Here is a 72,089-nt window from a genome sequence, read left to right as displayed (position 1 = left end):
TTTCATCAATGGTTTTATGAATATTCATTTGTACCCGAAGATACGTTCAGAAGGAGAACATACCTGTTGATTCGGTAGGGACTGATTCAACTGTAAAACCTTGCTTCTGTATATCGCTTAAATACTTCAAAACGCGATCAGAGTTGGCAAAAGTACTTTTGACAGATTTCCTCATGGTACATGAATGCTGTCGCCGGAAGGTTATACGCTGCTCCGTGTTCTCCGCGTCGTTAGATGCCTGCTTGTTCCAAAGTACCATATATTAGAATTTTTTTATCATGGTAGGTGACATATTTTTAATTATTATTTTTTTAAAAATATTTGTTATTTTTTTTTTAAGTACATACATGTATATCGACTAACGCGATCGGGTGGTCAGGCTCGCTGACTTGGTTGATGCATGTCATCGATTCCAGTTGTTTGGATCGATGATCATGATATCAATCCCTGGTTTGTACTCGATTACAGACCGCCGTCATATAGCTGGAATATTGCTGAATGCGTCGTTAAACAAGAAACAAACAAACAAAACAAAATCGCAACTTAGATCGTCAATAGTCTATTTAGAAAAAAATCGATGTTTGGTGATTAAAAGTACTTCCTGCTACGTGACCTGCCACGTGACCTCATCAGTGTTTTATCTGATCGTGATATCAAGTTTACCGGATTGGTATATCGGATTGGCCATGCTCTTGCACGTATACACTTTAGGCTGTATTTCAGCAACATCAGGGACTAAGTCACAATGTTATTCATGTGTACACTTTAGGCTATCAATATTTGGCACTATCTAATTCCATCAATTGTTGATTTACATCTAAATTTAAGGTGAAATGGGATTTAACGTCGCGTACAAGATTACTGCACTTATATAGCAATGAGCATGCACGTGTGTGTGGATGCTTGTTCTAATGCCGATTTTATTGTGCTAGCACTGAGATACCATGCCGCAGTTTAACATGAATACCCCACTCAGACACAGTATACTGACTCTGAGCCGATCAGTCCTTGTTTTAGCCTCTTAATGCCGAGCGCCAGACAAGGTAATAACAATTACCATCTCTTAACGTCTTTTGGTATGAGGCGGCCGGAGATGGAACCCCCGACCCTCCGCTCTTCAAAGTTTTTGAATGGGGTTTACGCCGCTTTTAGCAAAAATTCAGCAACATCACACGCTGGACACATGGGTTTTAACCATTGTACCCATGTGGATAATGGGACCCAGTTATTGGCGTGGCAAACCCTTACCCTAACGCTTTAACTGGAAGCTTCTGCCAACGCCGAATGTGTCAAACATACCCATTTTCATTTTGTTTGTTTGTTTTTTGTTTAACGCCACACTCAGCAATATTCCAGCTACATGACGGCGGTCGGTAAATAATCGAGTCTGGACCAGACAATGCAGTGATTGACATCATAAGCATCGATCCACGCAATTGGGATACGATGACATGCTTTAACCAAGTCAGCGAGCATAACCATCTTAATCCGTTAGTCGCCTCTTACGACAAGCATAGTCGTCTTTTACGGCAAACATTGTGGGTTGGTGAAGACCCATTCTTCTCCGGATTTTCATGGGTCGAAACAGACCTATAGATTATGTTTTCTCTGTTACTAATATCACCAAATGATTTTTATGCTTCAGTGATGGTAACTTGACTTTGAATCCACATAGTGAAATCCGCTAACCAGACAGCTTACCGAGGACATTCTTCGCTCTATACTGGATGGTGACGGGACACACGCTGAAATGTAATGTGAGTGACTTAGCGACTGAATGCTGCTTTACGATAGCAATGCTTTATTACGAATAATGATCAAGGCAAAGCAATGGTAAATAGCAAACTAGCGACCGACGCCGTCACGGGGACACAACCATAAGGTACCCGAGACTTACACTCTTAAAAAAAAGAAACGCACAGGTAGTATGTGGTTCATTGTACCTGGCTACATGAAACATTCGGTATATAAATTGGATATATATTTTTGGAAAATGTTGGTGGCCTGATATTCGACAAACGGTGGGTCAAAACGCAGCTATTGTCGATTTGCAATGTCTTAAACGGCATTGTTTTCACACTTGTTCAAAAAGGTTATGGAGGAAAATAGTATAGCAAAATGCACGTGCAGGTTATGGCATTCGTAACTCGTGGTAGTGGCAATAAAAAGGCAAGCTTAAGCCAATACTTTGTCATTCAATTGTCAACACTGCTATGCTTGTCGTAAAAGGCGACTAACGGGATCGGGATATCGGACCAGACTGCCAGGAACCATCTTGGCGAGGCTGAATTCGGACCCAAAAGACCAGTACAGTCCCTGTTTTGCAACTGATCCATCGACAGCAACACTTGCGTTGGTGCCATACGTTACAGCCTTAGAATTTGAAAAACGGGAGACGATTTCGGTTTAGCGATGATTCACGATTTCTTCTTCACCGGCTAGATGGAAGACAGAATGGTTATCGTCGTCGAAATGAGCGTTTTGCCCCACAGTGTGTACGTGAATTCGACAATTTCGGTGCCGGTAGTGTCATGGTCTGGGAGCCATATCCTTCACCAGGAGATCTGACTTGGTTGTGGTTCAGGGAAATTTGACAGCGAATCGCTACATGAATCAAATTTCTTCAACCACACCTTCTTCCAATCATTGACCGCCAGCGGGAGCTGTTTCAACAGAACAACGCTCCACCGCAGCTCGTGTCACGGTAGACTACCTACATAATGCAAACATCAACGTTTTGCCCTGGCCGTCGAGATCTCCAGATCTCAACCCAATCGAACACATCTGGGATGAACTCGATCGACGTGTACGTCAACGTCAGAACACATCGCAGACACTCCCACAACTGGATAACGTGTAAGAAGCAAAATGGCGCAGAATTCCACAGGACAGAATTCGTACACTTATCCAGTCATTGGCGAGGAGTTGCAGAGCCGTGATTGCTGCCCGGGGCGGTCACACGAGATACTGAGTTCAGCGCAACCTTGTGGCCTTATATGACACGACAATGAACAGTTTTCAATGCATTTGTACAACGACATGTGACTATCGAGCAACAAAATTTCATATTTGTATCTATGATATTAAGTTAAATATATCGACTTTATCAGGTACAATGAAGATACTAAAAATCTACCTGTGCGCCGTTATACAAAACTCACTCGATCAATCAAAAGGCAAGATTACCGGTATTTTCTGCAGCATTGGAACTTGGGGAGAGAGAGGGGCTTCGCGGCAGCCTTGCTGCGCCATCTCTTGGTCGCTCCATGCCAAGGAAACTCACCTGTACAAGGAAGACAAAACAACTGATTTATCCCACGGGCGGAGATCAAGAGGTGACATGGTTTACAACGACCAAACAACCATGATGTTAGAATTCCATTCCGCCATCTTCAGATTGTTGTGTGAATTTCATTGCAGCTTGAACATTATCGTCAGACAGTCAGTATCATTCACCAAGAGGTTGGTTTCACCAGAATGGTATGTTTACCACCTGTGTCAATGTGGACTTTCCTCCCACAGTAAGCTGACACGATGTGATATAACTAACGTTCAGTGTGAAGCAACGTTAAACCAAACGCAAACGACATACATGACGACGTATGTGTATATACCTCTGGACTGGTTATTGTTAAGCTGGTCCACTACTCTATGTCACTTTACATGTAACTGTTTGTGGATGTCGTGTCCGGGATATAAAGGATGATAAGTAAGATAACAAATACATACAGAGAAGTGATGTAATCATTATATTTCCAATGCTTATGTAAGCTTCCGAGCATTTATTCCGGGCGCTATATGTTGATAATGTATAAGGTAAATGTTAAAATTGTTTGAATATATCAAATCGCGAATATGTCCTCCATTAGGAGTCCCTTGGCGTGCACGGGTACAAGCGATAGCCCATTCACTGAGCTCTCTGTACAACAAATGTGCATGCACAGAGCTAAATAACGCGACATTAAACCCCAATTCACCTCACCTATTTCTTCAGTTATAGAGGGGCCGTCGGGTAGCCTAGTGGTTAAAGCGTTCGCTCGTCACGCCGGAGACCCGAGTTCGAATCCCGACATGGGTACAATGTGTGAAGCCCATTTCTGGTGTCCCCCGGCGTGATATTGCTGGAATATTGCTAAAAGCGGCGTAAAACCAAACTCACTCACTCAATTCAGTAATAGAGCGATAGCTGAAGCTGTATTGTCAGTTTGTTTGTGATTGTGTAAAACCACAAACTTGTATCCAGGTATACCCACATGTCATTTGTAGTTTGAGCGACTAACCAAACATCTGTAGTGTACAAATTTGCCAAACGTTCATGTCACGATGGTTCATATGTTATATATATATATATATATATATATATATATATATATATATATATCTCGTGTGACCGCCCCGGGAAGCAATCACGGCTCTGCATCTCCTCAGCACTGACTGGATACGAATTCTGTCCTGTGGAATTATGCGCCATTCTGCTTGTAACACGTTAGCAAGTTGTGGGAGTGTCTGCGATGTGTTCTGACGTTGACGTACACGTCGATCGAGTTCATCCCAGATGTTTTCGATTGGGTTGAGATCTGGAGATCTCGACGGCCAGGGCAAAACGTTGATGTTTGCATTATGTAGGTAGTCTACCGTGACACGAGCTGCGGTGGAGCGTTGTTCTGTTGAAACAGCTCCATATGGCGGTCAATGATTGGAAGAAGGTGTGGTTGAAGAATTTGATTCATGTAGCGATTCGCTGTCAAATTTCTCTGAACCACAACCAAGTCAGATCTCCTGGTGAAGGATATGGCTCCCACACCATGACACTACCGGCACCGAAATTGTCGAATTCACGTACACACTGTTAGGCAAAACGCTCATTTCGACGACGATAAACATGCTGTAGAAGGTGTGGTTGAAGAATTTGATTCATGTAGCGATTTGCTGTTGTATTTGAGGCTAAGCAGTAGATGCCATGGTTACGATTCCCAATTTGAATCAATATGTTAACCCAGAACTCGTGCGAAAAAGAACTTAGTGTGAACGCAACAAGGGGTATACAATCATCAGATGTTTAACACGTTTACAAATCAGTACAAATTACTGGACAGCAATTACAATGGCAGTACACAATATCAAAACAAAATATAATATGATGGCGGTGGTCAGTATCAAATACAAAATTTGATGATAGGAAGAGCAAACCTCAAACTTGGTTTCGATGCGATGAAATGCGTGAGAGATACGTAGACACGCTATTGTCCCCTTATATAGTCTGGAAGGCTCCACATAGTGCCCCCGCAACATAGAATATTACTATACTATAGGACATACTATCACCGTCCGCGGTGAGTATGTAAATAGACAGCCATCCCCCAAAGTAATTAATGTTTCACCTTCTGCATGAACTATTCCATAGGTTTGATGACCTCAACCAATGATGCAGGATCGGATTCCAGATTCGTCCTGAGTATGTTTCTAGACATGTCAGCGTCCTACCCGTGCTCGTGAGTTTCACCCAGGTGGTCAACGTCTAGAAGCTGACACAGGCTGCTTGGCAATCCCACACACCGGGACTTTAATAGTGTTCACAGCCGCGTTAAAGGACAAACAAAGTCAAAAAAGCAACTTTGCAGATTTTAATACTTTAGGGCATACTGAATCACTAATGCTTAACCAAAAAATAGACAATAAAAACGACAGGCGAAATCGTCACCAAAACGAAAAATTCCGCCACTGAGGGTACTCATCTTACTGGGATTAAAACGGGTTCCGGGTGTTTGATGCGCTGTGGAAATTCAACGATCATGACTATCGGGCCGACGACCCGTCTGCCTGCTTTTATCTTAGATTTTTTTTTATACATTATGTCTTTTTCTGTCTGCTCATCCATTTGATTACTGTGTCCGCTATTTTTGTCACCTTAGTAACAACATTTAGAGTTGCCTCCAGTTGTTTACTCGGGGGATTAATTGTGTGGAATATGGCTGAGTGCAGCTGGTGTTTTATTTACAAAGAGGATGTTAGTAATAAAACGCTAGTTAACGATTGTTAATTGTTATTTTAATTATTCACCATGTCACGATCAAAGTACATTTCACACATTCAACAAAATATGCCAAATTTCTTTTTGTAGGATTAACAGAAATAGCAGAAAGCCATCACTTGTCCTTTAAACAAAACTCATTCATTCACACACCAATGACGCCAGAGGTATTCTCGTCACTGGTAAGAACACGCATAATTTGTCACACATTTGATTCTTCCCTTGATTGTCCACTGCACATAAATGAGAAAATAATTTCTCAATCTTCGTATTCTTACAATAAATGTATCAATGACAACTGATTGTGTAGTAATTTAAGGAAGTTATTCGTGTGCCTTTTGCAATTTTGCATGCCATGCGTTTTTATAGTGTCTTTACCTGTAGGTATCCCAATTGTAACTAGTTATTGTATTACAGACATACGGCATCCTTGATACAATGTATACTGGACATAAAAAGTTAGGGACCAGGAACCTTTTCGGTGGTTTTTTTTAATGAAGTCTGAGCACACACTTTCATAAAAAATATCCCCCAAATACGTTTTTGTTCAGTATATAAAGATTGATTGATACATTTACAGTGGGCCGCCATACTGATGTCTACATGTGACATCGCGATAACGATTGTGTATTAGGAATGTTGAGCATAACTACCGCCACATACTATCTGCTGTTGGAAATCACAAGCTCGTGAAAACGAAGGCACTATTAATAAAGCTGGAAAGATTCGTGTCACAACAACAGAGGTATTAAATATATTTTCCTTGATGCTGTTGCTGAAGAGTCTGTGCCTATAGGGGGCACGGGTGGCCCAGTCGTCTAAGGCGCCGCGATTCGCTGTTCTGTGCAGAAACCTATGATTGTGGGTTCGAATCCCGGTTCGCCCCGATTATGTTTCTAGGTTTGTCAGCACCATACCCGTGCTCGTGGGTTTCACCGAAGTGGTAAACGTCCTAGACCTGTATCACTTCGGGCTTTCCTCCCACATTAAGCTGACACGCCGTGATATAACTGAAATACTGTTAAATGCATTCACTGATGGCTTGTATGTGGGCCGTTGTCCTTAGAACAAAGACACATTGTACTGAAACAGATACCGATATTTTATTCTGAAGATCAGGCCATAGGGACCATAGTACAGGTTGCCTTGGTAACCCGATCCCGTTTGTCGCCTCTTACGACAAGCATAGTCGCCTTTTACAGCAAACATGGATTACTGAAGACCTAGTCTACTCCGATCTTCACGGGTACCCATGTTCACTAGCTACTTATTAACATGTGTCAAACAGTGAATGGCGTTTCAGAACAAGATAGATGAACTGTTGTATTCTGAAGGGCCAGTCAACCATATCATATTTAGACAATAACGGCATCATGCATACGTACAAGTGTCGTACAAACAAACGCTATTTTAACGTCCCTGTATCAGTCAAAGACGAGGAGAACACGGCTTGACATAAGGCATGGACAGTGGTTACGGTACCGACATGTAACGATTGAACATGGTAAATGAACTGTAGGTAAATGTAGCTCTAGGATGTTGCTAGGATGTTGCTACATAGAAAGGATCTACGATGGCATTCAGATCTGAACGTTTGAGTTTCGTACGAGGCCATAGGCGAGTTAGTGAGTTTGATTTTACTCCGCTTTTAGCAATATTCCAGCAATATCACGGCGGGGGACACCAGAAATGGACTTCACACATTGTACCCATGTCTGGAATCGAACCTGGGTCTTCGGCGTGACGAGCGATCGCTTTAACCACCAGGTTACCCCACCGCCCCACGAGGCTATGGAATGGATTGCCTGACGCTGTATGGCATTCCGGTGACGTTAATGGACGTTGTTAATGCTACCAATCACTTGACTCCATGATTATATGCCAATAGAATATAGTCATATTGGTGAAATTTTGTTGAGTGTGAGAAAAAACCCACAAAATTATATAAATAGAAAACTGAACATTTCAAACATGGTCTTAATATGTCTATCGTCAATAATGTTGTGTTTCCATATCAACGACCGTTTCAAGTGTGTGCGCAAATGTCCGTATACATCTGTACTCTCAATCCATATACACCTTCATTGATCGAAATAGATCGATACGTCACGCTATACAGCAAAGAGTGTCTCCTTAAGATAAATCTTCGTTGTACTGTTCCTATGACTACCCGGCGTAGAATGTGCCCCCAGCACCACATTGCTAGTCAGACCCTTGAGTACCCGGTGTAGAATGTGCCCCCATCACCCCATTGCTAGTCAGACCCCTGGGTACCCAGCATAGACTGTGCCCCCAGTACCACATTGCTAGACAGATCCATGAGTACCCAGCGTAGAATGTGCCCCCATCACCACATTGCTAGTCAGACCCTTGAGTACCCGACATAGAATGTGCCCCCAGCACCACATTGCAAGACAGACCCTTGAGTACCCGGCGTAAAATGTGCCCCAGCACCACATTGCAAGACAGACCCTTGAGTACCCGGCGTAGAATGTGCCCTAGCACCACATTGCAAGACAGACCCTTGAGTACCCGGCGTAAAATGTGCCCCAGCACCACATTGCAAGACGGACCCTTGAGTACCCGGCGTAGAATGTGCCCTAGCACCACATTGCTAGTCAGACCCTTGAGTACCCGGCGTAGAATGTGCCCCCAGCACCACATTGCAAGACAGACCCTTGAGTACCCGGCGTAGAATGTGCCCCCATCACCACATTGCTAGTCAGACCCTTGAGTACCCTACATAAAATGTGCCCCCAGCACCACATTGCAAGACAGACCCTTGAGTACCCTACATAGAATGTGCCCCCAGCACCACATTGCTAGACAGACCTATGAGTACCAGGCATAGAATGTGTCCCCAGCACCACATTGCTAGTCAGACCCATGAGTACCAGGCATAGAATGTGCCCCAACACCACATTGCTAGAGAGACCCATGAGTACCCGACATAGAATGTGCCACCAGCACCACATTGCTAATCAGACCAATGAGTACCCGGCGTAGAATGTGCCCCCAACACCACATTGCAAGACAGACCCTTGAGTACCCGGCGTAGAATGTGCCCCAGCACCACATTGCAAGACAGACCCTTGAGTACCCGGCGTAGAATGTGCCCTAGCACCACATTGCAAGACAGACCCTTGAGTACCCGGCGTAAAATGTGCCCCAGCACCACATTGCAAGACAGACCCTTGAGTACCCGGCATAGAATGTGCACCCAGCACCACATTGCTAGTCAGACCCATGAGTACCCTACATAGAATGTGCCCAAGCACCCCATTGTTAGTCAGACCCATGAGTACCAGACATAGAATGTGCACCCAGCACCACATTGCTAGTCAGACCCTTGAGTACCAGGCATAGAATGTTCCCCCAACACCACATTGCAAGACAGACCCATGAGTACCCTACATAGAATGTGCCCAAGCACCCCATTGCTAGACAGACCCATGAGTACCAGGCATAGAATGTTCCCCCAACACCACATTGCAAGACAGACCCATGAGTACCCTACATAGAATGTGCCCCCAGCACCACATTGCTAGACAGACCCATGAGTACCCGGCGCAGAATGTGGCCCAAGCACCACATTGCTAGACAGACCCATGAGTACCCGGCATAAAATGTGCCCCCAGCACCACATTGCTAGACAGACCCATGAGTATCTGGTCAACGTAGATAAATGTAATCCTCTAATGATCGCAATCCTCGAAAAATCGCATCCAAAAGAGATATGACAATCGGTTGTGGGAGAAAAGGAACAAATAATCGACGTGAAAATTATGAGAATATCTGCGAAATACCAAAGCTAACAAACCTGTTTATAAAATGGACTTGTCCGACATTGTTGAGGTCGGATTGGATTCATCATTATTTGAATACGGGTAAATATTTTTAAAGTTTGTACATTTTATTAACATCCTTAAAGAGGCTGTTGATAATGTTGAAATGTCATATAAGAAATAAACGACTCGTTGTTTAACGTACAAAACAAGCTCTGTCAGGGAGAATACATGTCGCAATATGGCTGAAATAATGCCGATGCGACGTTAAATTTAAAGTCACTCACTCGTCGTTTGGTTCTTAACTAGCACGCAGACAGCTCGGCTTTATTTCCTGCTGTTATCGTATTGTAAGTCTTTGCCTATGTAGGAGTGGTAGATCCCTCTGCCTGGACCAACATTTAGTGTCTGAAATGAAATATTGTAAGATTTCGTAGTTAAATTTTTAAAATATAATAGAAAAGAGTCGAGTGAATCTCTTCATTTGAAGAAATCAAGATATTGTCAAATATTGTAGACATGCTTTAGATTTTTCGGTTATTTTAGTTTCAGGGTCTATATGAGAGACTACTCTCTGTGGAACAGAGCTTTGAAAGAATAATGCAAGTATACACAATACATAATTTAATATGCACAAATGCAACTATATAGAGGTTATCACGCGAGTGTGTTTGGGGATGGTAAATATCCTGCATTAGGAATAAACAATGTAAACTGACGTCCAAAAGAAACTTTACCAACTGAAAATATGAATTTCACACAAAGTATAAATATTTTTTCGATGAAGTCTATCTAAAACACATAACCTAAATACAACAATAGTGTATGCAGAAAATGTTAATCGTCTGTGACATGTTTGCGAGATAACACGCGAAAAAGTGAAAAACATGTGCACCACGGACAACTGCAAATGCACGTGCGGGTAAGGGTATAAAACGATTGCAACGGCAAGTCATACATCCATAGTGATAAAAAAAAAACACAAAAGAAATGCCACGACTCACAGTCGAACAACGTGAACGAGCCTTGGGTATGGTACAGATGGGAGCAACCCACGCCCATATTTCACGAACCTTCGGTTGCTCCCGTGTTGCCGTTACCAACTTGATGCAACGTTACAGACAGACAGGGCGGACCGCCGACAGGCCAAGAACACGCAGACACAGGGTGACCACGCCCCACCGAAATCGCTTCCTGACAGTGACGTCATCGGCGACAAATGCCTTAAGTCACAGGGTTAGTCGACAGACAGTGACCAGGAGACTCAGGGCTCATAGAATCAGGGCTTTTAGACCATACAGAGGACAGCTATTGACAGCGCAACATCGTCGTCTGCGATTGAGATGGGTCCGGACTGTACGACGTTGGCAACGACGTGACAGGCTGAGGGTTGTCTTCACTGACGAAAGTCGATTCTGTATGTTTAGGGCTGATGGAAGACAACGTGTTTACCGCCGAAGGGGTGAACAAACGGCGGCGTGTTGCGTGCAGGAGCTCGTACCATATGGTGGAGGGAGTGTCATGGTGTGGGTGTGTGTGTGTGGGGGGGGGGGATCTGTGGGCAGGAGAGGACCTCGCTGGTCATCGTTGACGTAAACTTGACAGCTCAGCGGTACATGGATAACATTCTTCGTCCAGCTGTCCTACCATTTCTCCAACAGCCGCCACGTGGTGTCCTTTATCAGCATGACAACGCTAGAGCCCATACAGCCAGAATTGTCACTAACTTCCTCGCAGCCAACAACGTCAACGTCCTGCCGTGGCCTGCACGCTCACTCGACATGTCCCCCATAGACCACCTCTGGGACGACCACACTCTCCAGCCAACCGGCAAGAACTGATCTTGGCCCTCCAAGAAGAATGGCGTCAAATCCCACGTGACCTCATCAGACGACTGTGGTAACCCCATACTACATACAATCATATAATGAACAAGACAACCCGGTATTAGAGGGATAGTCAAGATGTATATGTATTTAGTCTTCTTGAGTGTTTACATTCATGGCGAAAGCAGCCGTCGCGAGGTTCCCAGAATTCCCTGCTAAGGGAGCAGTTATTACGCTTAAGTGGAAATCACGGGGAGTGGCTTATTGTTTAAACTGTTACTCTATGACAACGACTGACTTTTTCTGTGCGTCGAAGAGCTTTTGCGTGTATTGAGGCATTTGGTGGTCACACACGCTGCTAATGACTTGTTATTGAACGTGAGCGATTGTTCATGTTCTCTGCCTATTGTCCATGATTCTGAAAGCTCGAGTTTTGTACCACACCCAAATTTGGGGGGCTCTGACGTCATTTTCAGTGTTGATTATGTTGATATATTGATCTTCTCAATACACTTTACTTCATGCATGTATGTTTTGTTGTTTTTGAGCAAGAGTGATTTCAAACTCTGGTAAAATTTCTTTTGGACGTCAGTTTATTTAGCGAGCCTTGGCGACTTACGTCACAGGGTAAGTGATGTGTCAGTCGGACAGTGACAGAAGCCAATATAGTTCCAACTGAAATCTGTTTCTTATACAGTGGCGAAGCAACATATACGCAAAACAACAGTTGTTTTTAATTGCCTTTCGTGGCAATCCATCGGTCTGTCCGCTAGAGTAACTGCCCTTTGTCAAAGGGAAGCTACTCTAACCCTAGTCTATAAGACGTCACGGTCACGGTCAGACGTTGTTGACAGTCGGTCAGTCCTTTCATAACGTTAAGAAGTGTAGTCAGATGTACACACAGCGACAAAACGAAACAAGGTAACAATTCAAACATATTTCGGCCAAATCCAACTATTTTAATTTGTGGAGAAGGTTTCAAGCCGCAGAGGTCTACAAGCACAGATATGGCCACTGATCCCGCTTGGCTAGACCTCGTGCCCTTGCAAAATTGTTTCGAAATCTCCAAAGTTGCCAAAACTTATAAAATGCCTTAGCTACGTCACAGTTAGACACTGATTTTCAGTATATTAGACTGTTCTTTTGATAATGATAGCAATTACCACTGTAGTTTATACAGATTCCCGATGGTTAATTCTGACTCGATCGCCTAATGACGAGGGCGAAGCCATGTTTGTTTATAGTGTAAGTAGTCCTACTTGACCTTTGATATTTGCATCTCTATCCGCATATGACCCCAACGGATATCGTTTTTATCCGTTGTAGACTATTGACTTTATCCTGCCGAGAAACCTACCCATTATATGATAAAATTAGATATGTAAGGATCGATAAGCCTTTATAATTTCCCCTTTTCGTGTTGCTATTTTGAAGAAAACCTACACGCGATGAAAGAGACGAGACTATGACTGTATTCATCAATGGATGAGTGACTCTGGTGTTATGCCGCTTTTAGCAATATGCCAGTATGCCGCTGGGGACATCCGAAACGAGCTTTACACTTGCGTCATGTGGAGAATCGAACCCGCCGCTTCGGGGTGATGAGCGAACGCTTTAACCACGAGGCCCACCGCCCTATGATTAAAGATCGTCATCGAGTCATGCCATAGGGCTGGAAGACCTAAAGTGACACGAGGTCACAACGAAATTACTTTTCTCCAATCAAAGCCTACTCACTGCAAGCCGTTCGTGTATTGAGAGCTTCCTTTAATATTTGTGATAGGGAGGACAGCATATTTACTTAATCATTTTGCTGTATAGGAGCGGTCAACAGTTACTCAATCGATATGAGTCCATCGTAAGACTCAGCACAGCCTGTAAGGTTCATGTATAAACTGGGGGCACGGGTGGCCGAGTCGTCTAAGGCGCCGCGATTCGCTGTGCAGAGTTGCGTCCCTTGGGCACGCCAGAAACCTCTGATTGTGGGTTCGAATCCCGGTTATCCCCGATTATGTTTCTAGGTTTGTCAGCACCATACTCGTGCTCGTGGGTTTCACCGAAGTGGTAAACGTCTGAGACATGCATCACTTCGGGCTTTCCTCCAACATTAAGCTGACACGCCGCGATATAACTGGAATACTGTTAAAAGCAGCGCTAAACCCAACTCACTCACTCACCAACTCACTCACTCATGGAGTAGTATCTGTTGTAAATCAGACTCCGAGATGTTTTTAAATCATCCTGACAAAAACACATGTTCATTCGAATTACATTTGTCACACCTGCTGAAAACACTCACTCACTCATCTATACTCTTCAAAAAAGGAAACTTGACACTGACTTTCAAAATGTAATATCATGCGATTGTTTCAAAATAGGACACAGAAACCATAATTGTTTAAAGATCAATGTACACAATGTTCAAAACATTAATCGTGTCACCTAGACAGACACACGTACACGATACAGTTAATGTCACAGGGGTACAGAAAATGTCAGTATCGGTTGTGCCCACCACGTGCATCAATCACCGCTTGACACCGACGACCCATAGATGCAATCAAGTTGTCAATAACACGCTGTTGGATGTGCTGCCATTCATGCTGAAGTGCATCGAAAAGCGCCGGAAGTGTTTGGGGCGGTGGATTCCTTCTGCGAACGCGTTGATCCAACTCGTCCAACATATGCTCAATCGGGGACAAATCTGGTGACCGAGCTGGCCAAGGTAATGTCTGGATGTTGTTGTGCTGTAAGAAGTCCTGACAAACACGTGCAATATGCGGTCGAGCGTTGTCCTACTGGAACTGTCCGCCATGAACGTTGACGTGAGGAAGAACGTAAGGCTGTAGGATCAGGTCTCTGTAACGCACACCTGTCAATGTACCTGCCACATGCACGAGAGGCGTACTACCACCGTGATGAATTCCGGCTCATACCATGACACTCCCGCCGCCAAATGGGACAACCTGCTGGGGGCGTAACGTTCACCCCGACGTCTGTAGACACGTGCGCGCCCATCAGCACGTGTGAGTAGGAAACGGGACTCGTCAGTAAACAGTACATTTCTCCACCTTGCACGTGTCCATCTAACCCTCTGTTGGCACCGAAGCAGACGGTCCGCCAGATGACGTGGGGTCAATACATGACGTCGAAAAGGTCTTCGTGCAAAAAGTCCAGCATCCCTCAGTCTGTTGCGTACCGTTTGATCTAATATTCTGCGTACCCCATGGATCTTTGTGGTTGTAGACGTGGCTGTGGTAGTGCGGTCTCGGAGGTGTCGCAGCCGGATGTATCGATCTTGTGCTTGGGTTGTCACCCTTGGTCTTCCTGACCTTGGTCTGTCGTCAACTCTGTTGGTGTTGTTGTATCGGGTCCACAGTGCGGAGATTGTCTGTATGGATACGCCAAAGTGCCTGGCCACTTCTTGCTTAGTTGCTTCAGCTTGTAATCTTCCAATGGCGTTGTTCCGTTGAGCTGCATTCAGTCTTGGCATTCTATCACCGCCTCTTCTGCCGTAATAAGGACTGTATGAACAGCCGTTGATGTGGATTTTTATACCCATTCAGCAGGGGGGTCTGCATGCCTAAATGCAGGATCCTGTTCTTCACGTTTTTTACAGGCGGTTGCGTTTGGATGAAGCTGTAAAATTGATCCCCAAACGCTACGTTTATGTGCTTTGCATGTGTTTTCGCGAATTATAGACACATCATCTTTCTGTTTGACTTATTTGGTTCTCATTTAATGTAATTATTTTAGATATTTGGCAAAAAGTGGTTTTACATCTATGTCAAGTTTCTTTTTTTGAAGAGTATATATATGTTTGAATCTATGTCAATATACACACTGATATCAGCACGTGACGTTTTACGTCACGCGATAACACTTCCCAACTTCCTGGTGATATGATATAAAGGTAACACTGTGGACAGATCAGCATTACGAGGTGATGAGAGCTGTACTGCAAGGGATGTCTTCAGGGCTGTCGTGAGCGATAGCGCCTCTTTACACGATTCTTGTAAGTATGCATGTTATATTTACTGTTCAAATAATTAACGTTTAATCAAGTGGCATTTAAGGTTTCGGGACCTTATTTACATTTAATATGAACTGTTTTGGCCATTTGGTTGTCATTTCAACAGATGAAATTTCAATCTTGGTTTCAGCTTCTGTTGGTTTAAAACCTCTCCTTTATTTCAATGTATTTTTGGTTAACAGGACGTCAAGACTTTCCTGAGGTCCATGTTATATTTTTCAGAATCAGATTCTAGGTTTCTGTCTGTCAAATAATTACCGGTTCCAGGACGATGGTGCAGATCCACTGGATCCCATGACTGGCATGATGCTTAGAATGCTCTGATTGCGGGTGTCTCGTTTGTCGGTTGATCTGTGGTGTTCTGTGAATCCTCAAGTTCATCCTCTCTTGATGCTACAGCTTCTAAAATGTTACATAAAGATACTTTACCCTTCGTGTGTGTTATCATCTTGAATCAGTATGACCTAGACTACCCTAGAGTGAAAACTGTCAGGAACATTTAAAAAAAATTATTACCGAACATAGCCACGATTTACATGAAGACCCTACATCCCCACGTGTTGCTGCGTGACCTGAGATGGTGTAATACTGCTCTCGCTTTGTTCTCTTGTTGGACTTTGCACAATGATATTGCCTGTGTTTATCAATTGATTGGAGAAGATCCAATCTGAGGGTTGGTTGGTTGGCTTGTTTGTTGTTTAACGCCGCACTCAGCAATATTCCAGCTATATGACGGCGGTCTGTAAATTATCTAGTCTGGACCAGACAATCCAGTGACTGACATCATGAACATCGATCCACGCAATTGGGACCGATGGCATGCATCAACTACGTCAGCGAGCCTGACCACCCGATCCTGTTAGTCGCCTTTTACGACAAGCATAGTCGCCTTTTACGGCTTGCATGGTCTGCTGAAGACCTATTCTACCCCGGATCTTCACAGATCCAATCTGAGGGAGATATATGGATTTCAACGTCTATGTTATTAGGAACACAACGTTTCGGAGTACAGTAAAGTACGGTTATAACGAAGGCACCACTAATATTAGCTGGTTATAACAGTAGTTCGTTATAAGCATATGTACAGCAAGTCTACAGCAAATGGCCGGGACCCAAACATAAGTTCGCTCTATCCGTCGGTTCGTTATAAGCGTGTTAGTTATAAACGTGGTTTACTGTGTATCCTTACTCCTTCATCAGGTGAATGAATGCTACGAGTCATTTAACATATATGTAAGAACAACACAAACAATACCATAAAAGAAGTGGAATAGTCAACAAAGAGTGAGTGAGTGAGTTGGGTTTAACGCCGCTTTTAACAGTATTCCAGTCATATCGCGGCGTGTCAGCTTAATGTGGGAGGAAAGTCCGTAGTGATGCAGGTCTAAGACGTTTACCGCTTCAGTAAAACCCACTAGCACATGTATGGTGCTGACAAACCTAGAAACATAATCGGGGCGAACCGGGAATCGAACCCACAATCATAGGTTTCTGGCGTGTCCAAGAGACGATACTCTGCACAGCGGATTAACAGTGCATTTCTTCATCCCCGATTGGCTATAAATCATAAAATAATATTAAAATATATATATTCAGATCGAAAATAAAAAGATGATGTTTTGAAGGGGTCGCCAGCTTGTTTTCCAAAACCTGTACCGTTTTTTTTTACCTGACTTGTCTGGTTTCGAGTATGTACAGACAACCGTCATATATCTGCAATATTGCGGATATAAACCTTTACCTGCACACAAGCAAACATCCCTTGCAGTCATGCAGTGTTTTCTCTTGTTGCACAGACATTCACCATCAAATATGGACAACGAGGCGGTTGAGACGTTTCCTTTCTCGGATCGCACTGAAATCAGCTTTCTGAAAAGAGTCAGCATTGAAGGCCAACTGAAAGACATCCATCCCGACATTACAATTAACATCGACGAGACTCAGGTCCGAGTCGAGGGGTCAAGGAATTCCGTGTACGATGCCAAAGCATTCATTGCTACCATCTTGGGGGAAACTGAGTTACATGACGTTACAGTGACTGATCCATCGCGCATCAAACTTTTCAAGAAGGATGTAACTCGTAGATATATTGGAAGCAGACTGTTACAAAATGGCCTCAAGGCAGTGTACGATGTCTGCGAAGACAGGATCAGGATCCGGTGCAAGTATGACGAGTTTTGCCGAGTTCGGGATGTCATAGACGCTGCCATCGTCAGTGAAGAGGTAGATGCCTTACATATTGGTGTAACACTCCGTGACAGACTTCAAGAGTTGAGAGATTATACGGAAGTGGACGACAATCCAAGGCGTACTCGCCTCTCAGTACATTTAGAGAAATACGACTCGGTGAAGGAAATCGTGGATGTTGTGATAAATGAGCTGAACGAGGAACCAGGTGTTCTTCGCCGACGCAAATCTGATAGTGAGTTTGTTTGGAAATCTCCGTGTGTTTATGTGTGTAAAGTGTATATGCGCGTGTAATATGTAGTGTGTTTCTAGTGTGTGTGTAGTCTGTGTGTGTGTGTGTGTGTGTGTGTATGTGTAAAGTGTATATGTGCGTGTAATACGTAGTGTGTTTCTAGTGTGTGTGTAGTCTGTGTGTGTGTGTGTGTAAAGTGTATATGTGCATGTAATATGTAGTGTGTTTCTAGTGTGTGTGTAGTCTCTGTGTGTGTGTGTGTGTGTGTGTAAAGTGTATATGTGCATGTAATATGTAGTGTGTTTCTAGTGTGTGTGTAGTCTGTGTGTGTGTGTGTGTGTGTATGTGTAAAGTGTATATGTGCATGTAATATGTAGTGTGTTTCTAGTGTGTGTGTAGTCTGTGTGTGTGTGTGTGTGTGTGTATGTGTGTGTAAAGTGTATATGTGCATGTAATATGTAGTGTGTTTCTAGTGTGTGTGTAGTCTGTGTGTGTGTGTGTGTGTTTGTGTGTGTGTGTGTGTGTGTAAAGTGTATATGTGCATGTAATATGTAGTGTGTTTCTAGTGTGTGTGTGTGTGTGTGTGTGTATGTGTAAAATGTATATGTGCATGTAATATGTAGTGTGTTTCTAGTGTGTGTGTAGTCTGTGTGTGTGTGTGTGTGTGTGTATGTGTAAAGTGTATATGTGCATGTAATATGTAGTGTGTTTCTAGTGTGTGTGTAGTCTGTGTGTGTATGTGTAAAGTGTATATGTGCATGTAATATGTAGTGTGTTTCTAGTGTGTGTGTAGTCTGTGTGTGTGTGTGTGTGTATGTGTAAAGTGTATATGTGCATGTAATATGTAGTGTGTTTCTAGTGTGTGTGTAGTCTGTGTGTGTGTGTGTATGTGTAAAGTGTATATGTGCATGTAATATGTAGTGTGTTTCTAGTGTGTGTGTGTGTGTGTGTGTGTGTGTGTAAAGTGTATATGTGCATGTAATATGTAGTGTGTTTCTAGTGTGTGTGTAGTCTGTGTGTGTGTGTGTGTGTATGTGTAAAGTGTATATGTGCATGTAATATGTAGTGTGTTTCTAGTGTTTGTGTGTGTGTGTATGTGTAAAGTGTATATGTGCATGTAATATGTAGTGTGTTTCTAGTGTGTGTGTAGTCTGTGTGTGTGTGTGTGTGTGTGTGTGTATGTGTAAAGTGTATATGTGCGTGTAATATGTAGTGTGTTTCTAGTGTGTGTGTAGTCTCTCTGTGTGTGTGTGTGTGTGTGTGTATGTGTAAAGTGTATATGTGCATGTAATATGTAGTGTGTTTCTAGTGTGTGTGTAGTCTGTGTGTGTGTGTATGTGTGTGTGTAAAGTGTATATGTGCATGTAATATGTAGTGTGTTTCTAGTGTGTGTGTGTGTGTGTGTATGTGTAAAGTGTATATGTGCGTGTAATATTTAGTGTGTTTCTAGTGTGTGTGTAGTCTGTGTGTGTGTGTGTGTGTGTGTAAAGTGTATATGTGCATGTAATATGTAGTGTGTTTCTAGTGTGAGTGTAGTCTCTGTGTGTGTGTGTGTGTGTGTGTGTATGTGTAAAGTGTATATGTGCATGTAATATGTAGTGTGTTTCTATTGTGTGTGTAGTCTGTGTGTGTGTGTGTGTGTGTGTGTATGTGTAAAGTGTATATGTGCATGTAATATGTAGTGTGTTTCTAGTGTGTGTGTAGTCTGTGTGTGTGTGTGTGTGTGTGTATGTCTAAAGTGTATATGTGCATGTAATATGTAGTGTGTTTCTAGTGTGTGTGTAGTCTCTGTGTGTGTGTGTGTATGTGTAAAGTGTATATGTGCATGTAATATGTAGTGTGTTTCTAGTGTGTGTGTAGTCTGTGTGTGTGTGTGTGTGTGTGTATGTGTAAAGTGTATATGTGCATGTAATATGTAGTGTGTTTCTAGTGTGTGTGTGTGTGTGTGTGTAAAGTGTATATGTGCATGTAATATGTAGTGTGTTTCTAGTGTGTGTGTGTAGTCTGTGTGTGTGTGTGTGTGTGTGTGTGTGTGTGTGTGTGTATATGTGCGTGTATAACACTATCTAATAGTTGGTACCTTATTTGTTAATTCGTTTGTTTATTGTCATTATTTGATAGTGATTCATTAATTACTGATTAGTGATTACTGCCCAGTCAAAATCGTAACAAGTTTGTTTTTTCTTTAAGCAAGGATTTGTATGATTATGGAAAGAGTTCCGTCGTTTGATGTAGGTGAACAATAAACCTGGGTTTTGTTCCAAATAGTTGTAAATGTGGCACTCTCCTTAATGGCGTCCTGGCTGGTGTCACGTGGTTCTGTATACAGAGCACAGGACACGAACCAGGGCACAGGAAACTATGGGCGCGAGGAGTGGAAATTTGACCCATGAGTGAGTGAGTTAAAATTTAACATCGCATCGGCACTATTTCAGTCATATAGCGATTGACCCATGAGAGTTTCTTTGGCTTCGGTAATGCCCCAAACTAAAACGCTTGTATACCTCGTGTCTCCATGGACATATGCCCCTGTTCATCCAGCAGCGGAAGATTACCCGGCGCAATAGGCAGCTCGTCTTGTATTCTCCCCAGGGAGCTGAGAATGAAGTTCGAGAAGAGGACCCATTGATCCATTGTCGCGGATGATAACGTAGCAGCGTTATGACAGTGTTGTGTGTGGAATTGAGCGCATTATAAATAAATACATTTCTATTAATATCATAAATAAGATAATAGAGTGTGAAGATAATCGTTTGGATCGTGTCAACACTTAATATGTGTATGTATTACACTGTAGTCAGTCGTATTCTAGCTACTCTGGTCCAAGGAAACCGGCAGTTGATAGCTTGATACAACCAGCCAGGTGTTTCATCTTGGTTGTTTCCCCGGCTCTAAAGAGTAGGACAGAGGACTGGGATATCATCTACCACTGAATATCCACCCGAGGTACCCACCCATTGTCTGATTATACAAGTGTTTGGAATCTGCAACTGGACAAAATAGGGCTGTTGGGTAGCCTAGTGGTTGAAGCGTTCGCTCGTCACTTTGAAGTCTGGCATCTACTCCCCCCTGAGTACAATACGGGAAGCTTCATCTTGGTGCCCCTCTCCCTTATGTTGTTACTGGAATATAGATAAAAGCGCCCTAAAATCATATTCACTCAGATGATGTGTTAGATGTTGTGGCAAATGTGTTTTAATACGTGCTGCGTTATGTATGAACATTTGGAAGATGCAAATATGAATTAACATTTATCATCCAAAACTGGCTCCCACAGGAGATATCGCTTGGATGAGATCAAGCGATATCTACACTGTAGATATCGCTGCAATGAAATTACATAGAGATTACTACACGAGTGCCTGTCAGATACCATTTATCTTACAACGAGTTGTAAGATAAATGGTATCTGGCAGACACGAGTGCAGTAATCTGTTTCTTACACACCCTAAAATCGCACCTTTTGGCATCGAAACGATGTATTTTGTCTTTTCTCATGATCGCAGTGGCGCATTAATACATAATACACTGGTAATGAGTGACGTCATCCGACGTACTGCTTACTATTCATATATAATGTGACCCTACACCTAAACCTAAAAACGTTTCCGCCATCTGTGGATTACAAAGGCGACGATGATAGTGCAAACTAGATAAGATCAAAGAACCCGCATGATGCTGACTTTAAAAAAAATCACCTAAAAGAAATTACCAAATATGTACAACAATGTTTACTACCGTATGACATCACTGCCGGTACAAAATGACGTGTTCCCTGACGTCAGAACGCGAGATTTTCAGAGGAGGATTTTCGTTGATTGAGGGATGGTATATACATAAATGTGCCATGTAAGTAATCAGAAACAATCAGACAATTTGCGTACTGTTATTTGTCTTTATGTTTTCCAATATACCAATTGTATTGGTGACAAAGACCATTTGTCACAAGATTCTCAAATGTAGGAGGAATTCAGGGATGCAGGTATCGCAGCTCAGTTTGAAATGTACGTGATCTAATGTGCGTTTCATAACCCGCGTGAAACGTGATTTTTGTCAACTCTATCCAATATGGCGGAAAGTGCACTTCGGCGTTCTTGTTTGGGTATTTTCCAAAACATTCTAAACGAATCCGGGCAACGTTTCAGAATTAACATTGGTGTTTTGGTGAAAAACAGATTCCCGTGATCACTGATATGCTATTTTTGAAATTCAATCCTTCGACTAAATATCTGATATTTAGATTTTTAAACACACAGTAATTTTGCTTTGCCTAAAATGACAGTGGATGATATCTCAGAAGAGGGAATTTCCAACAGAATTCAAAACTTTCAGTGTACGTGAAGTATTTCGGGTTTTAGTCGACTTCGAAGTGAGGGTTGAAGAGGATAGACATATATATCGACGGATCATTTGTTTTCGGACATCAAACGTTTTCAGGCGGCAATGTTTATCGCGAATTACCCCAGCTATAACGAGAGGTGTGGTGTCAGCAGACATTGTAAATACTCAGATGATGGCTTGATTTTTAGATAAATCTGTCTTTGATACGTTAATGAGAATGTTTTACGGTTCTTGTGATTAGCGAATGTAACATAGCACGGGAATATATATATATATTAACCCCTCTAAAACCATTACGTTCAACACAGACGTAGGTGGACATTCGACTGAAGCACGAGCAACTTATCAATGACTTATGATCTGGCAAGTAGTCCGTCATAATCTGACCTCAGGTCATCACCATGGGGTAGCCAATCACTAGCCTGGAATTTGTTCTCACACATATGTTTGATACCAGTTATCTCAAATGGGTTTCTCACCCACAGGTGTGTAAGAAATCACATTTCTTTGCAGACCATTGTGACGTCACTGGTTACCATGACGTCATAATCAAATGACATCACTAATGGCTCTGCTACTGAAGCAGTTTGCAGTACTTTTTACACTGAAGACACTGCTAATTACTGTCTACAAATTGAAAAAGTTGAAAGAATGATGTTGGATGATAAATAAAATCTCACCCTTGTGACTTTTGATATCAAATATATCGGCAAGCCTCGGAATTTTTCCACTTTTATCAACTCGTGTTGATATATTTGATATCAAAAGACACTCGGGAATGAAGTTGTTTTTCTTTTTTAAATGAAAAATAACTCAATATTTGTTTTGTGCAGGTGGATTTAGCGACTCAGACGAGGATCAGGTAACAAAAACAACTATTCATAATTTCTTTTTACATATTTATTTGTTGTTTTATCCTCACGCGGTAATATTTCAGTTATATCACGATGGTCTGTAAGTTGTAAAGACTGATTCAAACAAATCAGTGATTGATATTATGACCAACTATGACAAGATATTAACGAATCAATCGACTCCAGCTATTGAGTAGTCTTTAATGACCACCATAAGCTACTGGGGACGGCCCCCAAGTTGTAATATTATTAAAAAAATGAACGAGTAACTATATTTATTTTCTAACTGTGGAAACCATCCACTCATCCAATCCCTAATACCCAGGGGCGGTCGGGTAGCCTAGTGCTTAAAAAGTTCGCTTGTCACGCCGAAGACCCGGGTTCGATTCCAGACATGGGTACAATGTGTGAAGCCCATTTCTGGTGTCCCCCGCCGTGATATTGCTGGAATATTGCTAAAAGCGACGTAAAATCCAACTCACTCACTCACTCACCTAATACCCAAATTTCAGCAACCACCCTGCCAACCCACGAACCTCACCTAATCCATTACGAAAATGTATCATGTTCTGTATGGCGTCTTCTCTAGTTCAATGGTGGTGGCGGTGCTGCAAGTCAGGATGATTCCCTCACCCATCAAGAGAAGTCTGTGTACACCGAAAGGCTTGAAATCCGAAAACCTGGCATCGAAAATATTTCAAGGTCCGATCAATTTCAAGCATTTTTGGAGGAAACTGCACACGGAGAAAACATCAAAGTGGCGCCATGTCATGTCAACGAAGGTAAAATGGTCTCGTTTGTTTATTGTTTGACGCCCCCCATGAACTAGTATATCACGTCAGCCTGTAAATAATTGAGTTTGAACCAGATAATGCAGTGATTGATATTAGTAGCAACGATCCACGCCATAGGGGTACAAGCCTGACCACCTGGTCCATTAGGTCGCTATCTACGACTAGTGATGGCTTTAAGGGAATTGGAACATTGGTCATGAGATGTGTTTATCAGCTTGTCTACTCCATACACATCATCAGTTATATTTTTTATGAAAGTGACAATGTCTCTCACGTCTGTGGACATATATACATTGTATTTTGTTCTTTCTCTAAAAACTTACATAACACGTTGGCGTTTCAAGGCACTATGCTGAAATTCAAGGTAATTTGTCGAAAATTCAAGATACATGTTTAAAATATTTATATGTATTCAAGATACTAACTTCAAAATGTTATCTTGAATTATCAAAAAAAAGAGTTAACCTTTTATGTCTCTTCAGTAGAAGATGCTTCAGAAATTGTTGTATTTTCTTCACATGGCGTTTCTGTCTTTCAGAACAGGGGAGGATCATCATTAAGCAGGGCACGCTGGAGGCTTTAGAGGTAACTTCTGTGTCTACAACTGAAAGTCATGTGATGAAAGAAAGTGGCTGATATAGTTTGGGTTGGATGTGTCAGCTATAAGACTCAATCCAGTGATTGGTATTAGCCTGACCACCATATCCATTCGAATGTCTTGTATGATAAACGTAAACTGTCGGGGAAGAGAGTATAAACCAACTTTTGTTGATGGTTACGAATGAAACAAACAAGAAATTGTTATTCGATAGTGATGTATTTGACACAGTGACATGGTTTTGTACCACCGGTTTGCAGTGTGTCCGCCATCGGTTTCAGCCAAGTAACGTTTTGATAACGGTTAAAGTGTTTGGTCAAATCCTAATTCAATTGTACACTTTCTTATTTTCTGCTAAAAGTAATTTAATTGCATTAATCAGAAATGTCCAGAAACGTTTTGTCAACAAGGGTGATGTGAGATGAAATGTGGTTTAACGTCGCGTCCAAGATTATTGCACTTATATAGCGACGTGCATGCACGTGTATGTGTGTGTGTGTGTGTGTGTGTGTGTGTGTGGTTTTGTGGCTGCTTGTACTAGTCCGGACTGATGCCGATTTTTAGTGCTAGCACACTGAGACACCATGCCGCATTTTAACATGAATACCCCACTCAGACACAGTATACTGACTCCGAGCCGGCCAGTCCTTTGTTTTAGCCGCTTAATGCCGAGCGCTAGACAGGGTAACAACAAGTACCACCTTTTAACGTCTTTTGGTATGACGCGCCTGGGGATCGAACCCCGGACCTTCCGCTCTCATGGCGGACGCTCTACCATTAGACCACGAAGGCGGCCTTGTCAACAAGGGGCCTCCTGAACACAGCATTCCTCACAGGCATGTTGCTTTCTGTCAGTGCATATATGGTTGAGTGGTAAGAGTGTATGTCCTGAGAGGGGAATGTCAGTGGTTCCATCCCCAGACGGTGTCTATGAAAATACTTGTTGTTACCCTGCTGCGCTTGGCATTATGGGGATAAAGGGAGGACTAGACGACTGGATGTCATGGTCACTGGTCACCCGAGGCATGGTATCTAAGTGTCCATGGCGGCACGAGTCCAGACAAGTAGCCTGCAACCTCGGGGTATCGCGGTACTTGTCATGTACGCTAAACGGAACAAAATGCACTCACTAACCTTTATGTTCGCGTTCTCTGTATCAGATATCATTCATGTTATCAAACAATGCATATTTTACTGATAAAAGTTCATTATTTACATTAGTAGCTCCGAGTAAAAGCCGGGCCTCACGCTCTGTTTGACAAGGGAGAGAACTCCATCGTATCGCGGTACAGAGAAAAGTTGTGTATGGTGGTCCGAATTGGACAAAAAGAGGACATAATTCTACCAACCACTTGGTATGATCATGCCAGACATCAGTGATTTGTCAAGACAAGTGCAAATACAGCACAAGTAAAATTCCAAATGTGTTATCAGCAATAGGTATTCAATGCATATTTACCGAAAAGTAAGAGAAAAATATTTTTATAAGTCAACATCAAAATATCAGAAATGATATATTAAGATTGTTAAAAAAAAATTGGATGACAATAATTTGTCACAAAATGGAAAAAATGTTAAAAGTCGACAATAAATATATAAAAAGCACTACTAGTACGCCCAAAGTATGTATTTATCTTTTGGTTACTAGTGAAGAACGAATTTCTAATTTGGCATTATGGCCCTTATGATCTCCCAATAGATTCTGGGCACAGAGCGGGGAAAATGTGCGGACTACGTAACTTCCGTTACCTCATTAGTCGCCATGAATATTCAGATGATCTAGTTCAGGTCGATAGAGAAAGTTTACTTGGGGAACCGCGGGTTATATCGTTGGCCATTGATAGATGGGGGCAAGGCAATATTACAACAGATGCTAGAAATATGTATTAACGCATTAATAACTCCTTACTTACAGCAGACGGAACATTCCGAGGAAATTGAAATTGTTTACGAAGTGAGCACTTCCTGGTTACTGATTTGAATTAATAGACAGCCGCTAAGAGGCGTGTCCCTCGTGAACTATCGGAAATCACAAATGCCGCGATACGATGAATGCCGCCGTACCATGGGGTCCGACTATACATGCAACACACAAAAACGTTTGTACACGTCGCTATGTAAAATAATCTTAAACGCGACTTTAAAACCCATTTCACCTCACCTCTTTCAGTTTAAGGTGGATGTGCTAGTTTGTCCAGTCTCCAAAACGTTGGACCTGAGTAAAGGCGTGGTGCCAAAGGCTCTGTCTGAAGCTGCTGGACTGGAACTTCAGGAGGATTGTAAGAAGGAATTCCGAGTTAACGAAATAAAGGAGTGTCATATGACGGTGACGCCACCCTATCGTCTCAAATGCAACAATGTCCTCTTTGTGGCCTTGCAACACTGGAACCAAAGACAAGAAACAATAGCTAAAGAGGTTGGTGTGAATTAGTTTTGTTAGTATTTGCTGTGATGTTATTTACTGTAAATAATCGAGTCTATAAATAAGTAATTGGTATTATAACCAACGATCCTCGGTGCGATGACACGCTATAATCCAAGTCACCGATCCTGACAACTGAATATATAATGCCGCCTCTTACGAGTTGCAAAGGATGCTTGGGAGATCTTCTTACCTGCCCTACCTCCTCCCCCATCCCCCCCCCCCCCCCCCCCCCCCCCCCTCCCAACACACACACACGTAGGAGTGGACTTTGCATCATTGGATGCAAACGAAACCTGAGCAACATGGAAAACACGGGAACATATGGTACAAATCAAATTAGAAAATTGCATCAGGCATCATATTGTCACTGATGTGTCAAATTTGGAGGTGTCCTTTGAAAGCTTTACTGAGGCTTTGAATGTTGTTAGCTTGTCATATGATCAAACAACTTCGGAGCAAATGTCGTATGACGCTTTTTGAAATAAAGCTCAATAACAGATCTAAGAAACATCAGCTATGGGTCACCAAGCAGTGGAAGTGTTGTCACAGTTATAGCCATTATACATTTAGAACCGTAAGTGTAAATCTGGAAATACGCAGTTCGCGAGAAACCTTTAAATAAATATGTCCTGAAAGATTCCGACTGTTTCTCTATCACTTTCAAATAGTCATGATATCATGTGTTCACGAACAGGTGAGTGTATCCTGCACAGGCAAGTGAATTGTTCACCTGATAAAATCTAATGCGAGTAAGATACTTACCTTTTTTCGCATTGTTTGTTCACATTTCAGATGTACCAATGGATACTCAGTGAATGCCTGGAAAAAATATCAAGGATTAAACCACTTCCAACGTCTGTTGCACTCCCTGCTTTGGGCTGCGGCAATCTCGGGTATCCACGTGACCTTGTGGCCGACTTGATGATGGACACGGTGAAGCAGTTTATACAAAGACAGAAGGTTGATGTATATGTGATACTACACCCCCAGAACCCGGAAGTACAGAAGGTACACCACAGTCCTAATACAGATTGACCATTTGATGTTCTGGGAGAGGTCTGGGATTTTGTATCGAGATTAGATAGTTTTCAGCTACTGAGACAAAATCAGATATTTATTTGCTTAAAACTATAAACCTGGGTTTTATGTTTTAGAAAAACACTTTGCAACAATGTCATTTTTTGTGGCAGACAGTCTGAAGCATAATAATTTTTTTCAAGAACTTTCGCAGACAATTTATTGTTTTAGATAAAATCCCAGACCTGCCCTAGGACAAAAATTTGGTTGGACCCTTGGTTAAACTTTGCACATTAGCGCTTATTTAGAGTACAAACTCGTTCACATACTGTACATGCTGGCTCTTGTATAACTTAATTCACATGAACGATTGTTTTTGTATATTTTGTACTTATTCGTGGTTGTGTATATGAATGACATGCAAAGTCTTGTGTGTATATAGTCCATGCTCACTATAGTACATACCATCCACAAATTATGAAACGTCATGGCCTGGGATTCTCCTTAAGACACCGGCTATTGTTTCGGGACTTTGTCTTGACATTAGACATACTACCCAAAAGATGTTAAGGATCACCCGATTCTTTCATATTGGTAATGTTAAGCTGCCATGGCATGATATATTAACTATTGTAATATGGAAGAATCAGGTGATCCTTAACTTCTTTTGAGTAGTATATTTGTTCAGCTACAGCTGCAAACCCAGATATGTTGTTCATTTAAACATGAGTCGGAATAATATTTTGTGTATGGGTTTGTGACGTCATTCCTTTATATCCCTTCCAGGCATTCCAAGCAAGACGGGAAGGTATGTATTACATCATAACGTGTCATATCAAACAGAATAGAGAAAGTAATCATCTCTGATCGAATCTACGAAACAAGTAAAACATTTCGAAATGAACTGTGTTTACTAAGTTCACACGTTCAATATTCGTGTTTAAAGGGGAAGTGTACACGCAAAAATCACTTTCTTTCTTTTTCTAAACAAAAGGCAATTTTAGAATTAGTTAGTATCTGTGTTTGAAAATATACACTCATTTTTTTTCACAGTGAAAGTAGGAAGCTCACAATAGTGTGAAAGTGATATGCCGTTCTGAGGCCTTCGTTTTACGAGCGAAATAGGCCTGAGTTATCCCCCTTAGATTATGACGTAATTGGTGCCAATTCAACTGGGTCCCTGTCTATTCTCAACGCAAAAGATATCAAGGACCAGTTTGCGGTAAAACAACATGGTCTACGACACACTCCGGCGCAGTGGTGTCTCAGCATAACACAATTCTGGCTGGCATCTGAGATGCTAGAATCACAAAACTGTACCTACACCACGTGAAGCGGCTCTAACAAAGCATGATGACGTCATAATGTTTATCAATTGGCACCAATGACGTCATATTGCAAGGGGCATAAGCCATGGTGTTTTTGTTATGGAAATAGAACACTTGGTAAATGTGAAAAATATGAATCGTTTTAGTGCAAAAAATATGTTTATTAAATATGATGTTTTTATATTTTTGTCTATGACACTTCTATGTTAACACTTTTAATGTGGAAAAAGTACAAGAAAAAATGGTTCATTTCCGTGTGAACTTGCCCTTTAAGAAGTTTTGTTTGAGCATCTCCCAAGTCGTGATGGGCCTTTGTTGCAGCGTTTCACATCGAGGACATCAGACTGACAGTCAGAAAAGGGGATATTTTGGAAGAACAGACCGACGTGATAGTCAACAGTATATCAGAAGGCTTCTCACTGACTGGTAAGGTACATGTACTCTACATGCTATATACTGTTCTGTATACACGGCCCAGCACGCATGGACAGGCTTCATCACCCTTATCCTCAGATCTACAGCCTTTGTCTTATTCAACGGAATAAACACATAAATCTGTTGTTATGTGGGAAAATACAGCTTTTGCAGAAGTATTCTATTCAGCGCTAATGGGCAATGCCATTTGATTGAGGGAGTCGCACTCATATTGAGACGCATTTTGGGATAGGGGTCAGCAGTCGCATTCATTTGGAGACGCATTCATTTGGCGACGCATTCATTTGAAGATTAACAGTATCCTCTCCAAAACTTGAAACTTGTAGATGATAATTCCCCGGATGGAAAGTAGTATACTGAAGTCGTCTACATATTCTCTTTACTGATACAGTGTCACAAAACAGTTTATTGTCTTTGGGAGTATATAGAATTTGGTCTTTTGGCAATTAGATTTAGACCTATACTGATTGAAAGAGGATCGAAAGGTGCGTGATTGTGTGTCTTAGTTCTGTTTCGTTGAGTTACCTCCGCGGTCTGCATATATTGATGACATCACTGCAGCATAGAACCGAATAGAATAGAACCTGGATCAGCCAAAGCACTGACCGAAGTGAGTGAGTGAGTTTAACGTCACATCGGCAATATTTCAGCCATATCGTGACGAGAAGTTGGTCATTAATAATGCATATATTTAAACTTTATAAAAACCTGTCATCGAAGGACAGTACGATGACTAGCATATCACAGATTAGATTTAAAACTAGTCGAGGCACATTTAAAAGCAGAAAGAATGAGTTGACACAATATAAAAAAGGGCTTGAGATCGTCAGTAACCAAAGGGAGATCACCATACCAGGGACCACGGGGACTTACAGTGCCTTTGCTTCCTGCATGGACCCAGACAGGATTTATATCATCCCTTCAGTCACTGGTGATTGTATACCAGTTAAGCCTGAAGTTAAAATGACGAAAATACTACTCTTTAAAATTATGGCATGCATAAAAATACTTCGAATGATGTGGGACTTACATACCCTCTTAGGGGGACAATAATTTTACGCTACTTAAACCCCCCTCAAGGGTACAGCCACTCACAATCTTAGTTATAAATAAGCACTACCAATTTATAAAATAATATCCTAAATACATCAAAATTCATGAAAAAGTTCTATTTCTTTTAAAAAGCATAATATTAAACGATAATTAACGTCATTAAAAAGGTCCTTGACCGTTTAACACTGAAATATTTATCCCTTGTAATGGAAAAATCAATACAGTCAAGCAGGACCGTGATTCTTTCATCACAAGGGATACAAAACGGAGGATCCTCACCTTTCAATAAATATTCCTGCGTATATCTGGAATGGCCAATACGACATCGTCGCATAATGACCTCTTCAAATCTTGACTGACAGCCCAAGTAGGTGTAACCGATATGTGGTTTAATTTCATGTAATTTATTAGTACCTACCTGGCTGTCCCACTTCTGTTGCATAATATCACGGATGTAACATCTGATTATAGGTTTATAATCAGTATATGGGATGAGAACTGGTGTCACAGATTTGTTGAGTGCTTCTTTTGCAGCAGCATCGGCCATTGTGTTACCAAAGATACCAACATGGCTGGGTAACCAACAAAAGACGATGTCATATTGGCCAGTAGCAAGATCATTAAATAATTCTATAATTTCGTGTAAAAGTGGATGTTCATTTGAAATATTCTTTATGGCTTGAAGACAAGAAAGGGAATCAGAAAATATGATGAAGTTATTATGTTTGGACTGAGTTTTTATATATTTGAGAGCTGTTAATATTGCCTGCGATTCTGCTGTAAAAATGGAACTTTCATTTGGTAATCTGGATGATATGGTTCTGGATCCAATGACGGTGGCGCAAGCAACTGCGTCACAATCCTTGGATCCATCTGCAAATATAGACTTGTAAGTATTGTATGTGCTTCTTAAGTGATTATATTCTTGCTGATACATGAGTTGATTGGTGTCTGATTTCTTTAGTGCCGTTAATGAAAGATCTACCTGTGGCTTTACTAGTTGCCACGGAGGAGACGAGAGTATTTGAGTCGGAGATATGATTGTGAGATCAATATTTGCAGCAGAAATGTCAGGTTTTATTCTTATTCCAAGGGGTGGAACAAGCGACGATTTCTTATGATAGAGGTCTACATGATGAGGATGAAAATGGCAGTCATATGCAGGATTTGATTGATTTGAATATAGTTTCGTGATGTATTGTAAAGATACTTTTAGGCGGCGGTCTTTATGGGATGGCTCATCAGCTTCAACTTACAGACTAGATACAGGAGATGTAGGGAAGGCACCCAGGCAAAGCCTGAGTCCTTGATGATGGATAGAATCAAGCAGTTTTAAGTTACTTTTGCAAGCTCCACCATAAATGATGGAGCGATAATGCAGCTTGGAGCGTATGAGAGCTCTGTACAGTTGAAGGAGAGTTTTCTGATCCCCTCCCCACTTTGCGTTGGAGACAACTTTCAACAGGTCAAGTGCCTTCAGGCATTTATTCTTTAAATATTTGATATGTGGCAAAAAGGTTTAAATGATGGTAACTTAAATAGGAGTGCCATCTAAAACTAGATCTGGGTCTTTGTGAGGCTTGTACTGTCTACAAAAATGTAAACAATTACTTTTAGATTTTGGAAACCTAAAACCATTTTCTAATGACCACTTATGGATTTTGTTTAGGCATAATTGTAGTTGCCTTTCAATAGTATTCATATTTTTACCACGACAGGAAATATTAAAATCATCCACGAAGAAAGATCCATCAATGGAATCGTTTAAAACCTTAGACAGGGTATTTATTTTTATACTAAATAGTGAGACAGACAAAATACTGCCTTGTTGGACACCCTGATCCTGAGTATAATGATCAGACAGGGTAGAACCCACGCGGACCTGAAATTGTCTGTCAGTTAAAAACTTGGATATAATTTGAGGCAAACGGCCTCGCAATCCAAAGTCATGTAAATCTTTTAAAATGCCATGCTTCCAAGTAGTGTCATATGCTTTTTCCATATCGAAAAAGATAGACACTGCATGCTGTTTGTTAACAATGGCATTCTTAACGTATGACTCCAATCTAGCTAAATGGTCAATGGTACTGCGTTTTTACGGAATCCACATTGAATATTTGTAATTAAATTATTGGATTCTAAGTACCATGTTAATCTATTATTGACTATGCGTTCCATGGTTTTGCAAACGCAACTAGTCAATGAAATTGGTCTATAATTTGATGGATCGGTATGATCCCGTCCAGGTTTCTGTATAGGAACAACAATGGCATCACGCCACGAAGAGGGAATTTTTCCAGATGTCCATATATCATCAAATATGAAAAATAAGGTTTCCAAACATGATTCTGGTAAATGTTTCAGGAGTTGATAATGTATGTTATCAGCCCCTGAAGCAGTATCATGAGCTTGCCCAAGGGCAGTATGGAGCTCATGAATGAAAAAGACTTCATTATAATCTTCCCTGTTATCTGAATTAAAATTAATAGGTTTCTTTTCCTGCTGCTTTTGATATTTTTGAAATTTAGGTACATAGTTAGACGAGGAGGAATGCTCAGCTAGAGTTTCACCCAGTTTGTTTGCAATATCTGATTTATCAGTTAACAACTGATCGCCATTTTTAAGATGATGTATGCTTGATTTATTACCCTTACCTATAATTTTGTTTTGTTTATAAGTACGCCTGGTTTTACCATTTACAATTTTGAATTTATTTAGATTATGGACCATAGGATGGTGTCGGAAGTACTTTTCAGCCTTTTTCCTTTCCTTCCTAGCTTGTTTGCAGTCGTTGGTAAACCATGGTTTACGAATGTGAGGATTTGCGGAGGACTTCGGGATACATTCTTCAGCTATTTTATTCAGTTCGTCAGAGAAAAGTTGCATAGGGTCAGGAACATTGAGAAACTTTTCAGGATTTAGTGTGTTAGTACTAAGTATTTCATATGAAGCCCAGTTAGCCTTAGTAAAATTCCATCTCGATGACGGAGGTACATCAGATGGTGTCACAGATTTTAAGACGGTAGGAAAATGGTCACTTCCACAAAGGTCATCGTGTACTGACCATTCAAATTAACTTAGTAAATCAGAATCGACAACTGACAAGTCCAGACAAGAATACTTTCCAGTTGCAAGATGGAGATTCGTTTCAGAACCATCATTGAAAATACATAAGTCGTTATTAATGAAAAAATCCTCCAATAATTTACCTTTTGAATTGCTGTCATTACTACCCCAAAGTGGGTTATGGCCATTCAAATCTCCCATGATAACACAGGGCTTAGGGAGTTGGTCATACAGTGCCTGAAGATCAGACTGTCGAAGAGAGTACGTTGGTGGGACATACAAAGAACACAAAGTTAAAACAATATTCAATGTTATACGTACTGCTACAGCCTGAAGAGGGGTATTGAGAGGAACAGGACTGTGAATGATGCCCTGCCTCACCATAACAGAAGATCCTCGAGTTGCTTTATCCCCTGGAGGGGAAAAGCAATGGTAAGAACTGTACTGTCTTAAATCAAAATTATCTGTGGTCTTGAGGAAGGTTTCTTAAAGGCAAAATGCTGATGGTGTGAAATCTTGAATTAAAAGCTGAAGATCATTAAAATTATGCCGCAGTCCTCTACAATTCCATTGTATTAAATTGGTTGAGCAACTCATGGAGGCTCAATTGGAGATCGTGAGCGGGGGGAAGGTCCTCTACGCTGTAATGGTAGCGATGGAGTGACCTCCATATCTAGAGGTTCAAAGGTGTTATGAACCTCTACAGGAGCAGTCAATGACAAAGTTTCCTCAACATGTTTAAGGTCCTTTGCTTCTTTTCGTCGTTTTTTTTCTTTGTTCGTGAGATTTCTATTTGTTTTGAGTTCAGGTACAGAGTCTGGTTGAATGGCAGGTTCTGGCACAGGTGCAGGTTCTGGTAGTGGGTCAGTTTGCGAAGCTGAAGAAGGTGAAGTACAGATGTCAGCATCTATTTGAAACAAAATTTTCTGGTCAGTGGATACCAAGCTAATAGCTGTTTGATAGCTATTGTCAGCCTTGATAGGCGAAGAGGAGAGTACTGCAGAATAGGTCTGTGAAGAAGTGGAAGTGGTTGATTCACTTGTAACCAACTTCTTCGCGTCTGTAAATGAGATATCATTTGTGTATTTCAGTTTCAGAATTTTAGTTTGTGTCATAAAAGAGGGACACGATTTAGAAGTAGACATGTGATCACCGCTGCAGTTTGCACATTTGACAGTATCTGTGCAGTCAGTGTTATCATGGGTCTTACTTCAGCGGGAGCAAACTTGAGTATGGCGACAGGATTTGGCTCCATGTCCAAACTGTTGACATTTGAAACAACGGAGTGGATTCGGAATATAGACATCCACTCCGATGTTGAAATAACCAGCTTTAATGGAGGAAGGAAGCATTGTTTCTTGTGCTTCTTGCTGATTGGCGAGTTTGTCCAATTGTTCCATTGTTTTAGTGTCTGAAAAGGGGCCAATGGAAATACGTCGTTATCAGGCGCATTGTTGCCTATAATTGAAGATGACATCACCCATTGTCCCGGATGTCAGTTATATGTCATATGTTTCAGAAACCCTTTCAACAGAACTGGTAGAACGCTTTGGAGAGCCATTCAAGAAGGATTTCAGAAAAAATCGTGAGTTCCATATGTTTTTGGAGATATCTGTTCACAACGTTTCATGTTGAAGTTTAAAGTAAAGTGGATTCAAGATTAACTTTATAAAAGAGCAGCTGTGTTGAATTATCTGAAACCTTTACCATGCCCAATAACAGATACAGCATACACAGAACTAAAGACGCTGAAGTAAATGAATATAGCACAATTATAACTAACACCAACAACAGAAATAACATACACAGACGTAAACGGGATCATCTCACAATCACACAACTACCGCAAACAGTATATATCTGACCGACGCGTGAAGATCCAGGGTAGAATAGGTCTTCAGCAACCCATGCTTTCCGTAAAAGGAGACTATGCTTGTCATAAGAGGCGATCGGGTGGTCAGGCTCGCTGACTTCGTTGAGGCATGTCATCGATCCCATTTGCGGGGATCGATGCTTATGATATCAATCAATGGATAGTCTGGTCCAGACTCGGTTATGTACAGACCGCCGTCATTTAGCTGGAATATTGCTGAGTGCGGCGTTAAACAACAAACCAACCAACCAACCAATATATCTGTCAAGGAATAATGTTCTCCCAAATGTTCTCATATACATAAACTATTCTTGCACTTTAGCATACTTTCCTGTTTCATAGTTCCAGCTCTGCAAAAGTCTGGATTATCGTTTTGCAAGTCGTGCAGACCTTGGACTTGTGTAGTACATCTTTGCGCCAGCGTGTTTAAAGGGAAAAACAAAACAGATTGGCTGGCAGCAATACTTTCATGCCTCAAAGAATCTGGGGAGAAGTTCAAACCAGCGTCTGTGGCCCTTCCTTGTCTTGGCGTTGGTATGTGAAATATTTTGTATATTTGTAACGATAATTCCTAGTTCACACTTCCCCGCAAAAAGATTTGCTTTGAAGGTGTTCCGATTGTGATTTAACAATGCTGAAGAGATGACGGACCAATTTCATTGTCGCATGAAAAGTTTGCAAGTATGTTCAGTGCAAAGGATTCAGGGTACGAAAATAGGTCCTAGCAAACATTTGCTTTTCGCAAGAGACGAATAACGGGATCGGCTGCTCAGGCTTCGTATCCCAGTTACGTGGATCGATGCTCATAATATCAATCACTGGATTGCCTGGCCCAGACTCGAGCATTTACAGACCGATTATCGTTAATCTGATTAATCTTGTTTCTATCCCATCGATAGTGTTTGTTTGTTTGTTGTTTAACGCCGCACTCAGCAATATTCCAGCGGTCTGTACATAATCGAGTCTGGACCAGACTGTGTAGTGATTGATATCATGAGCATCGATTTACGCAATTGGCATACGATTACATGCATTAAACAAGTCAGCGAGTCTGACCACCCGATCCCGTTAGTTGCCTCTTACGACAAGCATAGTCGCCTTTTAGGGCAAGCATGGGTTGCTGAAGACCTATTCTACCTCGGATCGTCATGGGTATCGGCAAGCATTTTTTGCTGAAGACCTAGTCTATCCCGCATCTTCACGGGTTACGGCAAGCATGGGTTGCTGAAGACCTACTTCATGAGTCAGGTGACTAAAGGGATCAGGTTGTCAGACTTGATGACTTGGTTGATGCATGTCATCGAATCTTAATTGCGACGATCAATGCTCATGTTGTCAATAACTGGATCACGACAAGCATAGTCGCGTTTTACGGCAAGCATGGGTTGCTCAAGACCAATTCTACCCCGAATCGTCCCGGGTTTCACTAAAAGTGGTACCAACTGGAATACCGGTATCTCTAGAACAGGACATGCTCACCCATTCTGGTTTTCACTGGTTAAATCACATAATTTTCATCACTATTTGCCTTTAACACCCAGTGATCGCATAAAGAAGATGCTTCCTTTGCTAACAGTTACTCTATATATTTACGTTCGTTTTGATCAGGTTCTCAGCCTCTTTCCCCCGAACAACTGGCGGAACTCTTGTATGATGCCATAGAACAATACCGAGCGGCAGTTCACTTCAAGAAAGATCGCCTCACCGATATCAGGCTGATAGTGATTCGTGACGAAGATTTTGATCGAATCGTCACCACGTTGCAGGACATTCAAGAGAGAAACAATAAACGTCTCGAGGGTAAGACCTTTTTCATCATTCAATTAATATAAATTCTTTAATTCCTTAAAATAAACAAAAGAAAAAATAGTGGTTATTTTATTTCAGTTATATATGTTTTTCTGTATTTTTTTTTTTTTATAGACGCCAGGGTCCGATTCCCCACATGGGTACAATGTGTGAAGGCGATTTCTGGTGTTCCCGCCGTGATAATGCTGGAATACTGTTAAACACGGCGTAAAACCACACCCACTCACTCACTCTTTTGATTGACTATAGTCAAGAATACTCTTGCTGTAACATATTCGAGCCTGGGCCATACAAACCAGTGATTACTATTATAAAGAACGTGCCATGTCGAATGATATTGGCACACAATCATGTCACAAGAACCTCGGCACACGATGTCGCAAAAAATTCCAAGAGCACTACTCTGTACCGAGTCGTTGATTTGTGTATTCCCGCCTTAAGATGAAAGGTGATATGATATGATGTAAATATTTAGATTGTGTAATGTGTCAGTCCAATGAAATTGCAGGTCTCGGTACATTGTACACTTCACAACTAAACAGACCCAAAGAACAAATGGCACATCAGCCGGGACTATCGTTCAGTCTTAAGAGTATGAATCGAGTGGTCGGGTTCTGTGACAGCTGAATGTGAACATTGACACCCTTGAGAAACAACCCTCATATTTGTTTATTACAGCCACGGGGCAAAAGCAAGTATATGATCTTTACGTATCATCTACTGAAACGTCAAAGGTGCAGTATCTTGCTGGACAAATCCGAAGCTTTGTCGATTCTAAGGTACGCAGTGAGGTGGTGGAAAACAACAGGCTGGTTTTTGCAATGTCCAAAGAGAAGGTGAGTTCATTTCCTCAACTGTCGTCCACATATTTTAATGATTAACTTGGTTATAATGCTTGCTAATTGGAGGTAGATATGTCCACGAGTTGCTAAATTGGTATTCAATGTTTGAGATGGACGATCTTCAACATCTTGCAAGGAATCACACTGTAGGCTTGAAGGTGATCGGAAGCAAGCTGATACTGTTTGGCATGGATGTAGACATAGCCAAGGCGAAGGTTGACATCAAGAGGTTTCTGAGAACATGTCACAGCGCTAGATGGAGTCCGGCGAAGGATGACCACAATCTCGATCTGGACTCAATCAGTGGCTATGTTGAGGATGCTTATCAACACAACAAAAGATACACATTGTTTACGGATCAGTCCAATAGGCTCTACAGGCTGAAGATCAAAGAAGGGAAGGTTTCGATATGCCAGCATCCAGATAAACGAGAGATACAATTACAGAGAAGAGGTGAGTTTGGTGATTATTATTTTTGGCCGTTATGTACACAGCTGTATAAGAAAGGGTTCAAAAGTAGCCTCCTGTTATAAATGCCTCCTTGTATGAAACTCAAGCTATCTGTTCTTTCGTTGCATTTCCAGTATAAAATATAATCCCTGGTAACCCCAGCTTGTCGTAAAAGAAGACTAAGTGGGTTAACTACACATGTACATGTCATCGTTTCCCAATTGCGTGGGTCGATGTTCATGATGTTAATGACTGATTGTACGGTCCAGATTCATTTCTTTACACTGTGTATGTGTTGCTGTTGTTGTTTTAACGCCGCACTCAGCGATGTTGCGAGGCTATTCCATGCTACGACCTTTATATGGAGTTCTCACACCTCCTTATTTACTGGCACATATTTTGGGGGCACGGGTGGCCCAGTCGTCTAAGGCGCCGCGATTCGCTGTGCAGAGTTCCGTCCCTTGGGCACACCAGAAACCTATGATTGTGAGTTCGATTCCCGGTTCGCCCCGATTATGTTTCTAGGTTTGTCAGTGCCATCCCCGTGCTCGTGGGTTTCACCGAAGTGGTAAACGTCTGAGACCTACATCACTTCGGGCTTTTCTCCCACACCGTGATATAACTGTAATACTGTTAAAAGCGGCGTTAAACCCAACTCACTCACTCACTGGCACATATTTCACAACTACATTTGTGCGAGAGACGGGTGGTACCAGAAGAGCAAGAAATGACCTTCCTTTTTGCGAACACCTGGTGTCATAACTGATATCGAGTGATCCATTCGTTTCATTTTCATCACTACTTTGCCATCACGCCTAATGGATCAGGTTCGGAAGATATTCGAGTCTGAAATTGACTGAAAGAACTCCTCACGTTGTCGTGGTACGATGACTCCCACTCTCAGACCCTGTCCATCTGGTCTCAACTAGTCGGGGGGCACGGGTGGCCCAGTCCTCTAAGGCGCCGCGATTTGCTATGCAGAGTTGTGTCCCTTGGGCACGCCAAAAACCTATGATTGTGGGTTACCCCCGATTATGTTTCTAGGTTTTTCAGCACCATACCCGTGCTCCTTCGTTTCGCGAAAGTGGTAAACGTCTGAAACCTGCATCATTTCGGTCTTTCCTCCAACATTAAGCCGACACGACGTGATATAACTGGAATACTGTTAAAAGCGGCGTGAAACCCAACTCACCTCTTTAAGTTCTGCTCCTGAGGTGGTTTTCCTTGTGGCACATTAGGCCCTGTCGTCTGACCCGCAGTCCATTGTGCAGCTGTGCAAGAAACCTAACATACTGAATACTGTTAAAAGCGGCGTTTAACCCAACTCACTCACTAACTCACTCCCCTCTTACGACAAGGAACAGAGCTCTGGAACACCTACATGTATGCTAACCTGGAGCCCCACGTGTATGATTGAATGCATTAGAACATTTTATCTCTTCAGTCTCCGTGACGTATGATGACATTCCACTCAACTGGTCGCTTCAGCAGCAAGGAGTCGCGGACCGCGTCCCTGTGGACAGAGATGGGGAAGAATTCAAAAACGTCATTACTCGCTTTGAAACTCAGAGTCGGTTCAAAAGTGAGAAATTTCACATAAAAAATGTGAGTCTGCAACAGCAATATGGTCCATTTCAACCATGTAAACCACTTCATATGTCGAAATTTAAGTTCAAATTGAGTAGTGATCGCAGTTCATGAAACCAATGTAATTCAGTCAGATAAGGCACAGATATCGATGCGCAGAGTCCTGCTCGTTTTGGGTGTCGGTATCGTGTTAGCGAGTGTTCAAATCTTGGTCTTGTCTTGGTTTCTCAGTATCCCACCGTGGTCAGCGTGTACGCGTCTAAACCCTGTACCACTTCGCTCCTATGTTAAGACATGACTTCCATACTGTTCAAAGAGGCGCTATGCCCAGTACACTTGCCCACATGCTCTTCAGCTGTACATTTTCATCATCAGCCAGATTGTATGTAATGTTTTCGGAAATACATTATTATACCCCGCCACGAAGTGGAAGGGGTATAGGAATGGGTGTTGTCCGTCCGTCCGTCCGTCCGTCCGTCAACTTTCTTTTCCGGAGCAGAACTAAACAGTCATGGGAGATATCTTAACTAAACTTGGTACAAAGGTAGGTCCAGTTTTGTACTGGTGCCTTTTGATTGATTGGGATTTTTTAAAAATATATTCTTTTTAGTTTCCATGGCAACGACTTTGACTGAAAATAACGGTAGAGCTCATTTCCGGAGCAGATCTTGAAAACCGTACAATATGTCTAGTGGTAAACTGGTGCCTTTTGATAGTATGGGATTTTAATTGAATATATGTTTCAAGTTTCCATGGCAACGACTTTGACTTAGACTAAAATTGGCGGAAAAACCGTACACTATTTCGTGCCTTGCACACAACCAGACATGTCATATTGTACGAGTCCTTCAATGTAATAATAAGTATATGTCATGAGACTCATAGGGGCGGTCGGGTAGCCTAGTGGTTAAAGCGTTCGCTCGTCACGCTGAAGACCGGTGTTTGATTCCCGACATGGGTACAATGTGTGAAGCCCATTTCTAGTGTCCCCCGCCGTGATATTGCTGGAATATTGCTAAAAGCGGCGTAAAACCATACTCACTCACTGACACTGATACTTTGGATAATCTTCAGGTATATCGGATTGAGAACAGGCTACTACACAGGAAGTATAAGGCAGAAGAGGAACGACTTTCCCTACAAAATGGCTGGGACAAAGTCAATGAGCGTATACTCTGGCATGGAACCAGTCAGGGCTCAGTTGAAAACATAAACACAAATGGATTTGACAGGAGTTACTGTGGTGCAAATGGTGAGTTCCGTAGGCATGTTATCATGATCTTTTACACACAGAATGGTGAGATACTACGTTACACGTGTGTCATACAAAGTTGACCTAGGTGTATTTGTTTTGATTTCTCTCAGGTCACGCATGAAACTCGAATTTTTGTTGATATTCATAAATAATAAGGAGACTTTTTCGAGATTAACACTTTACGAAGGCAAACATGATCATTACACGCATCAAATTCGGTTCGAATCCTTCAGTCATGCATAGGTCTACCACAGAAATTACCTACTCGAGCACATCCATTCCATGTGGCGTGAACGACTACAGATAGATTGGGGTCCTTCAGAGCGTTATCATGATCTTTTACACACACGATGGTGAGATACTAAATCCGTACGCTGCACGTGTCATACAAAATTGACCTAGGTCTATTGTTTTGATTTCTCTCAGGTCACGCATGAAACTCGAATTTTTGTTGATATTCATAAATAATAAGGAAAGCAAACATGATCATTACACGCATCAAATTCGGTTCGAATCCTTCAGTCATGCATAGGTCTACCACAGAAATTACCTACTCGAGCACATCCATTCCATGTGGCGTGAACGACTACAGATAGATTGGGGTCCTTCAGAGCGTGATGATGTAAATGCGATTAAGTTCAGCGTGGCAAAATTAAGACAGCCTAAAATATTTCGACCAATTTATAAACTTATGTTGATTCGTCTGTGTATTATGTGGCACTTTCGATCAGTCACACTGAACATCTGGGTACAAATCATACGAAAACTCCTTGGAAATGTTCCTGATTTCGTGGGTCAAAATATCCCATATCCCAATATTTATATTTAAAACATATATTTATATTCAAAACTATCAGTCCATTTCTATTCAGAAAAACACCTTGCAACAATGTAATAAGAGGTCGGTCCTTCAGAATGGTAGAATATGAATTTGCGCTCATTATGTTTCTAAGTTTGTCAGAACCACAAACGTGATTGGGTTTCACCAAAGTTAAACGTCTAAGGCCTGCATTCATGAAGCTAACAGGTCGTTAAAAAGTTATATATGTTTCACGGCGGCATTAAATCAAAATCATTCACTCACTCACTCATACTCACTACTTCTCGTCGATGTTGATATATTTTATTAAAAACAATTCATTGTTTAGCCATCAGATTTGGTGAAGGGACCTACTTTTCTGTCGACCCATCCTTTTCGTCCAGAGACACATACTCGCCTCCAGATTCCAAAGGATTGAAATACGTGTATCAGGCGAAGGTACTGACTGGCATTCCAGTGGAAGGGAAGGAAACGATGAAGTACCTGCCTGTGAGAGCAGGCACAAGCACTCCCTATGATTCTGCTGTCAACGACTTAAAGAACATCACAGCCTATGTCATCTTCAAGGATGATCAAGCTTACCCTGAGTATCTAATCGAATTCACCCATGCGGTCGGCAAGCAGGTGGACATGGTAGGAAGCAAGACAACAGCCGATCCTTGTGATGCGCAAGACAACAATGCTCCAGCAATGACTCGGTTGTAGTTTACCACTGAAGAGTGGTCAGTCACAATAACCTCAATCGGACTCAAGTGATCACATGCGGAAACAGCTGTTAGAACCCTTGTCCTTTCTAGCCCCGGTTGGTGGGCAAGTAGGTAGCAAGTTTGAAGTGTCGGAATATGTTGTGGACACATAAATTGTTGGAGTGTCGGACACCTATTTCTGAAAACATCCTTGTGTTGAATTGTATTGGAATACTGGTTTCGAACCAAATTGAATCTGTCATATATCTGTAATTCTTTATCAATTAGCCAGTATTTACACACTTACAGAAAAATAGCCCCTGAAGCTCCTCTTAAGTTTCTCATTGATATTTGCTCATAAAGACGTTAAAAGATGGTACTTGTTGTAACCCTGTCTGGCGCTCGGCATTAAGGGGATAAAACAATGACTAGTCGGCTAGGAGTCAGTATACTGTGTCTGAGTGGGGTATTCATGTTAAACTGCGGCATGGTATCTCATTTGAGTAGCACTTTAAATCGGCATCAGTCCGGACTAGTACAAGCACCCCCCTCCCCCCACCCTCAGCCCCTCCCATCACTTCACCTTGATATGTATCCGTTGAATAAGCATTGTGTTAACGTTGTGTAAATGTATGTATTAAACGCAATTCATTCTGATGTTTCAGTCTGGTACTGGTACTTATATTGCCACTGCTGAGCTAGAATTAACGCTTATCGTTATGACAGTGCTGTCAGAACTAGTATTACTGTTCATTGTTTTTTGGTGCGCAGTTTTCTTGTATTTGATGTAAGTTCTTTCTGGCAAATTGATAAAAGTATTGCCAATAGTTGTATCTTGCAGCAAGTAATTACCTTGTAATTTAGTCCCTTCAAAATAACAGTATTGTTTCGACAAATTTCCAATTCACCGTTACATTTTTGAAAAAAAGTGAAAGGTCATTTATACATTTGTAATGGCACATAAGTTCAACTAAACAGTGGAAAGTGATAAACCTATTTTTTTCGAATTGTTAACATTCTGTGTATGAATCCAGCTTACTGATTCAGAATTCAACGTTTTCAGGTGTCAGATGTAGCTGTTTGACTTAACGCTCATACATAAATAGAAATAGGTTCTTGAATTAAACCCTAATTACGGGCTGTCCGAATCCATTGCTCAAAGCAGCTTGACTCAGGGAACTAAAGTACAACATCGGAGCAGATTTACATATAGTGTATTGAAATAACATTCTCATACAAAAACAAGCTATGATATAACAAACACTGCTCTTACTCAATAACATAGGAATGGTGGGTTGAAAAAGATCTATCTTACCTAGCACGTGTTAAATAGAATGATAGGTCAAGTATTTTCCCGACAGCTACTCGAGATGACAGCGAGTGTTACAAAATAATAATGCGACAATTTACATCCTACAACATTTCAATAACATGTCTACAAGTGAGCAATGACCAAATATGTTACCTTAAGCAACCAACAAACCCTAAGGTCGACCTAATGTCCCCTCTCCAGTAACCTTCCAGCCACGCTAACCTGTCTTCTCAATGGCCGCCTACCAAGTCATGAAGCGTGATTTTTATGCAGAAACGACAGCTTGTATATCCAATCAGGGACTGGCTTTCTTCGCTCTTCAGCCTAGCCAATCAGTGTCTACGACTTTTGGCCGATGACACCCGATCCTGTCCGAATGCTAGTCGTAGATCGTTCGGTTTCCGATCACTTGCGAAGACAAGTGAATGAGTATGGTTTAACGCCGCTTTTAGCAATATTCGAGCAATATCACGGCGGGGGACACCAGAAATGGGCTTCACACATTGTACCAGTGTCGGGACTCGAACCCGGGTCTTCGGCGTGACGAACGAACGCTTTAACCACTAAGCTACCCGACCGACCACTTGCGAAGACAAAGCAACTGCTAAAATTGTTACAATAGCATCTTGCCTTTGAACTGAGTGAATGCATAGAGGTTATCACGCGAGTGTGTTTCGGAATAGTCAATACATTGTGTCTGGTCCTAATACAGAATATTTACCTTCCCAAAACGCACAAGCGGGACCACTTCATCATGTAACGTGGTTCTTAATGTCCGTCACCGAAAAAACAGAAACTTCCCAGGAATGCACGCATTAATATATTTTACGTCAGAAGGTCAGTGATGTGTCAGTCGGGCAGCGACAGCAGTCAAAATAGTTCCAATTCAAACCTGTTTCTTAGATAGTGGCGAAAATACATACAGGCAAAATAACAATTGCCAATGCATATTGTTTCTACAGACCTTTCTCGGCAATATATCGGTCCGCTTGATAAGAGTACCCGCCCGTTATCAAAGTTACTCTAACCCTAGTCCGTGAGACTTTTCGAGTCTTCCTGTCCTGTCATTGTGTTATTAAGTGAAGTGTCAGAGGTACACACTGCGACAAATTAAACAAGGTGCCATAATTCGGCCAAATCCAACTGTCCTAAATTGGGGCAAAGACCCCAAGCTGCAGATGTGTACTTTTGTTTTAATAATAATAACAATTATCCCAGTAGTTTCTCCAGGTTCCCGATGGTCATTTCAGACTCGATCTCCGATGAACAAGGCAACGCCATGTTTGTTTGTAAACACTGAAAGAAGTACCTACCTGACCTTTCATATTTGCAATTGTATCTGTATATGACCCCGCCTGGCTTAATCCTGCCGGGAAACGTACTCGTTGTATGATAAAGTATAATATTTACAGCTTTGTAACTGAGAAGCAGTATTTCAATTTGGTCATGTGACAGCGTGATGCAGGGGGAAATATCCGAACTGTTGCAGTTGTCAGATAATTACCTCTTCATTGAAACCAACGAGAATGAATTTAGTGCCCCAAAACCTAGAAACATAAACAAGACAAATCTATTATTCGAACACCCGATCCTATGTTTTTGACACGCCAAAGGGACACACTCTGCACAGGGAATTACAACGCCTTATACGAGATGGACATCCATACCCCGGTAATAATAAGGTATATACCAAAATTGTTCAAAAAGATTATTAAAGTTACCACTGTATTTCCCTTATCAAACACCCTACTAGCTTCTCATCTGAACAGTGTACACATGCACTATATAAATGTTAAGATAATTTTTAATTTTAAAAATCTTAAATTCTTGTTACATATTGTTACAAATATTTAACGACTTTTTACACACATGTACCAGGGAGATAAGGAACTACCGAAAGTGGTACATTTAAATAAAGATAACTTATTTAGATTTGTTACCTACTAAACACATAAAATAGACACACAAGATCTTCCCCTGTATCCAGTTATGAGAAGCGAGAATAGGTTTTTAACTGGCCTGGTGGTTCAAGGAATAAAAGTGACAAAGCTCTTTTCATATGTCAGAAGAAATCTGCTGGTTTCAGGTGAATTCTGTTCCGCCGAAGCAGGTTTCCTTTTGATGCTAGTAGTTGGTAAGATCTCGGCTCTGACAGGGATTTAACCACTTTGGCGTTGACCCAGCTTTTGGAGTTATTTTCAAACATGATTACATCTTGTCCAGGATTCAGTTTTGATATATTTCCTGCATGAGCGTCTTAGTGACTTTTCTGGTTATTCTGACGCTTTTGAAGTCCCTCGACGTTATCTTCATCAGACTGTGCTCTCTGCAGTCTGCCAGTTGTTGGAAGCTGAGTACGGTTATCTCTGTGGTTCAAGAGTTTTGCTGGTGATTGTAGGTCCCTATCGACAGGTGTTGTCCTGTATGACAGGAGTCCAAGATATGGGTCTTGACCTGCAGCTTCAGTGAGTGAGTGAGTGAGTATGGTTTTACGACGCTTTTAGCAATATTCCAGCAATATCACAGCGGGGGACACCAGGAATGGGCTTCACACATTGTACCCATGTTGGGAATCTTCGGCGTGACGAGCGAACGCTTTAACCACTAGGCTCCCTGACCGCCCCTGCAGCTTCAGACTTTTTCAGTAAGTTCTTCACGGTTTGACCAATTTGATATCCTAACAATATTATGTAATAGCGCAACTCATTACACTGATGATGTCAATCACTAGATTGTCTGGTCCAGACTCGAATATTTACTGACCGCCGTCATATAGTTGGAATATTGCTGAGTGCGGCTTTAAACCTCAACCAAGTCACCGAGTCTGACCACCCGATCCCGTCAGTCAATAGTCGACAAGCATGGGTTGCTGAAGACCTAATCCGGATCTTCAGGGTTCTCCTCTGCTATGAGTGGATTACATTGGAGCATGTCCTGCCTACTGATTTTTCCCACAAGGTATAAATATTGAACGCAAAATCAGTTAAGGATCCCTTCAAGAATGCTCATTTTCATTTCATCAAAACTTTAAAAAAGAAATGGGATCATTTAAAAAGGTTTTGTATAAAGATTCGTATTAAATAAACTGGTGGTGATGATTAATTAATCACTGAGATTGTTGTTGGCTACACTAGCGAAGGGGGATAGAAAAGGAAGAAATAACTGTGCCCCCAAAAGGTCATGTCACGTGTGTTAAATCTCTCTCTCTCTCTCTCTCTCTCTCTCTCTCTCTCTCTCTCTCTCTCTCTCTCTCTCTCTCTCTCTCTCTCATATATATATAATACTCAGTTATTCAAGGAGAGGCTATCTGAACGACCACTGCATCGACATCCCACTCGAAACCGTCAGTGTGTGATTTTGCATCAAAATGTAAATTTGAAATGTAGACTGTAATGGATTTAATGAGACTGTCCATCACATTGTCAGTGGATGCCCAGCTTTGGTACAAATACAGTATCTTAAGCGACATGATTGAGTGGCTCGATCATTTTATTACCGTCTTCGCAATGCTTGTGATTTTGACGCAGAGGTAGAGGGCGTCGTGGAAAATGATAAATACAAAATTCTTTGGAATCGGCCCGTATACAGCCTCTGACGTATCCAGGCCAACAAACCTGATCTTGTCCCTTTATTTAATATATTTTATTGTCCAAAAAGACAAAGGGATTGGGCACAAGTGCAGCACTTATTACCGCCTTGCCCCTTTTGACACTAATGTGATTGACACGATTCAGGAAAAGCATAGCACATATGCAGACCTCGTTTTCGAAATGTCACGCTTGCATCCCAAGTACCAAGTTGTTGACTCCCGATTGTTCTCGATGCCGAGGTTTGGTACCTCCAAATCTGTTGACCGACACTGTGAGAGTCCCCGGGTTTGCCACCAGGAATACAGCCCTTTTGACAATCTGGGTAATGCAGAAAGCCGCAGTGTTGCTGAGTCTTCACATTCTCCGAAAAGTTCTGGGTGGGTTTGACTAGGCAGCGCTTCTGGGGAAAACTCCCAATTGCTGTCTTGGCTCCATGTAGAAGGGGCAAGGGAGCTGATGATGAGCCTAACCAGCCTGACTGTGCCAGGATCACCAAAATCATGTTTACTGCATTTGTTATTTTAATCTGTACATAATAAATAAAATCACCATTGTTGTGTTTCATTACACCTGATTGTCTGAAAAATGTAATTAAAAAGTCCAAATCTAAAACAGCGTCAGGCCTTGATGGTATTCAAAACCGGTTTGGGAAAATGTTCCCTTGTGTCCAAACACCAGCAACCAATGACATGATTTACATGGAGCAGAACGGAGCCAGAAAGGGATGTTGGGGTTGGAAGGATCAACTACTAGTTCAGAAAATGATCCTTGAAGAGGCTAAAACTTACCACCGTAACCTCTCAATGTGTTGGATAGACGACAGAAAAGCTTATGATTCCGTACCTCACGAATGGAGTTTGAGGCCACTGGAATGTATAGACCTCCCCGAGCGACTACTTGTTTTTAGTCAAGTCTTTAATGAATAAATTATTGATGGTCAACTCAACTTGAGATGTATTCGCATTAGCAGGGGGTGACTTCGGAACCCATGTCTATTAGAAGAGGAATATTTCAGAGCGTTTCTTTTAGACCCTTGCTTTTCTGTTTGTCACTAATTCCTTTAAGCTTTTGGCTCAGCAAAGAGAAAAGTTATCCTCCGGGAACTCCTCAGCACAGATCCCCAACACCCCTTAATCACCTCCTTTACATTGATGACATTGAACTTATTGCCAATGGAGGATCCACACTCAAAAAAAGAGATTCTGCATGTCGAGTTCATTTATAATGATATCAGCATGTCCTTTGGACTCAACAAATGCAACATTTTTAATTTCAAACTTGGCAAGGTAGAAGAGGGAGGATCAGTCAGTTCACTTGGGGGATTAGTTATTGACCATCTCGTGGAAGGACAGGCCTACACGTACTTAGGGATGCAGATTAGGGACAAACTCCAGAATGCCTATATCAAGGACAAACTAAGGGCAGAGTACAAATGTGGTATTAAGAAAATCTCGAGTTCAGAGCTGAACACTCGCAATAAAGTTAAAGCCACAAATACTTATGCTGTATCCATCCTTTCATATTCTTTTGGTGATGTTGATTGGGTGAAACAATAATTTCACGGTATTTACACCCTCACACGAAGAATCTTGTAAGACAATAGATCCCACCACCCTTGCTCTTCCTTCAATAGCTTTTACTTACCAATCATAATGGGAGGGCATGTTTTGATTAACGATGGGGCTCTTCATTATGGAATTGTTGAAGCATGTCAAGACTCATGATGAAAACAAGGCATTCCGCAGTGTTCATATATACGAGCCAATGATGTGGGACTTAATCTCAATGTCAGTGTTGATTTTGTTGATGGTTCTGTACTGCTGGACGGTACAGAAGTGAGTGTGAACCAAGTGAAGTGCCATAACAAATCGGCTCAGACACAGTTTTTCAAAGAGAGACCATGTGAAAGACCACTGTATCGAGTTTCGTTATAAGAATTAGCAAAGACCCCTCGAATATTTTTACCCTCGACTTTGACTTCATCCAAAAGAAATAGCCTGGTGTAAAAATGATTATATCTAAAGGAAATAGACCCGTGCATATCCGGGTTAAAGTTGGTCTTCAGCTTCTTGTAAGGGACTGGCCATTTGATGTTCTGGGAGGTTGGGATTTTATCGAAAAAATAACTTGTCCCCAAAAGATCGTGAAAAAGAATTTTCATTCATTTTCCATGAGGCCCTCTACATACTCTGGGTCGTACCATGGATGGACCTCTGCGTTAAATCACAAGCATTGTGCCAAAGATGGGCATCCACTGGCAATGTGATGGAAAGTCTCATTAATCTCATTACAGTCTACATTTCAAATTTACATTTTGATGCAAACATCACACACTGACCATTTCGAGTGGGAAGTCACTGGCAGCAAACAGAAACTGTTTCACCTTTCAGGCCAGCCGACATCATACAAGCGGAGGACTCTGAAGGGTTGCTGATCCTCTCAACACACTGCACATAAACTTGATGCAGTGGTCGTTCAGATAGCCTCTCCTTGAATAACTGAGTATTATATATATATATATATATATATATGAGAGAGAGAGAGAGAGAGAGAGAGAGAGAGAGAGAGAGAGAGAGAGAGAGATTTAACACAGTTAAATGACCTTTTGGGGGCACAGTTATTTCTTCCTTTTCTATCCCCCTTCGCCAGAGTAGCCAACAACAATCTCAGTGATTAATTAATCATCACCACCAGTTTATTTAATACAAATCTTTATACAAAACCTTTTTAAATGATCCCATTTCTTTTTTAAAAGTTTTGATGAAATGAAAATGAGCATTCTTGAAGGGATCCTTAACTGATTTTGCGTTCAATATTTATACCTTGTGGAAAAATCAGTAGGCAGGACGTGCACTAATGTAATCCACTCATAGCAGAGGAGAACCCTGAAGATCCGGATTAGGTCTTCAGCAACCCATGCTTGTCGACTATCGACTGACAGGATCGGGTGGTCAGACTCGGTGACTTGGTTGATGTTTAAAGCCGCAATATTCCAACTATATGACGGCGGTCAGTAAATATTCGAGTCTGGACCAGACAATCTAGTGATTGACATCATGAGTGTAATGAGTTGCACTATTACATAATATTGTCAGGATATCAAATTGGTCAAACCGTGAAGAACTTACTGAAAAAGTCTGAAGCTGCAGGTCAAGACCCATATCTTGGACTCCTGTCAAGATTACCGGACTCAGCTTCCAACAACTGGCAGACTGCAGAGAGCACAGTCTGATGAAGATAACGTTGTTCTAAATGGCACTGTGTATTCATAGCTTTCGGCCATGGGAGCCGTGCCAATTTACACTTGTCAGGGGGGTACTCAAAGTACGTGATCTAGACTACCAGTTGTCGGACTTTCATTTTTGTGGAAGCCTCGGTGGCTGAGTGAGTTAGATCGCTGACTTTGTGTGCTGGCAATTAGGTGCCTCACCCTGGCAGGTGTAGGTTCGAATCCCGGACGGGACTCAACCCCAAAAAACGTACTAGAATCTGTACTTTACTGAGAAAGTGTTATCCCAAATCTAACATTAACATTTGACCACTTTCTAAATGGCATTGTGTATTCATATGTATGAATTGCTAATATTACTTTTCGCAGACGATGTTAGACTAATTTCTGATACTGTTAATCGGCTTCAAACACAAATAGACATATTGTTTCAGTATACCATCTCCTGGAAACTGACTGTTAATACAGATAAAACGAAAATTGTTGTTTTTTAGAAAGGGGGTCCTCTTGCATCCAGGGAAAAATGGTATATAAATGGGCAACAAATTAATTAAACTTATAAATACCTTGGTGTCATTTTTCCTTTTAATCTGAAACTAAATCACCTCGTCAACGATCTTTCGCTACGAGCTAAGAGAGCCCTCATTACTTTATTTGATGTTCTTGATAAACTCGGTGTGTCTTCCCCGTCTGTTTTCTTCAAACTTTTTGATTCTCAAGTTAAACCAATTCTGTTATATGGTTCAGAGATTTTGGGTCTCGAAAAATATCACATCTTGGAAAAAATTCACTTAACTGCACGTAAATGATTCTTAAATGTTGGCAAATCTACCCCAAATTGTATGGTGTATGGTGAATGTGGAAGACATCCCTTATATATCTGTTCTTATGTACGCGGTCTAAAATATTGGTTAAAGATTACAGAAATGTCACCTGATCGTATTCCACGTAAATGTTATGAAATGCTGAAACATCGCGACAATGTTGGTTATATAACATGGGTCACTAAAATCTGACAACTTTTATTTCTTCATGGATTTGGATATGTTTGGATTTACCAAGGTGTTGGAGATAAGACAGCATTTCTTAGTGTATTTAAACAAGTTGCATCTGATATGTTTATCCAAGAATGGAGAGCTACAAGGGAAAATAGTTCAAGATACGACCTTTATAAAACATTTAAATCATGCTTATCTCCAGAACAGTACTTAACAGAAATAACAGACAGAAAATTAAGAGTGTGTTTTACACGTTTTAGATTAGGTTTGAACAATTTAGTATGTAATACAGGTCGTTTTTCCTCAGTTTAAAAAAATATGCGTTTTTGTCCTTTTTGTCCCACATTTATTGAAAACGAATACCATGTTATGAATCGCTCAGAACAAAATATTTCCAAGGTTTACCCCAAAACATAAATACACTAATCAAGCTCCTCCGTTTTGATGTAATATCTAACGAGCATCAAAAGAATACTATCCTATACATTAATTATGGTTCACGACTTCGCAACCGTCTTTGTACAAATGATGTTTAATTATTCTTGAGGTTATTTGCCTTTATTAATCAAATGCTTTAATCTCCTCTTGTTGTGTTGTGGTGCGATTTATTTTTCACAAAATTGTACACGTGCACATCTCTGTGGATATAAGTCTGCATGTTTATACTTGTACATGTACAAAATCGTATATATATATATATATATATATATATATATAATATTATTGTATGTATATGGGCCTATGGCCTGAATACAATAAATGATGATGATAAGGGAAATACAGTGGTAACTTTAATAATCTTTTTGAACCATTTTGGTATATACGTTATTATCACCGGGGCATGGATGACCATCTCGTATAAGGCGTTGTAATTCCCTGTGCAGAGTGTGGCCCTTTGGCGTGTCAAAAACATAGGATCGGGTGTTCAAATAACAGATTTGCCCTGGTTATGATTCTAGGCTTGGGGCACTAAATTCATTCTCGTCAGTTTCACTGAAGAGGTAAACATCTGACAACTGCAACAGTTCAGATATTTCCCCCTGCATCACGCTGTCACATGACCAAATTGAAATACTGCTTCTCAGTTACAAAGCTGTATACTTTATCATACAACGAGTACGTATCCCGGCAGGATTAAGCCAACTGATAAAACCAGTATCGGGCGGGGTCATATACGGATAAAATTGCAAATATGAAAGGTCAGGTAGGTACTTCTTTCAGTGTTTACAAACAAACATGGCGTTGCCTTTGTTTATCGGAGATCGAGTCTGAAATGACCATCGGGAACCTGGAGAAACTACTGGGATAATTGGTATTATTTTTAAAATAAAAGTACACATCTGCAAATTGGGGTCTTTGTCCCAATTTAGGACAGTTAGATTTGGCCGAATTATGGTACCTTGTTTAATTTGTCGCAGTGTGTATATCTGACACTGCACTTAATAACACTATGACAGGACAGGAAGACTCGAAAAGTCTCACGGACTAGGGTTAGAGTAACTTTGATAACGGGCGGGTACTCTTATCAAGCGGACCGATATATTGCCGATAAAGATCTGTGGAAACAATATGCGTTGGCAATTGTCATTTTGCCTGTATGTTTTTTCGCCACTGTCTAAGAAACAGGTTTGAATTGGAACTATTTTGACTGCTGTTGCTGCCCCACTGACACATCACTGACCTTCTGACGTAATATATATTAATGCGTGCATTCCTGGGAAGTTTCTGTTTTTTCGGTGACAGCAATTAAGAACGACGTTACATGATGAAGTGGTCCCGCTTGTGCGTTTTGGGAAGGTAAATATTCTGTATTAGGACCAGACACAGTGTATTTACTATTCCAAAACACAATCGCGTGATAACCTCTATGCATTCACTCAGTTCAAAGGCAAGATGCTATTGTAACGATTTTAGCAGTTGCTTTGTCTTCGCAAGTGATCGGAAACCGAACGATCTACGACTAGCATTCAGACAGGATCGGGTGTCATCGGCCAAAAGTCGTAGACACTGATTGGCTAGGCTGAAGAGCGAAGAAAGCCAGTCCCTGATTGGATATACAAGCTGTCGTTTCTGCATAAAAATCACGCTTCATGACTTGTAGACATGTTATTGAAATGTTGTAGGATGTAAATTGTCGCATTATTATTTTGTAACACTCGCTGTCATCTCGAGTAGCTGTCGGGGAAATACTTGACCTATCATTCTATTTAACACGTGCTAGGTAAGATAGATCTTTTTCAACCCGCCATTCCTATATTATTGAGTCGGAGCAGTGTTTGTTATATCATAGCTTGTTTTTGTATGAGAATGTTATTTCAATAAACTATATGTAAATGTGCTCCGATGTTGTACTTTAGTTCCCTGAGTCAAGCTGCTTTGAGCAATGGATTCGGACAGCCCGTAATTAGGGTTTAATTCAAGAACCTATTTCTATATATATACGAGCGTTGAGGTCGTTCAGGACTCGCGCTACGTTACACCATATTATGTCAAACAGCTACATGGACATCTGATACCTGAAAACGTTGAATTCTGAATCAGTAAGGTAGATTCATACACAGAATGTTTACAATTCGAAAAAAATAGGTTGATCACTTTCCACTGTTTAGTTGAACTTATGAGTCATTACAAATGTATAAATGACCTTTCACTTTTTTTTCAAAAATGTAACGGTGAATTGGAAATTTGTGGAAACAATACTGTTTATTTGAAATGATTAAATTACAAGGTAACTACTTGCTGAAAGATACAACTATTGGCAATAACTTTATCAATTTGCCAGAAAGAACTTATATTCTTTAATTCAGCAAAGGTATTCATCTCAAATCATGATATTAAAACACAGGACACACTCTCTTAAAACACATTCGTGGAACGTTGTGACGCAGTGAAATGTGTCCTGTATTTTGACACTTTGCTGTCAGAGAATTAGTTCTTAGGGGAAAGGACGACAATATCAAAACATCAAATACAAGAAAACTGTGCACCAAAAAACAATGAACAGTAATACTAGTTCTGACAGCACTGTAACAACGATAAGCGTTAATTCTAGCTCAGCAGTGGCAATATAAGTACCAGTACCAGACTGACACATCATAATGAATTGCGTTTAATACATACATTTACACAACGTTAACACAATGCTTATTCAACGGATACATATCAAGGTGAAGTGATAGGAGGGGGGGGGGGGGGGGGGGGGGGGGTGCTTGTACTAGTCCGGACTCATGCCGATTTATAGTGCTACTCAACTGAGATTCCATGCCGCAGTTTAACATGAATACCCCACTCAGACACAGTATACTGACTCCTAGCCGACTAATCATTGTTTTATCCCCTTAATGCCGAGCGCCAGACAGGGTTACAACAAGTACCATCTTTTAACGTCTTTATGAGCAAATATCAATGAGAAACTTAAGAGGAGCTTCAGGGGCTATTTTTCAGTAAGTTTGTAAATATTGGCTAATTGATAAAGAATAAAAGATATATGACAGATTCAATTTGGTTCGAAACCAGTATTCCAATACAATTCAACACAATGATGTTTTCAGAAATAGGTGTCCGACACTGCAACAATTTTTGTGTCCACAACATATTCCGACTTGCTACCTACTTGCCCACAAACCAGGGCTAGAAAGGACAAGGGTTCTAACAGCTGTTTCCGCATGTGATCACTTGAGTCCGATTGAGGTTATTGTGACTGACCACTCTTCAGTGGTAAACTACAACCGAGTCATTGCTGGAGCATTGTTGTCTTGCGCATCACAAGGATCGGCTGTTGTCTTGCTTCCTGCCATGTCCACCTGCTTGCCGACCGCATAGGTGAATTCGATTAGATACTCAGGGTAAGCTTGATCATCCTTGAAGATGACATAGGTTTTGATGTCCTTTAAGTCGTTGACAGCAGAATCATAGGGAGTGCTTGTGCCTGCTCTCACTGGCAGGTACTTCATCGTTTCCTTCCCTTCCACTGGAATGCCAGTCAGTACCTTCGCCTGATACACGTATTTCAATCCTTTGGAATCTGGAGGCGAGTATGTGTCCCTGGACGAATAGGATGGGTCGACAGAAAAGTAGGTCCCTTCACCAAATCTGTTGGCTAAACAATGAATTGTTTTTAATAAAATATATCAACATCGACAAAGGTAGTGAGCATGAGTGAATGAGTGAATGATTTTGATTTAATGCCGCCGTGATACACATTTAATTTTTTAACGACCTGTTAGCTTCATGAATGCAGGCCTTAGACGTTTAACACTTTGGTGAAACCCAATCACGTTTGTGGTTCTGACAAACTCTGAAACACAATAAGCGTAAATTCATATTCTACTATTCTGAAGGACCGACCTCTTTATTACATTGATGCAAGGTGTTTTTTTTCTGAATAGAAATGGACTAATAGTTTTGAATATAAATATATGTTTTAAATATAAATATATCTGGTTTTGTACCTGTATCTGGAACAATATTTAATCCTAGAATTTAATTCCCCCAAATATGAAATCGCATTACTGGACTTTTCTGTCCGCTCATCCGTTTGATTACCGTGCACACAACTTGTGTCAAATTATGCCTTAACAGTAACAAAAATGAAGATGCCATCACTTGTCTAGTCAGGGTATTAATCACTGGCAGATATTTGTTACATGGAAAGGGAAATCAATGTTTGCCAAAGAAGTTCATATTAACTAATCGACAATATACCCAAACGGGAGTTTGCTTGCATATTGTGTCAGTGGCAGCTTCAAACGAAGGGCAAGGTCACCTTCAGAATAAGAAAAGATAACCGTGATCAACTTACAACGTCTCAGCTAGAAATTAATATAAAAAGTTAATGTTCCCATCTGGGATATTTTGACCCACGAAATCAGGAACATTTCCAAGGAGTTTTCGTATGATTTGTACCCAGATGTTCAGTGTGACTGATCGAAAGTGCCACAAAATACACAGACGAATCAACATTAGTTTATAAATTGGTCGAAATATTTAAGGCTGTCTTAATTTTGCCACGCTGAACTTAATTGCATTTACATCATCACGCTCTGAAGGACCCCAATCTATCTGTAGTCGTACACGCCACATGGAATGGATGTGCTCGAGTAGGTAATTTCTGTAGTAGACCTATGCATAACTGAAGTATTCGAACCGAATTTGATGCGTGTAATGATCATGTTTGCCTTCGTAAAGTGTTAATCTCGAAAAAGTCTCCTTATTATTTATGAATATCAACAAAAATTCGGCTTTCATGCGTGACCTGAGAGAAATCAAAACAAATACACCTAGGTCAACTTTGTATGACACACGTGTAACGTAGTATCTCACCATTCTGTGTGTAAAAGATCATGATAACATGCCGACGGAACTCACCATTTGCACCACAGTAACCCCTGTCAAATCCATTTGTGTTTATGTTTTCAACTGAGCCCTGACTGGTTCCATGCCAGAGTAAGCGCTCATTGACCTTGTCCCAGCCATTTTGTAGGGAAAGTCGTTCCTCTTCTGCCTTATACTTCCTGTGTAGTAGCCTGTTCTCAATCCGATATACCTGAAGAAGATTATCCAAAGTATCAGTCTCAGTGAGTGAGTATGGTTTTACGCCGCTTTTAGCAATATTCCAGCAATATCACGGCGGGGGACACCAGAAATGGGCTTCACACATTGTACCCATGTCGGGAATCAAACACCGGTCTCCAGCGTGACGAGCGAACGCTTTAACCACTAGGCTACACGACCGCCCCTATGAGTCTCATGACATATACTTATTATTACATTGAAGGACTCATATCCCGGCCAATATGAAATGTCTGGTTGTGTGCAAGGCACGAAATAGTGTACGGTTTTTCAGCCATTTTTAGTCTAAGTCAAAGTCGTTGCCATGGAAACTCGAAACATATTTTTAGTGAAAATCCCAAACTATCAAAAGGCACCAGTTTACCACTAGACCCATCTATGTGCCAAGATTTGGAAGACATATTTTCAAGATCTGCTCCGGAAATGAGCACTACCGTTATTTTCAGTCAAAGTCGTTGCCATGGAAACTAAAAAAGAACATATTTTTTAAAAATCCCAAACAATCAACAGGGACGAGTACACCACTGGTCCTACCTATGTGCCAAGTTTAGTTAAGATATCTCCCATGACTGTTTAGTTCTGCTCCGGAAAAAAAGTTGACGGACGGAGGGACAGCACCCATTCCTATACCCCTTCCACTTCGTGAGAAACCAATACAAGACCAAGATTTGAACACTCGCTCACACGATACCGACACCCAAAACGAGCAGGACTCTGCACATCGATATCTGTGCCTTATCTGACTGAATTACATTGGTTTCATGAACTGCGATCACTACTCAATTTGAACTTAAATTTCGACATATGAAGTTGTGTACATGGTTGAAATGGACCATATTGCTGTTGCAGACTCACATTTTTTATGTGAAATTTCTCACTTTTGGACTGCCTCTGAGTTTCAAAGCGAGTAATGACGTTTTTGAATTCTTCCCCATCTCTTTCCACAGGGACGCGGTCCGCGACTCCTTGCTGCTGAAGCGACCAGTTGAGTGGAATGTCATCATACGTCACGGAGACTGAAGAGATAAAATGTTCTAATGCATTCAATCATACACGTGGGGCTCCAGGTTAGCATACATGTAGGTGTTCCAGAGCTCTGTTCCTTGTCGTAAGAGGGGAGTGAGTTAGTGAGTGAGTTGGGTTAAACGCCGCTTTTAACAGTTTTCAGTATGTTAGGTTTCTTGCACAGCTGCACAATGGACTGCGGGTCAGACGACAGGGCCAACTGTGCCACAAGGAAAACCAGTAAGTGAGTTGGGTTTAACGCCGCTTTTAACAGTATTCTAGTTATATCACGGCGTGTCAGCTTAATGTTGGTGAAAGACCGAAGTGATGTAGGTCTCAGACGTTTACCACTTCGGTAAAACCCACGAGCACGGGTATGGTGCTGACAAACCTAGAAACATAAGTGGGGGAACCCACAATCATAGGTTTTTGGCGTGCCCAAGGGACACAACTCTGCATAGCGAATCGCGGTGCCATAGCCGACTGGGCCACCAATGTCCCCGACTAGATGAGACCAGATGGACAGGGTCTGAGAGTGGGAGTCATCGTACCACGACAACGTGAGGAGTTCTTTCAGTCAATTTCAGACTCGAATATCTTCCGAACCTGATTCATTAGGCGTGAAGGCAAAGTAGTGATGAAAATGACACGAATGGATCACTCGATATCAGTTATGACACCAGGTGTTCGCAAAAAGAAAAGTCATTTCTTGCTCTTCTGGTACCACCCGTCTCTCGCACAAATGTAGTTGTGAAATATGTGCCAGTGAGTGAGTGAGTTGGGTTTAACGCCGCTTTTAACAGTATTCCAGTTATATCACGGCGTGTCAGCTTAATGTGGGAGAAAAGCCCGAAGTGATGCAGGTCTCAGAAGTTTACCACTTCGGTGAAACCCACGAACACGGGAATGGTGCTGACAAACCTAGAAACATAATTGGGGCGAACCGGGATTCGAACTCACAATCATAGGTTTCTGGTGTGCCCAAGGGACGCAACTCTGCACAGCGAATTGCGGCACCTTAGACGACTGGGCCACCCGTGCCCCCAAAATATGTGCCATTCAATAAGGAGGTGTGAGAGTGTGTTTGGTTTTACGCCGCTGTTAGCAATATTCCAGCAATATCACGGCGGGGGACACCAGAAATGGGCTTCACACATTGTACCCATGTCGGGAATTGAACCCGGGTCGTCGGCGTGACGAACGAACGCTTTAACCACTAGGCTACCCGACCGCCCCTCGTAGCATGGAATAGCCTCGCAACATCGCTGAGTGCGGCGTTAAAACAACAACAACAACAAGTGTAAAGAACGAGTCTGGACCGTACAATCAGTCATTAACATCATGAACATCGATCCATGCAATTGGGAAACGATGACATGTAGTTAACCAAGTTATCCGACCCACTTAGTCGTCTTTTACGACAAGCTGGGGTTACCAGTGATTATATTTGATACTGGAAATGCAATGAAAGAACAGATAGCTTGACACAGATTTTCATACAAGGAGGCATTTATAACAGGAGACTACTTTTGTACCGCTTCTTATACAGCTGTGTACATAACGGCCAAAAATAATTATCACCAAACTCACCTGTTCTCAGTAATTGTATCTCTCGTTTATCTGGATGCTGGCTTATCGAAACCTTCCCTTCTTTGATCTTCAGCCTGTAGAGCCTATTGGACTGATCCGTAAACAGTGTGTATCTTTTGTTGTGTTGATAAGCATCCTCAACATTGCCACTGATTGAGTCCAGATCGAGATTGTGGTCCTTCGCCGGACTCCATCTAGCGCTGTGACATGTTCTCAGAAACCTCTTGATGTCAACCTTCGCCTTGGCTATGTCCACATCCATGCCAAACAGTATCAGCTTGCTTCCGATCATCTTCAAACCCACAGTGTGATTCCTTGCAAGATGTTGAAGATCGTCCATCTCAAACAGTGAATACCGAATTAGCAACTCGTGAATATATCCACCACCAATAAGCAAGCATTATAACCACGTTAATCATTAACATATTTTGTGTTTAGAAACATGTGGACGACAGATGAGGAAATGAACTCACCTTCTCTCTGGACATTGCAGAAACCAGCCTGTCGTCTTCAACCACCTCACTGCGGACGTTTGCATCGACGAAGCTTCGGATTTGTCCAGCAAGATCCTGCACCTTTGATGTTTCAGTAGATGATACGTAAAGATCATATACTTGCTTTTGCCCCGTGGCTGTAATAAAGAAATATGAGGATTGTTTGTCAAGGGTGTCAATGTTCACATTCAGCTGTCACAGAACCTGACCACTCGATTCATACTCTTACGACTGAACGATAGTCCCGGCTGATGTGCCATTTGTTCTTTGGGTCTGTTTAGTTGTGAAGTGTACAATGTACCGAGACCTGCCATTTCATTGAACTGACACATTACAAAATCTATATATTTACATCATATCACCTTTCATCTTTACACCGCCTCCGTGGTCTAATGGTTGAGCGTCAACCCTGAGGGCGGAAGGTCCGGGATTCGATCCCCGGCCCCGTCATACCAGGAGACGTTAAAAGATGGTACTTGTTGTTACCCTGTCTGGCGGTCGGCATTAAGGGGCTAAAACATGGACTGACCGGCTCGGAGTCAGTATACTGTATCTGAGTGGGGTATTCGTGTTAAACTGCGGCATGGTATCTCAGTGGGCTAGCACTATAAATCGGCATCAGTCCGGACTAGTACAAGCAGCCACACACACACACACGTACATGCACGTCGCTATATAAGTGCAATAATCTTGGACGCGACGTTAAACCCCAGTTCACCTCACCTCACCACCATTCATCTTAAGGCGGGAATACACAAATCAACGACCAGGAACAGAGCAGTGCTCTTGGAATTTTTTGCGACATCGTGTGCCCAGGTTCTTGAGACATGATTGTGTGCCAATATCATAAAAAAAAATACAGAAAAACATATATAACTGAAATAAAATAACCACTATTTTTTCATTTGTTTATTTCAAGGAATTAAAGAATTTATATTAATTGAATGATGAAAAAGGTCTTACCCTCGAGACGTTTATTGTTTCTCTCCTGAATGTCTTGCAACGTGGTGACGATTCGATCAAAATCTTCATCACGAAGCACTATCAGCCTGATATCGTTGATGCGATCTTTCTTGAAGTGAACTGCAGCTCGGTATTGTTCTATGGCATCATACAAGAGTTCCGCCAGTTGTTCGGGGGAAAGACGCTGAGAACCTGATCAAAACGAACGTAAATATATTGAGTAACTGTTAGCAAGGAAGCATCTTCTTTATGCGATCACTGGGTGTTAAAGGCAAATAGTGATGAAAATTATGTGATTTAACCAGTGAAAACCAGAATGGGTGAGCAGGTCCTGTTCTAGAGATACCGGTATTCCAGTTGGTACCACTTTTAGTGAAACCCGGGACGATTCGGGGTAGAATTGGTCTTCAGCAAACCATGCTTGCCGTAAAACGCGACTATGCTTGTCGTGATCAAATGATTGACATCATGAGCATTGATCTTCTAAATTAAGATTCGATGACATGCATCAACCAAGTCATCAAGTCTGACAACCTGATCCCTTTAGTCACCTGACCCATGAAGAAGGTCTTCAGCAACCCATGCTTGCCGTAACCCGTGAAGATCCGGGGTAGAATAGGTCTTCAGCAACCCATGCTTGTCGTAAGAGGCAACTAACGGGATCGGGTGGTCAGACTCGCTGACTTGTTTGATGCATGTCATCGTATCCCAACTGCGTAAATCGATGCTCATGATGTCAATCACTAGACAGTCTGGTCCAGACTCGATTATGTACAGACCGCTGGAATATTGCTGAGTGCGGCATTAAACAACAAACAAACAAACAAACACTATCGATCGGATAGAAACAAGATTAATCAGATCAACGATCATTGCCATAGAGGAATGTCTATTGAATAAAAATCGACGTACATTACAATTGAGGACCTAATCGCTGCCCAGAACACCCGTGTTTTGCTGTATATCAAAGAATGAAATTGTATTAAGAGAATTGCGAGTATTAGTCTTTCTTTCATTATTTGTTGTGTAACGCCGAACTCAGAGATATCCCAGTTGTATGACGTCGGTCTGTAAATGTTCGATCCGGGGCCAGGCAATCCAGTGATTGACATCATGAGCATCGATCCACGCAACCGGGATACGAAGCCTGAGCAGCCTATCCCGTTATTCGTCTCTTGCGAAAAGCATATGTTTGCTAGGACCTATTTTCGTACCGCTGAACATAATTGCAAACTTTTCATGCGACAATGAAATGGGTCCGTCATCACTTCAGTATTGTTCAATCACAATCGGAACACCTTCAAAGCAAACCTTTTTGCGGGGAAGTGTGAACATGGAATTATCGTTACAAATATACAAAATATTTCACATACCAACGCCAAGACAAGGAAGGGCCATAGACGCTGGTTTGAACTTTTTCCCAGATTCTTTGAGGCATGAAAGTATCGCTGCCAGCCAATCTGTTCCATTCTTCCCTTTAAACACGCTGGCGCAAAGATGTACTACACAAGTCCAAGGTCTGCACGACTTGCAAAACGATAATCCAGACTTTTGCAGAGCTGGAACTATGAAACAGGAAAGTATGCTAAAGTGCAAGAATAGTTTATGTATATGAGAACATTTGGGACAATATTATTCCTTGACAAATATACTGGTTGGTTGGTTGGTTGTTTAACGCCGCACTCTAAGTCGTATAACCATTATCAAAATTAAAACGTGAATGTTGCATGTTAAGTGTGTTCCTGGTTTGTTCTATCTGTTTATGCCCTTATCCCCTTATGCATAAGTTAATCATGCACATAATCTTTATTGGTTGGTTGGTTGGTTTGTTGTTTAAAGCTTCACTCAGCAATATTCCAGCTAAATGACGGCGGTCTGTACATAATCAAGTCTGGACCAGTGATTGATATCATAAGCATCGATCCCCGCAAATGGGATCGATGACATGCATCACCCAAGTCAGCGAGCCTGACCACACGATCCTTCTTACGATCGCCTCTTATGACAAGCATAGTCTCCTTTTACGGAAAGTATTGGTTGCTGAAGACCTATTCTACCCTGGATCTTCACGCGTCGGTCAGATATATACTGTTTACGGTAGTTGTGTGATGGGAAATGATCCCGTTTACGTCTGTGTATGTTATTTCTGTTGTTGGTGTTAGTTATAATTGTGTTATATTCATTTACTTCAGCGTCTTTAGTTCTGTGTATGCTGTATCTGTAAACAGAGCCGCTCTTTTATAAAGTTAATCTTGAATCCACTTTACTTTAAACTTCAGCATGAAACGTTGTGAACAGATATCTCCAAAAACATATGAAACTCACGATTTTTTCTGAAATCCTTCTTGAATGGCTCTCCAAAGCGTTCTACCAGTTTTGTTGAAAGGGTTTCTGAAACATAAAAGGTCAGCTGATATATAACTGACATCCGGGACATCTAGGTGATAACATCTTCAATTATAGGCAAACTTTACAATGCGCCTGATGACGACATATTTCCATTGGCCCCTTTGCAGACAATAAACCAATGGAACAATTGGACAAACTAGCCAATCAGCAAGACGCACAAGAAACAATGCTCAGAGAGAATAATTTCCTGATGTGGATTAGATGGTTATCTGTGTGTCCTAGGTTATTGTATGCTATCATGCCTCTACGGTGTGGACTGTCGCTCATGCTGTCAACCATTAGGTTGCTTCACCGAGACGTGAATTATTTACAGGCCGCGGTGACGTAGCTTGAACATAACTGACTGCGGCACTAAACAACATCCACTGACAAGGGATTTACTGACAGCTTGTGATTGACGATAAATATGCGTATAAATAACATTCTGGTACGAGCATACACAAGGGGATCGGCTGGTCACACTCAATGACGGATTATGTGTGACGTGCCCTAATAGCGTGGGTCGTTGTTCATGATTTCGGTCAGTGGTTTGGATGGTCCAGGTTCTATTCTGCACTTGCTGCAGTGATGTCATCGATATATGCAGACCGCAGAGGAAATTCAACGTAATAGAACTAAGACACACATCACGCACCTTTCGATTCTCTTTCAATCAGTATAGGTGCTGGGGACCAATTCTAATTGTCAAAAGACCAAATTCTATATACTCCAAAGACAATAAACTGTTTTGTGACACTGTATTAGCAAAGAGAATATGTAGACGACTTAGACGACAGTATACTACTTTCCATCCGGGGAATTATCATCTACAAGTTTCAAATTTTGGAGATCATACTGTTAATCTTCAAATGAATGCGTCGCCAAATGAATGCGTCTCCAAATGAATGCGACTGCTGGTCCCTATCCCAAAATGCGTCTCAATATGAATGCGACTCCCTCAATCAAATGGCATTACTTATTAGCGCTGAATTGAGAACTTCCGCAAAAGCAGTATATGTTATTTCCCCACCTAAAAACAGATTTATGTGTTTATTCCGTTGACTAGCGTTAAGGCATGGACAAGACAAAGGCTGAAATCTGGTTTGTGAGGATAAGTGTGATGAAGCCTATCCATGCGCGCTGGGTCGTTTATACGGAACACTATATAGCATGTAGAGTACATGTACCTTACCAGTCAGTGAGAAGTCTTCTGATATACTGTTGACTATCACGTCGGTCTGTTCTTCCAAAATATCCCCTTTTCTGACTGTCAGTCTGATGTCCTCGATGTGAAACGCTGCAAAATAGGCCCATCACGACTTGGGAGATGTTCAAACAAAACTTATTGAACACGAATAATGAATGTGAGATCTTAGTATTTAACACAATTCATTTCGAAATGCTTTACTTGTTTCGCAGATTCGATCAGAGATGATTACTTTCTCAATTCTGTTTGATATGATACGTTATGATGTAATACATACCTTCCCGTCTTGCTTGGAATGCCTGGAAGGGATATAAAGGAATGACGTCACAAACCCATACACAAAATATCATTCCGACTCATGTTTAAATGAACAACATATCTGGGTTTGCAGCTGTAGCTGAACAAATATACTACTCAAAAGAAGTTAAGGATCACCTGATTCTTCCATATCACAATAGTTAATCTCTCATGCCATGACATATTAACATTACCAATATGAAAGAGTCGGGTGATCCTCAACTTCTTTTGGGTGGTATATCTAATGTCAAGACAAAGTCCCGAAACAATAGCCGGTGTCTTAAAGAGAATCCCAGGCCATGACGTTTCATAATTTGTGGATGGTATGTACTATAGTGAGCATGGACTATATACACACAAGACTTCGCATGTCATTCATATACACAACCACGAATAAGTACAAAATATACAAAAACAATCGTTCATGTGAATTAAGTTATACAAGAGCCAGCATGTACAGTATGTGAACTGAACGAGTTTGTACTCTAAATAAGCGCTAACGTGCAAATTTTAACCAAGGGTCCAACCAAATTTTTTTCCTGGGGCGTGCCTGGAATTTTATCTAAAACAATAAATTGTCTGCGAAAGTTCTTGAATTTTTTTATTATGCTTCAGACTGTGAAACAGAAAATTGTCTGCCACAAAAAAATGACATTGTTGCAAAATGTTTTTCTAAAACATAAAACCCAGGTTTTTAGTTTCAAACAAAAAAAATCTGATTTTGTAGCAGTAGCTGAAAACTATCTAATCTCGATACAAAATCCCAGACCTCTCCCAGAACATCAAATGGTCAATCTGTATTAGGACTGTGGTGTACCTTCTGTACTTCCGGGTTCTGGGGGTGTAGTATCACATATACATCAACCTTCTGTCTTTGTATAAACTGCTTCACCGTGTCCATCATCAAGTCGGCCACAAGGTCACGTGGATACCCGAGATTGCCGCAGCCCAAAGCAGGGAGTGCAACAGACGTTGGACGTGGTTCAATCCTTGATATTTTTTCCAGGCATTCACTGAGTAACCCTTGGTACATCTGAAATGTGAACAAACAATGCGAAAAAGGTAAGTATCTTACTCGCATTATATTTTATCAGGTGAACAATTCACTTGCCTGTGCAGGATACACTCATCTGTTCGTGAACAAATGATATCATCACTATTTGAAAGTGATACAGAAACAGTCGGAATCGTACAATTTATTTATTCTCTTTCTCTTTAAAGGTTTCTCGCGAACTGCGTATTTCAAGATTTACACTTACGGATCCAAATGTATAATGGCTATTACAGTAACAATACTTCCACTGCTTGGTGACCCGGCGCTGATGTTTCTTGGATAATATTCTTAGCAGAAATGGGGGCACGGGTGGCCCAGTCGTCTAAGGCGCCGCGATTCGCCGTGCAGAGTTGCGTCCCAGAAACCTATGACTGTGGGTTCGAATCACGGTTCCCCCAAGTTATGTTTCTAGGTTTGTCAGCACCATACCCGTGCTTGTGGATTTCACCGAAGTGGTAAACGTCTGAGACTCGCATCAGTTCGGGCTTTCCTCCCACATGAAGCTGACACGCCGTGATATAACTGGAATACTGTTAAAAGCTGGCGTTAAACCCAACTCACTCACTCACTCTTAGCAGGAGTAATCTTCAAGTGTTATTGAGCTTTATTTCAAAGAGCGTCAGGGCAGGTAAGAAGATCTCCCAAGCATCCTTTGCCACTCAAATGAGGCGACATAATAAATTCAGTGGTCAGGATCGGTGTCTTGGATTAAAGCGTGTCATCGCACCGAGGTTATAATACCAATTACTTATTTACAGACTCAATTATTTACAGTAAATAACATCACAGCAAACAATACTAACAAAACTAATTCACACCAACCTCTTTAGCTATTGTTTCTGGTCTTTGGTTCCAGTGTTGCAAGGCCACAAAGAGAACATTGTTGCATTTGAGACGATAGGGTGGCGTCACCGTCATATGACACTCCTTCATTTCGTTAACCCGGAAGTCTTTCTTACAATCCTCCTGAAGTTCCGATCCAGCAGCTTCAGACAGAGCCTTTGCCACCACGCCACTACTCAGGTCCAACGTTTTGGAGACTGGACAAACTAGCACATCCACCTTAAACTGAAAGAGGTGAGGTGAAATGGGTTTTAAAGTCGCGTTTAAAATTATTATTACATAGCGACGTGCACAAACGTTTTTGTGTTTGCATGTACTTGTCTGGACTCGTGTCGTCATGGACACTTAGATACCATGCCTCGGGTGACTCAATGACCATGACATCCAGTGACCATGACATCCAGTGACCATGACATCCAGTGACCATGACATCCAGTCGTCTAGTCCTCCCTTTATCCCCATAATGCCAAGCGCAGCAGAGTAACAACAAGTATTTTCATAGACACCGTCCGGGGATGGAACCACTGGCATTCCGCTCTCAGGACATACACTCTTACCACTCAACCATACAAGCACTGACAGAAAACAACGTGCCTGTAAGGAATGCTGTGTTCAAGAGGCCCCTTGTTGACAAGGCCGCCTCCGTGGTCTAATGGTAGAGCGTCCGCCAGGAGAGCGGAAGGTCCGGGGTTCGATCCCCAGGCGCGTCATACCAAAACACGTTAAAAGGTGGTACTTGTTGTCACCCTGTCTAGCGCTCGGCATTAAGGGGCTAAAACAAGGACTGGCCGGCTCGGAGTCAGTATACTGGTTCTGAGTGGGGTATTCATGTTAAACTGCGGCATGGTATCTCAGTGTGCTAGCACTAAAAATCGGCATCAGCCCGGACTAGTACAAGCAGCCACACACACACACACACATACACGTACATGCACGTCGCTATATAAGTGCAATAATCTTGGACGCGACGTTAAACCACATTTCACCTCACCTCACCCTTGTTGACAAAACGATTCTGGACATTTCTGATTAATGCAATTAAATTACCTTTAGCAGGAAATAAGAAAGTGTACAATTGAATTAGAATTTGACCAAACAATTTAACCATTATCAAAACGTTACTTGGCTGAAACCGATGGCGGAAACACTGCAAACAGATGGTACAAAACCATGTCACTGTGTCAAATACATCACTATCGAATAACAATTTCTTGTTTGTTTCATTCGTAACCATCAACAAAAGTTGGTTTATACTCTCTTCCCCGACAGTTTACGTTTATCATACAAGACATTCGAATGGATATGGTGGTCAGGCTAATACCAATCACTGGACTGATTCTTATAGCTGACACATCCAACCCAAACTATATCAGCCACTTTCTTTCATCACATGACTTTCAGTCGTGGACACAGAAGTTACCTCTAAAGCCTCCAGCGTGCCCTGCTTAATGATGATCCTCCCCTGTTCTGAAAGACAGAAACGCCATGTGAAGAAAATACAACAATTTCTGAAGCATATTCTACTGAAGAGACATAAAAGGTTAACTCTTTCTTGATAATTCAAGATAACATTTTGAAGTAAGTATCTTGAATACATATCAATATTTTAAACATGATTCTTGAATTTTCGACAAATTACCTTGAATTTCAGCATAGTGCCTTGAAACGCCAACGTGTTGCGTTATTTTTTAGAGAAAGAACAAAACACCACGTATATGGCCCTAATGGCGTCCGACCGCCTCCGTGGTCTAGTGGTAGAGCGTCCGCCCGGAGAGCGGAAGGTCCAGGGTTCGATCCCGGGCCGCGTCATACAAAAAGACGTTAAAAGATTGTACTTGTTGTTACCCTGTCTGGCGCTCGGCATTAAGGGGCTAAAACAAGGACTGGTCGGCTCGGAATCAGTATACTGTGTCTGAGTGGGGTATTCGTGTTAAACTGCGGCATGGTATCTCAGTGAGCTAGCACTATAAATCGGCATCAGTCCGGACTAGTACAAGCAGCCACACACACACATACACGTGCATGCACGTCGCTATATAAGTGCAATAATCTTGGACGCGACGTTAAACCCAATTTCACCTCACCTCACCTAATGGCGTCCATAGACGTGAGAGACATTGTCACTTTCATATAAATATAACTAATCATGTGTATGGAGTAGACAAGCTGATAAACACATTTCATGACCAACTTTTCCATTTCCCTTAACAAAGGGCATGCCCCCGTTGGGATATCCAGTAAGAATTGGTCCCTTCAAGCCATTGCTAGTCTTAGATAGCGACCTAATGGACCAGGGGGTAAGGCTTGTACCCCTATGGCATGGATCGTTGCTACTAATATCAATCACTGAATTATCTGAATAACCTCAATTATTTACAGGCTGTCGTGATGTACTAGTTCTCGTGGGGCGTCACACAATAAACAAACAATACAAAAGGTAGATCATTTTACCTTCGTTGACATGACATGGCGCCACTTTGATGTTTTTTCCATGTGTTGTTTCCTCCAAAAATGCTTGAAATTGATCGGACTTTGCAATATTTTCGATGCCAGGTTTCCGGATTTCAAGCCTTTCGGTGTACACTGGCTTATCTTGAAGGGCGAGGGGACCACCGCCACCACCATTGACCTAGAGAAGAAGCCACACAGAATATGGTAAAGTTTTGTAATGGATTAGGTGAGGTTCGTTGGATGGCAGGGTTGTTGCTGAAATTTGGGTATTAGGTGAGTGAGTTGGATTTTACGCTGCTTTTAGCAATATTAGAGTCCCCAGTAGCTTATGATGGTCATTAAAGACTACTCAATAGCTGGAGTTGATTTATTGGTTAATTTCTTGTCATAGTTGGTCATAATATAAATCACTGGTTTGTCTGAATCAGACTTTACAACTTCACAGTCGTGATTTAACTGAAATATTACCGCGTGAGGATAAAACAACAAATACATAAGTAAAATAAATAAATGAATAGTTTGTTTTGTTACCTGATCCTCGCCTGAGTCGTTAAATCCACCTGCACAAAACAAATATTGAGTTACTTTTCATTTAAAAAAGAAAAACAACTTCATTCCCTACATATGTTAATTAATATTTGCATCTTCCAAATGTTCATACATAACGCAGCACATATTAAAACACATTCGCCACTAGAGCTAACACATCTTCTGAGTGAGTATGATTTTTGGGCGCTTTTATCTATATTCCAGTAACAACATAAGGGAGAGGGGCGCCAAGATGAAGCTTCCCGTATTGTACTCAGGGGGGAGTAGATGCCAGACTTCAAAGTGACGAGCGAACGCTTCAACTACTAGGCTACCCAACAGCCCTATTTTGTCCAGTTGCAGATTCCAAACACTTGCATAATCAGACAATGGGTGGGTACCTCGGGTGGATATTCAGTGGTAGATAATATCCCAGTCCTCTGTCCTACTCTTTAGAGCCGGGGAAACAACCAAGATGAAACACCTGAGTGGTTTTATCAAGCTATCAACTGCCGGTTTCCTTGGACCAGAGTAGCTAGAATACGACTGACTACAGTGTAACACATACACATATTAAGTGTTGACACGATCCAAACGATTATCTTCACACTCTATTATCTTATTTATGATATTAATAGAAATGTATTTATTTATATTCGTAGGAGTAATCCTATGTTTATGAATCACAAATAATGACAAATAACAAAAGAATTGATAAAATAAGGTACCAACTATTAGATAGTGTTATGGTTGAAGGCTTGTATATCTATCTGTTCAAGAAAACGAGAGAGAAAAAGTAATGTCCACTCAGGTCATGCTGGATGGCTACTGTTGATAAAAGTGTTCTTTATCTGATTTCTAACAAATGAATTATATGTCTTGAAATCTTCACACACACACACACACACACAGAGACTACACACACACTAGAAACACACTACACATTACACGCACATATACACTTTACACACACACACACACACACACACACACAGAGACCAGAAACACACTACACATTACTACACATTACATGCACATATACACTTTACACACACACACACACACACACACACACACACACACACACAAACACACACACACACACACACACACACACACACACACACACACACACACACACACACACACAGAGAGACTACACACACACTAGAAACACAATACACATTACATGCACATATACACTTTACACACTAACACACACACACACACACAGACTACGCA

General features: G+C 41.5%; 3 protein-coding genes across 3 annotated transcripts in view; 1 reads left to right on the top strand and 2 right to left on the bottom strand.

Moving 5' to 3' along the window:
• Positions 1 to 3,268, bottom strand: part of LOC139458635 (protein mono-ADP-ribosyltransferase PARP14-like) — a 20,169-nt gene extending 16,901 nt beyond the window's left edge. Inside the window, exons 1-3 of the mRNA XM_071240058.1 lie at positions 3,187 to 3,268; positions 1,702 to 1,745; positions 64 to 238 (exon numbers count right to left, since the gene is read on the bottom strand). Coding sequence (XP_071096159.1) covers positions 64 to 238; positions 1,702 to 1,745; positions 3,187 to 3,268 — 301 coding nt within the window. The remainder of the gene's footprint in view (positions 1 to 63; positions 239 to 1,701; positions 1,746 to 3,186) is intronic.
• A 12,322-nt stretch (positions 3,269 to 15,590) lies between these two features.
• On the top strand, positions 15,591 to 44,085 carry LOC139459216 (protein mono-ADP-ribosyltransferase PARP14-like). The gene is made up of 17 exons (XM_071240671.1): positions 15,591 to 15,657; positions 17,472 to 18,097; positions 23,269 to 23,297; positions 23,879 to 24,071; positions 24,622 to 24,668; positions 26,852 to 27,097; positions 27,899 to 28,114; positions 28,910 to 28,931; positions 29,773 to 29,877; positions 35,525 to 35,590; positions 36,221 to 36,412; positions 37,487 to 37,678; positions 38,366 to 38,523; positions 38,640 to 38,982; positions 40,424 to 40,584; positions 41,641 to 41,818; positions 42,970 to 44,085. Exons 2-17 carry the CDS (start codon positions 17,488 to 17,490, stop codon positions 43,344 to 43,346), a joined length of 3,135 nt encoding a protein of 1,044 aa, XP_071096772.1. The 5' UTR covers positions 15,591 to 15,657; positions 17,472 to 17,487; the 3' UTR covers positions 43,347 to 44,085.
• An 11,560-nt stretch (positions 44,086 to 55,645) lies between these two features.
• LOC139459215 (protein mono-ADP-ribosyltransferase PARP14-like) overlaps positions 55,646 to 72,089 on the bottom strand; it is a 21,261-nt gene continuing 4,817 nt past the window's right edge. The window contains exons 3-17 of the mRNA XM_071240670.1: positions 70,851 to 70,879; positions 70,320 to 70,497; positions 69,289 to 69,335; positions 67,848 to 68,093; positions 66,789 to 67,004; positions 65,952 to 65,973; positions 65,660 to 65,764; positions 64,405 to 64,470; positions 63,453 to 63,644; positions 62,080 to 62,271; positions 61,096 to 61,253; positions 60,623 to 60,962; positions 58,883 to 59,043; positions 57,824 to 58,001; positions 55,646 to 56,555 (exon numbers count right to left, since the gene is read on the bottom strand). Coding sequence (XP_071096771.1) covers positions 56,179 to 56,555; positions 57,824 to 58,001; positions 58,883 to 59,043; positions 60,623 to 60,962; positions 61,096 to 61,253; positions 62,080 to 62,271; positions 63,453 to 63,644; positions 64,405 to 64,470; positions 65,660 to 65,764; positions 65,952 to 65,973; positions 66,789 to 67,004; positions 67,848 to 68,093; positions 69,289 to 69,335; positions 70,320 to 70,497; positions 70,851 to 70,879 — 2,507 coding nt within the window. The 3' untranslated portion in view covers positions 55,646 to 56,178. The remainder of the gene's footprint in view (positions 56,556 to 57,823; positions 58,002 to 58,882; positions 59,044 to 60,622; positions 60,963 to 61,095; positions 61,254 to 62,079; positions 62,272 to 63,452; positions 63,645 to 64,404; positions 64,471 to 65,659; positions 65,765 to 65,951; positions 65,974 to 66,788; positions 67,005 to 67,847; positions 68,094 to 69,288; positions 69,336 to 70,319; positions 70,498 to 70,850; positions 70,880 to 72,089) is intronic.

This window comes from Haliotis cracherodii, unplaced genomic scaffold (genome assembly GCF_022045235.1).
Source record: "Haliotis cracherodii isolate W230 unplaced genomic scaffold, xgHalCrac1.p SCAF_13, whole genome shotgun sequence".
Lineage (NCBI taxonomy): Eukaryota > Metazoa > Mollusca > Gastropoda > Lepetellida > Haliotidae > Haliotis > Haliotis cracherodii.
Note: the sequence above shows the minus strand (reverse complement) of the source record. Positions and strands in the feature narration are given on the sequence as shown.

Bases quoted from the DNA above. Each gene is read 5' to 3' on its own strand.
- LOC139459216 (XM_071240671.1), top strand. From the start codon at position 17,488: ATGGACAACGAGGCGGTTGAGACGTTTCCTTTCTCGGATCGCACTGAA. The intron at 18,098-23,268 runs GTGAGTTTGTTT...TGTTTTGTGCAG, and splicing joins TCGCCGACGCAAATCTGATA to GTGGATTTAGCGACTCAGAC. The intron at 28,932-29,772 runs GTATGTATTACA...CCTTTGTTGCAG, and splicing joins ATTCCAAGCAAGACGGGAAG to CGTTTCACATCGAGGACATC.